Source organism: Heteronotia binoei, chromosome 1 (assembly GCF_032191835.1).
Source record: "Heteronotia binoei isolate CCM8104 ecotype False Entrance Well chromosome 1, APGP_CSIRO_Hbin_v1, whole genome shotgun sequence".
Taxonomy (NCBI): domain Eukaryota; kingdom Metazoa; phylum Chordata; class Lepidosauria; order Squamata; family Gekkonidae; genus Heteronotia; species Heteronotia binoei.
The window spans coordinates 16,004,932-16,059,905 of record NC_083223.1 but is presented as its reverse complement, the minus strand read 5'-3'; the positions used below and the strand labels follow the sequence as shown (position 1 = coordinate 16,059,905).

The following is a 54,974-nucleotide window of genomic DNA, read 5'->3' as shown; positions in this document are numbered from 1 at the left end:
AGCAGCTGCCCTTTCAAGGACATCCTCTGCCAGAGCTATGGCTGACCCAAGGCCATTCCAGCAGCTGCAAGTGGAGGAGTGGGGAATCAAACCCCGTTCTCCCAGATAAGAGAACTATGGCTGACCCAAGGCCATTCCAGCAGGCGCAAGTGGAGGAATAGGGAATCAAACCCGCTTCTCCCAGATAAGAGATCTATGGCTGACCCAAGGCCATTCCAGCAGGCGCAAGTGGAGGAATAGGGAATCAAACCCCGTTCTCCCAGATAAGAGATCTATGGCTGACCCAAGGCCATTCCAGCAGCTGCAAGTGGAGGAGTGGGGAATCAAACCCCGTTCTCCCAGATAAGAGAGCTATGGCTGACCCAAGGCCATCCCAGCAGGTGCAAGTGGAGGAATAGGGAATCAAACCCGGTTCCCCCAGATAAGAGAGCTATGGCTGATCCAAGGCCATTCCAGCAGCTGCAAGTGAAGGAGTGGGGAATCAAACCCGGTTCTCCCAGATAAGAGAGCTATGGCTGACCCAAGGCCATTCCAGCAGCTGCAAGTGAAGGAGTGGGGAATCAAACCCGGTTCTCCCAGATAAGAGAGCTATGGCTGACCCAAGGCCATTCCAGCAGCTGCAAGTGAAGGAGTGGGGAATCAAACCCGGTTCTCCCAGATAAGAGAGCTATGGCTGACCCAAGGCCATTCCAGCAGCTGCAAGTGGAGGAGTGGGGAATCAAACCCGGTTCTCCCAGATAAGAGAGCTATGGCTGACCCAAGGCCATTCCATCAGCTGCAAGTGGAGGAGTGGGGAATCAAACCCGGTTCTCCCAGATAAGAGAGCTATGGCTGACCCAAGGCCATTCCAGCAGCTGCAAGTGGAGGAGTGGGGAATCAAACCCGGTTCTCCCAGATAAGAGAGCTATGGCTGACCCAAGGCCATTCCAGCAGCTGCAAGTGGAGGAGTGGGGAATCAAACCCGGTTCTCCCAGATAAGAGAGCTATGGCTGACCCAAGGCCATTCCAGCAGCTGCAAGTGGAGGAGTGGGGAATCAAACCCGGTTCTCCCAGATAAGAGAGCTATGGCTGACCCAAGGCCATTCCAGCAGCTGCAAGTGAAGGAGTGGGGAATCACACCCGGTTCTCCCAGATAAGAGAGCTATGGCTGACCCAAGGCCATTCCAGCAGCTGCAAGTGGAGGAGTGGGGAATCAAACCCGGTTCTCCCAGATAAGAGAGCTATGGCTGACCCAAGGCCATTCCAGCAGCTGCAAGTGAAGGAGTGGGGAATCAAACCCGGTTCTCCCAGATAAGAGAGCTATGGCTGACCCAAGGCCATTCCAGCAGCTGCAAGTGGAGGAGTGGGGAATCAAACCCGGTTCTCCCAGATAAGAGAGCTATGGCTGACCCAAGGCCATTCCAGCAGCTGCAAGTGAAGGAGTGGGGAATCAAACCCGGTTCTCCCAGATAAGAGAGCTATGGCTGACCCAAGGCCATTCCAGCAGCTGCAAGTGGAGAAGTGGGGAATCAAACCCGGTTCTCCCAGATAAGAGAGCTATGGCTGACCCAAGGCCATTCCAGCAGCTGCAAGTGGAGGAGTGGGGAATCAAACCCGGTTCTCCCAGATAAGAGAGCTATGGCTGACCCAAGGCCATTCCAGCAGCTGCAAGTGGAGGAATGGGGAATCAAACCCGGTTCTCCCAGATAAGAGTCCGCACACTTCACCACTGCACCAAACTGGCTCTACAGAAGAAGGATCCTGCGTTCACAGCCACAACAACATCCAGAGTCTCTTCCTTAGCGAAGTGAATGTTTCTCTTTTCTGTTTTTAAAAGTGGGGAGCATTTGAAAGATTGCAAACTCATGGACTCACCATTAATTACTGTTTTCTAGTTACCCGCGTAAGGTGCTTCAAGTTTGGGGTATTAATGGATGACTGATACCAATATTCTTCGTTCTTATATTTCAACTGTATGGTATTTTTTAAAAATATGATAATAAATCTGGGGGGGGGGGAATTAAAAGATGGCAAAGAAGGGCCTTGACTGCTTTTGTTTATCAGTGCCCTCCAATTCAAGGGCATTCAAGGGCACCACGCAGTAAGGCCAGGGCTTCAGATTTGAGATTTTACATTGCATGGCCTTGGTTTTATCATGCAGGGCAGCCTCCAGCAGTTGCTGAGTTGTCAGCAATTGCTGATTATGGAAGGGTGCCGAGATTAGAGTTGTGACACTTATCCTTTATTGTCTAGAACTAGAAATATAGCCTCGAAAGATTAGTTGAAGGAAGCTGGCGAAAGGGGGCAAAGAGGACAACAGGCCGATCCTACCCAAGATAGTTCCAGAGGAGAATTAGGGTTTCCGGGTCTGGGTTGAAAAAGACCTGGAGAATTTGGGAGAGGGGCATGGTTTGGAGAGGAGAGGAACCTCAGCATGAAACAATGCTATAGAGCAGGGGTGGCCAAACTGCGGCTCAGGAACCACATGGAGCTCTCTCACACATACTGTGTGGCTCTTGAAGCCCCCACTGCCCCATTGGCTGGCTTGGAGAAGGCATTTGTCTCTTTAAATCCCTTCTCCAAGCCAAGCCAGCCAGCAGTTTGGATAATGTATTTAAAGTTGCTTTCTTTCTGCCTCTCCCTCCCCATCTATTTTCCTTCCTTCCTGTCTTGTGGGTCTGAAACATGTGACATTCAGGTCTCGTGGCTCTCAAACATCTGACATTGATTCTATGTGGCTCTCAGGTTAAGCAAGTTTGGCCACCTGTGCCAAAGAGTCCACCTTTCAAAGCAGCCATTTTCTCCAGAGGAGCTGACCTCCGCCAGCTGGAGATCAGTTGTAAAATGGGAGATCTCTGGGTCCCACCTGGAGGCTGGCAACCCTCACAGCTAGTTTCACGTCCAGGGACACCTTAGAGACAAACGAGAATTTCAGGGTATAAGTTTTCAAGAGTCAACGTTCTCTTCATCAGATATGAAGGGAGCTCTGCCTCTCAGAAACTTACACCTCAAAATTCTTGTTGGTCTCTAGAATACCATCCCGCCCTCCTCACACTGCCTGCCACTTAGACTGTTGTTGGCAGGAGGCTTTTTTTTGTAGCAGGAACTCCTTTGCATATTTAGCCACACCCCCTGATGTAGCCAGTCCTTCAAGAGTTTACAGGGCTTACTGTAAACTCCAGGAGGATTGGCTACATCAGGGTGCATGTAGCCTAATATGCAAAGGAGTTCCTGCTGCCAAAAAAGCCCTAGGCCTCATATCTTTTAACATCCAAAGAGCCAGAAAGACAACTTTTTTCCCCAAATGCCATCTTACCATTGTATACTGTGGTTTTTACGATGACGCTTTAGATTTGGAAGCTGGTTTCTTGTTGAAACCTAGGTGTTGTAAGCTGCCCTGAGCCTGCTTGTAAGAAGGGCAGGATAGAAATTCAATTAATAAAATAAAATAAAACAATAAAATAAAAACTACTGGAGTTGGATCTAGCTGATCCTTCCAAGTGTGGTTGTTTGAAATCAGCATTTGGGCATTGTGGTTTGTGTAGAAGGAACATCAGGGCAAAACCCAATGCAATGTTTGTTGTGCTGTTAATACATTTTTGGTCAAACTCACTTAGGACCGAGTTGTCTGTCTCCTATATTTAAAGCCTTTATGTGAATATAAGCCCTGTTGAGAAAAAGTGTATGTGTGTGTTTGTATAGTCAATGAGGCTCCTGGAAATAGGAACCATCTCTTTTGTTTTATTTGCTACGTTTTTATCCTGACATTTCTCCAAGGAACTCAGACTGGCTTTCATCAGTTTCCCCCTCCTCCATTTCATTCTCACAACACCCTTGTGAGGTAGGCCAACCTAAGAGAGGGCAGCCAACCCAAAGTCACCCTGCAAGCTTCCACAACGGAGTGATTCGAACCAGGGTCTCCCAGGCTCAACAGTCTAACTGAGGATGATTCCCCACTCCCCCACATGCACCTGCTGATGTGACCATGAGTCAGTCGCAAGTTCTCACAGAGCTGTTCCTCTCAAGAGCAGTTTCTGTCAGAGTGCTCTCAGTCCCACCTAACCTCACAGGGTGTCTGTAGTGGGGAGGGGAAGGGGAAGGAGATTGTAAGCCGCTCTTGCAAGACAATATTATTTCAGCTAGCTTTTAACGGAACCTGCCGAGATACAAGATCTAATTAGATGCCTGAGAACACTGAATGCCATCTGTAACTAAATGGAAATTAGCACGAAATTGTTTAAATTGTTTTAACTGTTTTAATCTGTTTAACTTAATGGTTTTATTGTGATTTTACTATGTATTGTGAGCTGCCCTGAGCCTTCTTTGGCAGGGAGGGCGTGATATAAATAGAATAAACTAAAACTAAGCTCTGAGACTCCCTTGGTTACTGAAGGGCAGGGTATAAATCCATCGTCGTCCTCTTCTTCTTTCTCCTCCTTCTGTCCCTCAAGCACCCTTAAATACAAAGCAACCCAGTCTCTCAATGTCAAAACTGCGGTCTGCTCTGGTCACCCACTGGTCGCTTTGCATGCTGAACTAGACGGTGACTAGTTGCATTGTTCCAGCTGCATAACCATGTGGTCAAGGTAGATTCAGGTAGGTAGCTGTGTGGGTCTAAATCAGGGGTCCCCAACCCCCGGTCCGTGGACCAGTACCGATTCATAGCCTGTCAGCAAGCGGGCCGTGAGTTGCATAATTATTTCATTAAATATTACAATGAAGTTATAAGAAGAAGACATTGGATTAATATCCTGCCCTCCACTCAAAATCATAATCTGTCTGATCATATTACAGAAAATAAGGTAAGAAACTACAAAAAAACAAATGCAGAATAATGCAGGGAAATTATATGTAGTATTAGATATACAAATTATATGTATTTCATAACAGTGTTGTAACTAACTGAGTGAACAGTTCTATTAGTACACATTTAAGAAGAAGACTGTAGATTTATATCCTGCCCATCTCTCTGAATCAGAGTCTCAGAGTGGCTCACAATTTCCTTTATCTTCTTCCCCCACAACAGACACCCTGTGAGGTTAGGTGGGACTGAGAGCACTCTGACAGAAACTGCTCTTGAGAGGAACAGCTCTGTGAGAACTTGCGACTGACTCATCAGCAGGTGCATGTGGGGGAGTGGGGAATCAAGCTCAGTTAGACCGTTGAGCCTCTGTTGTGGAAGCTTGCAGGGTGACTTTGGGTGGGGCTGAGAGGACTCTCACAGAAGCTGCCCTTTCAAGGACAACTCCTACGAGAGCTATGGCTGACCCAAGGCCATTCCAGCAGCTGCAGGTGGAGGAGAGGGGAATCAAACCCGGTTCTCCCAGATAAAAGTCTGCGCACTTAACCATCATGCCAAAATAAAGTGCACAATTGTGTCATCCCGAAACCATAACCGACCCCCTCCCCAGTCCTTGGAAAAATTGTCTTCCACAAAACCAGTCCCCAGTGCCAAAAAGGTTGGGGACCACTGGTTTAAAGCACAAAATGTGAGTCCAGTTGTACCTTTAAGGCCAACAAGGTTTTTTTTCAAAGTATGCACTTCCCTATGCATGCACCCTTCTTCAAATGCATTAGAATCACAGAACTGGAAAGGACCTCCGGGTCATCTAGTCCACCCCCCTGCACAATGCAGGGAATGCACAAGTACCTCCTCCCCACACATACATCCCCAGTGACCCCTGCAGGCTCCAAGCCCAGAAGATGGCAAAAAAACCCCTCCAGGATACCTAGCCAAACTGGCCTGGAAAAAAATTGCTACCTGAAAAATTGCTGCAACAACATGGTGCAACAACTTGATTCTGAAGCATGGATGCTCAGGGTTTTTGCGTTGGGTCATCCAGCATCACCATCAAATCCCATCTCATGTCCACATCCACAGCTTGCGCCACAAACATCACAGCTCTGTGGCGACACCACAGCACAAAACCTTTATTCCATTAACATTGTAATGGGAGTTACCAGTCCATTTCGATATGTAAAGGGTGAGCAATAAATCAGTTGTTTAATAGATGCAAGGACCAAACTGGAAGAACAAGCTTCATTTATATCAGGGGTGACCAAACTTGCTTAACGTAAGAGCCGCATAGAATAAACGTCAGCTGTTTGAGAGTCAGAAGACAGCCAGCTGTTTGAAAGCTGCAAGACAGGGAGGGAAGGAGGAGAGGAAGGCAGGCAAACAGATGGGAAGCGAAAGGTTGACAGAAAGCAACTTTAATTTTAAATGCATTCTCCAAGCTGCCAGCTGACTTGGAGAAGTGATTTAAAGAGAGAAATGCCTTCTCCAAGCCAGCCAACAGGACAGTGGGGATTTCATGAGCCCAAACGTGAAAGAGCCACATGTAGCTCCTGAGCCACAGTTTGGCCACCCCGCCTTAAATTTTGCAGCTTTGGAAACATGCCACAGAAGATAGATGGGGGAAGGAGGGAGAGGTTGAAAGAAAGCAACTTTGAATGCATTCTCCAAGCTGCTGGCTGGCTTGGCTTGGAGAAGGGATTTAAAGAGACAAATCTTCAAGCTGGCTGATGGGGCGGTGGGGGCGTCAAGAGCCACACACACAGTATGTGTGAAAGAGCCACATGTGGCTCTCGTTCCAAGCCACAGTTTGGCCATCCCTGGTTTATATGGTCATCATTGTTTGGGTTTAATGTGTGTGGGGGGGGTAATGAAGGAAATGAAGAAAACAGTGGGGGTAAGCTTTGCCCTGGCATTTAAACACCTCTATGCCAAACTGAACATCAAATAACTCTCACAAAAGACAGGACTTTGTCCCTAATTCCTGCTAAGCGACAAACGGCCGCCTAGACTCAGGGGTGGCCTAACTGTGGCTCGGGAACCACATGTGGCTCTTTCACATGGATTGTGTGGCTCTCAAAGCCCCACTGCCCCGTTGGCCAGCTTGGAGAAGTCACTTGTCTCTATAAATTGCTTTTCCAAGCCAAGCCAGCCAGCAGCTTGGAGAATGCAGTAAAAGTTTCTTTCTTTCCACCTCTCCTTCCCTTCCCCATCTATTTGCTTTCCCCCCCACTTTTCATATCCACGGTGGCGGACCGGCTAGGGTGTGTGCTTGCCCGACGGCTAGTGGGCCCCCTTAAACATGACAATATGTTTAAAATGTTAATGACCTTGTAGCAGCTTGAAAATATAATAGAAGTTCCAGTATTATTACTGTAATGCAACTAAAATTTGTGTTGTGTTTAGGGTTGCCAGCCTCCAGGTGGGGCCTGGGGATCTCCCGCTTTTACAACTGATCTCCAGCTGGCAGAGATCAGCTCCCCTGGAGAAAATGCAGTCTGTATTTACATTTAGTATCTATATTTTGCAAAAGTTTTAATTGCACCTTTTTCCCACTTATGCATATATTTTTTTAAAAAAATATTTATTTCTTACAAAAATTAAACGATAGCCTTACAATTGCGGGTGGGCCCCCTGTGTCTCCTGGAAGCCAATCTTTTTAGACCCAGTCGGCCGCTGCTTACCCACCCTCCTTTCTGCCTTGCGGCTCTCAAACATCTGACGTCAATGTCTTGTGGCTCTTTAATGCCTGATGTTTATTCTGTGTGGCTCTTAGGTTAAGCAAGTTGTTTGGCCACCCCTGGCCTGGACTCTTCCGCTCTTAAGAATCTTTGCTAACCCAGCAAGGGAGAGGGTAGGGTTGCCAATCCCCAGGTGGGGGCAGGGGATGCCCCGGTTTGGAGGCCCTCCCCCCGCTTCAGGGTCATCAGAAAGCGGGGGGAGGGGAAGGAAATGTCTGCTGGGAACTCTTATTATTCCCTATGGAGATTTAGTCCCATAGAAAATAATGGAGAATTGATTCGCGGGTATCTGGGGCTCTGGGGGAACTGTTTTTTGAGGTAGAGGCACCAAAGTTTCAGTACAGCATCTAGTGCCTCTCCCCAAAATATCCCCCAAGTTTCAAAACGATTGGACCAGGGGGTCCAATTCTATGAGCCCCAAAAGTAGGTGCCCCTATCCTTCATTATTTCCTATGGAAGGAAGGCATTGAAAAGGTGTGCCGTCCCTTTAAATGTGATGGCCAGAACTCCCTTTGGAGTTCAATTATGCTTGTCACAGCCTTGATCTTGGCTCCACCCCAAAGTCTCCTGGCTCCACCCCCAGAGTCCCCAGATATTTCTTAAATTGAACTTGGCATCCCTAGGAGAGGGAGAGGCCAGGGAGAGCTCGGCGCCCTCCCCACCCAAGGAGTGAAGCCAGGCTTCCTGGGGAATGTAGTTTGAGAGCAGCAGCGGGCGCAGCTTTTCTTTGGAGCTGAATTCCGACGGGGAGAAGAAATAAAGCCCGGAATGCAAACCCGGCCGGCTCGAAGAGGCTCTTTTTTCCCGGGAGAGCGGATCTCCTTTGGAGTCATCCCAACCTGGCAGAGCGCTGCCTTCTGGCTCCTCCCAAAGGCGGAGGCTGCGCTTTGCCTGCGAAGTCAAGGCCAAGTGCGTAACGGCGCAGCTACGCACCCTATTGAAGGGATGTCGTGGAGGGAGATGGACGTGGCCGTGGCCGCTGCCCTCCCGGCCGCGGTCCTCCTGGGCTGCCTGGGGCTCCAGTGGCTCGTCTTCCGGAGCCGGGACGGGCCGCCCTGCATCGGGGGCTGGATCCCCTGGGTGGGAGCGGCGCTCCGGTTCGGGCAAGCCCCCCTGGCGTTTATCCAGCAAGCCAGGCTCCAGGTGAGGAGTGGGCACTGGACGGGGGAGAGCAAAAGAGCGCGGGCCAGCTTTGCTGCACCTTGATCCAGGTGGGGAGCAGCGGGGTTGGTCTGAAGCGAGAGAAGCAAGTTGGAGTCCAGCGGCGCCTTGCCGACCAACCAGTTAGCAGCTTTTGTGTGCACACGCTCTTCCTCAGATACATGGAAATGGAAGCAGCAGTGCATCTATCTATCTTCCATCCATTCAGGGATCGTTTTGTAGAAAAATAGGTAGTGGAGCCGATCCAGGGATTGTTATGCAGCTGCATCCTACTATTCAATGGACAAGGTAGGTAGGTGGAGAGGAAGAGGGGGAACCATTAGAAAGGTTCAGGAGCTGTGCTCCTGTGAGCTGCTGCTGAATTCAAGACCTCTGCCTGTCTGTCTGGCTTTGTCTATCCGCATGCACACACAACAGGGGTCATATTGTAGAAAAAGAGGTGCTGGAGCTCATTAGCACAACTCATTTGCATAACTCGTTTTGCATATGCCACACACTCCTGACATCACCACCACCACATGTACTAAATTATATAAGGCTGAACGTCGATTTGCTTCTTGCCTGTAAGGCTTTGCATGTCCGGGCTTGTCAATCCCTTGTGTAACAAACAGGAATGATTGCTATCCAAATGGAGAAACGGGGTGAGCGGCTGGTTCTTGTGCTGTCCAGTCCTCATGTTGTCCTGGAGCTCGTCTGCCATTAGAGCCTTTCTAATGGTTCCCCCTCTTCCTCTCCACCTACCTACCTTGTCCATTGAATAGTAGGATGCAGCTGCATAACAATCCCTGGATCGGCTCCACTACCTATTTTTCTACAAAATGACCCCCGGATGGACGGATGATAGATAGATGCACTGCTGACTTCCACTTCCATGTATCTGAGGAAGAGCGTGTGCACACAAAAGCTGCTAACTGGTTGGTCTGCAAGGCGCCGCTGGACTCCAACTTGCTCCTCTTGCTTCAGACCAACCTGGCTGCTCCCCACCTGGATCAAGGTTAATGCTCATTCTGTGACCTTTGGCAGGTCATGAGAGGGAGGGCAGGAAGGGAAGAGACAGCGCGTGGCTCTCGTGGCCCTTTCTTATGTGCCTAAAGTATTGCCGATTCAGGGCTAGCCCTAGACTACCTGCCCCCCTAGGCAAGGCTAACTACTGGTGCCTCCCCCCCCCTGGCACTGATAATGTCACTGGATCACACGGGGGGGGGGCTCAATTTGGTGCCCTCAGAAAGCCAGTGCCCTAGGCCAGGGGTGTCAAACATGTGGCCTGTGGGCCGAATCAGGCTCTCAAAGGGATCGTATCAGGCCCGCGAGCAACTCACTGTTGACTGCTTCCTTCTCCCTCTCTTACTTCCTTACTTACAGGTTGCTTTGCCAGGCTTGCTCAATCAAGCTACAGAGCAAAGCCTTTATTTTCTCCATTGGCTGACCAGCACATGAAGCATCTTATGTACAAAAACTCACAATGCCCAGCCATTTCATGTTTTCCCCTGGGTCTTAGGGTCAAAGCAGTGACCATGAGATTTCTGTAAGGAATGTCAGTAAATCAAAAGTAGGTTTGCAACTCACAGATACATATCTGAACAACACCTGGACAGCATACTCAAGCTTGCTACAGCGCAGACATTGTCTCCAAATTTTGATGCAATAATTCAGATCAAGAGGTGTCAGTTACCAGAGACTGTAAAATAGAGAAAATATTGCAAGAGCGCTAATCTTTAAGCATGTTTTTTAAGTTAACTGTGTTTATGTCCTTTATAAAGTTTATATCTCTGCTACCTTCCATTACGTTTTATAACACACATGGCCTGGCCCGACAAGGGGGGTAGGGGGTTAAGAAAGAAAGAGCACAATATTTATTTATTTATTTGACTTCTATCCCGCCCTCCCCGCTGTCTGAACCGGCCCTCATAACAAATAAGTTCAACACCTAGTTTGCCTAGTGACAGGGTCGGCCCTGTGCCAATTACCACTTTGGGGCCAGGAAGGAATTTTCCTCCAGGCCAGACTGGCCCAGGAATCCTGAAAAGGTCGTTTTGCTTTTCTCTGGGCATAGAGTGTGGGTGGGGGGAAGGTAGTTGTGAATTTCCTATGCTGTGCAGGGGGTTGGGCTAGATGACCCTTGAGTCCCCTTCCAACTATGTACATCCATGTTTGTACCATCGCATGTGCCGTTTATGTCGGTGCTCAAAACCAAAGCAGCAAGCGTGCGTCACTTGTGGTCTGTCCTGCCGTGCCTTTTGGTATTTGGACATCATAGTAGTCAAAAAGGCCTCTGATGAATTTCACTAAACCTGCAGATAGGGACTCCCTGCTCCATTAGAGATCATTCCAACCCAGCCAGATCCAAAGCAACTTACCTTAAGGCCAGTCCCTCTGCATAAGGTATAATTCTACTCCGCAGGAGGACTTTGAATTAGGAGCAAATAAATGGAGTTCCCAATTTTTGACTGGAGGCTAAATAAGCAGCCGGTTTGGTTTGTATTTAGACTGAGGAAGGCGATGGCAAACCACCCTGTAAAAAAGTCTGCCGTGAAAACGTCGTGATGCGACATCACCCCAGAGTCGGAAATGACTGGTGCTTGCACAGGGGATGACCTTTACCTTCAGTTTGCATTTAGTGTTATGTATCTCAGTACTCTAAATTGCTTTGAAAAAGTGGATGTTTTGGGAATTCTCTCTTGCTGAAGTGCGGTGATGGTGGACCAGTGCCACGAAGTCACACCCAATTTCTGACAACCCCTATTGCAGGGGTGTCAAACATGCAACCCAGGGGCCAAATCAGGCACCCAGAGGGCTCTTATCAGGCCCCCGAGCAACTGGCTGTCATCTGCTTCCTTCTCCCTCTCTCTTGCTTCCTTCTGCATCACAGCTTGCTTTGCCAGGCTTGCTCAATCGCAGAGGAGCTACAGAGCAAACCCTCTATTTTCTCCATTGGCTGAGGCTCCTCCCTTGCAGAGGAAGGGAGGAGTGGTATAGCTTTCTTTGCCAGGGTCTCTCAATTGCACAGCAAACCTACTGAGCCAAGCCTCTCTTCCTTCTATCGACTGAGACTCCTCCCCCTCCTGGCCCCCTGGGGAAGGAAGAAAAGAGCCAGAGTTTTCTTTGCCCAGTTTCCTGGATCCCATGGGAGAAATACAAAGAAGGCACCTTTAAGACCAATGAGTGCTAATGTTTTAAGCGTGTTTTATTTTAAGGGTTTTTTTTTAAAAAAAAAATATTTGTGTTTTTTGTGTGTCATTAATAACGTTTATATCTCTGCTACTTAATCTTTAATAGATACACACATGGCCCAGCCTGATATGGCCCGGCCCGACAAGGTTTCATTTATGTCAGATCTGGCCCTCATGACAAATGAGTTTGACACCGCTGCCCTATTGGGTTTTCAAGTCCAGAGACAGCCAGAGGTGGTTTGCCATTGCCTGACTCAGCATGGCATACTTAACAATAACCGGCCAGGAGAATTCTAAGTTAATGCTATATAAATATGTCGCACTAAGTTGCACCAGTCCTTTTTAAACAGCTTATGTCACAAACTGAGAATGCAGCGTAACTGTGGTGTGTTTTCTCCCACTACGTGGAAGTTATACGGACGGCGGTCACAAAGCCACCATTTCTAGGAATTGTTCTTTGCCTCGCTGTGATTTGACACTTTATCGGGAGTAGGCCCCTTTGAAGAGTCCGAGGAGACCTGGTTTAGGATTACTTTCTGAATTTACTCTGATATATGTTGATTCATTCGCAAAGGGCTCCAAATTGAAAAGCAGTAATGCACATGGCACTGTTCCAGTGACACATGGATCGCATTCTCATTTACATAGAAAAGAAGAAATGTTTCTAAAGCCCCGGAGAAGGTTCAGAAACCTGAATGTCCTTGATTTTCAGTGGAATTCAGGTCATGTCTAGAGGAGGCGTGCCATTGGAGCACCAGCATTTCTATCCCGCTGTTGGTTTCTTAGCAACTAGGAAAGCTTCTTTTAGTTGCTTCATGGCATTACTCTTTGACCAAGCCGTGAAACAGGTTACTAAAGTTCATGTAAGCTTTAGGCAATTCTGAAAGGCATAGATGATGAAGTAAGAACTCTAGAAAAGTCAGCTTAGTTCTGAAAGAATCACATTTTCAAATGTGGAACAAAGGTTGTCTCCAGTGGCACTTTTCAGACCAACAAAGTTTTATTCATGGTATTAGCTTTCGTGTGCGCACACACTTCATCAGATACAGCGGAACAGAATTTCCTCAACCATAGACTTTCCTTAACCATTACAGATAGAGGAAGGGTGGGGTGGGATTAGTTTGCAGGAAGGGCAAATTAGGACCAAGACAGAGACAGAAACAAAATTGGAAATTACCAGTCCATCCATACAGGTAGAGGGGTGAACAGTAACTTTATCATACAGCATAATGAAGATGTTTAACAGATTCAAGGGATGTTTAACAGATTCAAACCAGAATGATAAGCTTAGCTTATATGGTTACCATTTGTTTGAGTTCAATTCTGGGGCAAAAACAGATAAGAAAAGATGTCAAAACTGGAGATTGATATATCCTTAACTGCTGGAATGCTGAGAGTAATTAATTGAGACCCTGCCACCCATCTTTCAAGCATGAAGAAGAAGAGATTGGATTTATATCTCGCCCTTCACTACCCAAAGGAGAGCGGCTTGCAATCTCCTGTCCCTTCCCCTCCCCACAGCAGACGCCTTATTGGTGGGGCTGAGAGAGCTCTGACAGAAACTGCCCTTTCCAGAACAGCTCTGACAGAGTTATGACTGACCCAAGGTCACTCCAGTAGGGGCAGGTAGAGGAGTAGGGAATCAAACCCGGTTCTCCCAGGTAGGACTCCTCCCACTTAACCACTACACCAAACTTTACAGCATCTTCTTCTTTGAAGTGGGACGATCAGCTGTACAGATTTATTGTCCCTGGACCAGCGAAATACATTCCAGTCTCTCCTATTCGATTGTTAGTCTTAAGACAGAAGTCCAGAGACACTTTACTTTTTAAACATGTGTTGTGTCATTTTTAAGGTTTTTATCATTTTACCCTAAAACAGTGGTCCCCAACCTTTTTGGCACCAGGGACCGGTTCTGTGGAAGGCAATTTTTCCATGGACCGGAGTGTGTGGGGATGGTGTGGGATGATACAGTTGTGCACTTTATTTTGGTGTAGTGATTAACTGTGCGGACTCTTATTTGGGAAAACTGGGTTTGATTCCCTACTCCTCCACTTGCAGCCACTGGAATGGCCTTGGGTCAGCCGTAGCTATCATGGGAGTTGTCCTTGAAAGGGCAGCTTCTGGGAGAGCTCTCTCAGCCCCACCCACCTCACAGGGTGTCTGTTGTGGGGGAGGAAGATAAAGGAGATTGTGAGCCGCTCTGAGATTCTTCGGAGTGGAGGGCGGGATATAAATCCAATATCTTCTTCTTCTTCTTGCCTGTCTTTTTTTTTTGGCAGAGATGCAAGGCAGATGGCAGAGTTATAAAAGGCCACACAGAAGTGGAGTAACATATCCCTTGTACTGTGCAATAAAACTGTATAAGCCAAATTAAAGAACGGTGAAATAAAATAGTATAATAGGTCACATAAACCAGGTTTCGCGATCCAATAAACTAGATTTTACAGTGAGAGAAATGCCGAAGGATAGGCAGTGTAATACATCCAGTAAATGATGCACTATAAAAGGGAAAGGGAGAAAACGGCCAAAATATTTGACTGGCAATTAAATTAAAATCTTATTAACCTATATAAAAAGTACCTTTCCTGCATAAATCTGTTTTACTACATTCCCTTTATGGAATTGCCTTTCTGAACCATTCTGTTTATGTGTTCTGCAAAGCAAGAGGTGCAGAAGCCTAGAGGTAGGGTAGGTAGAGGTAGGATGCTGGTGTGAATTCCACCTTTTGATCCTTGAAGACTTCCATTGAACGCCCCACCTGGCAAGCATGAAGGGGGAAATGGCCCATTTGAAACCTACCCTCTGTTTAAAGAAACATATCCCATGGCCATTCCCCCCCATGCCCTGCAACACAGCAGTCCCCAATCTTTTTGGCATCAGGGACCAGTTTTGCGGAAGACAATTTTTCCACAGACCGGGGGGAGGGGTGGTGGTGGTGGTGGTGATGGTGATGGTTTGGGGATAATACAATTGTGCACTTTATTTCTATTAGTTTGGTGTGGTGGTTAAGTGTGTGGACTCTTATCTAGGAGAACCAGGATTGATTCCCCACTCCTCCACTTGCAGCTGCTGGAAAGGCCTTGGCAGAGTTGTCCTTGAAAGGGCAGCTTCTGAGGAGAGGTCTCTCAGCCCCACCCACCTCGCAGGGTGTCTGTTGTGGGGGAAGAAGGTGAAGGAGATTGTAGGCTGCTCTGAGACCCTGTCTTTGAAAGGGCAGATTCTGGGGAGAGCTTTCTCAGCCCCACCCACCTCGCAGGGTGTCTGTTGTGGGGGAAGAAGGTGAAGGAGATTGTAGGCTGCTCTGAGACTCTGTCTTTGAAAGGGTAGCTTCTGTCAGAGCTCTCTCAGCCCTGCCTCACAGGGTGTCTGTTGTGGGAGAGGAAGTTAAAGGAGATTGTGAGCTACTCTGAGACTCTGAAATTTGGAGTGGAGGGCAGGATATAAATCCAATGTCGTCGTCTTATTATTACTACATTGCAATATATAATGAATTATACAGCTCACGGCCCGGTTGCTAACAGGCCACAGTCTGGTACTGGCCCACGGACCTGGGGTTGGGGACCCCTGCCGCAACACACACTCATTTTCAGAAAGATAAGGTTTTGTGGCTTGAGACGGGAGAGGTGGGCATGAAGCCAGGCAACTCGGTGCGTGAGCCTGCGCGGATTTTGAGAGGATCCTATCGGTTGTCTCCAAATGCCCCTCATTTGAGAGGGAGACGTAACAAAGCGCTTGACTGATTCTGAGCTGAGCCTGAGATGTTTGCCCATCGTTAGCCCTGCCCTGGGTGGGCCTGGCTAGCTTGATCTTGTCAGATCTCAGAAGCTAAGCTGGGCTGGCCCTGGCTAGTCTGTGGATGGGAGACCTGCAAGGAATACCAGGGCTGTGCTGCAGAGGCGGGCAATGGCAAACCACCTCTGCGTGTCTCTCTTGCCTTGAAAACCTTACGTCAACAGGGGCGTCAAACATGGGGATCGGGGGCTGAATCAAGCCCCCAGAGGGTTCCTATCAGGCCCCCGAGCAACTGGCTGTCATCTGCTTCCTTCTCCCTCTCTCTTGCTTCCTTCTGCATCCCAGCTTGCTTTGTCAGGTTTGCTCAGTTGCACAGGAGCTACAGAGCAAAGCCTCTCTTTTCTCCACTGGCTGAGGCTCCTCCCTTGGGGAGGAAGGAGGAAAGGGAGAGCTTGCTTTGCCAGGTTCTCTCAATCGCACAGCAGAGCTACCGAGCCAAGCCTCTCTTCCTTCTATTGGCTGAGGCTCCTCCTCCTCCTGGTCCCCTGGGGAAGGAAGGAAAGAGGCAGAGCTTCCTTTGCCCAGTTCCCTGGCTCCCATGGGAGAAATACAAAGAAAGCACCTTTAAGACCAATGAACGCCAATGTTTTAAGCATGTTTTAAGGTTTTTTTAAAAAAAAAACTTGGTGTTTGTCTGTGTCCTTTATAGAGTTTATATCTTTGCTACCTCGCATTACATTTCATGACATGCCTGGCCCAATGAGGTCTCATTTATGCAGAGGTCATTTTGTAGAAAAAGAGGTGCTGGAGCTCATTAGCACAACTGATTTGCATAACTCATTTGCATATGCCACCCACCCCTGACATCACCAGAAGGTGGACTAAATTATATCAGCTCAGCACCTACCCTTCAAATGCTTCTTGGATTATAATTGTCATAATAAAACCTTACTCTCTTCATACTTTTTAAATTACTTTCTCCTCTGTGGCCACAGTGGCCTGAGGAAGATTTCCATCTGTCTGCTTTAGATTTTTTGGTTAATTTCCTTTCTTTTTCTGTGGGAAAAAATAGTAGAAAGTTTTCAAATCTTAGAGTTCAGCACGATTCTCACGGGGGGGGGGGGTTGAACAATAGAGTCCAGAAGTAGGTATTTGGTGGAGTGGGGGGGAGGGTAAGAAAGAAAGAGCACAATAAAATTTAGGGGTTCCAGAACTCCTCTCCTGTGAGCTCCTGCCCAAAATGAGGCCTGTATTTATGTCAGATCTGGCCCTCATAACAAATGAGGTCGACATAAATCAGTGACTTGACGGCATTTTCCACACACGTAGTTTAAGGCTAGCAGTTAGAAGTGCTGGCATAGTCCAGCTTCAGTAAGAAGGTTCAGAGAGTTTATTGCTGGACCTGAAACAACCTTATGGTCTCTGGACCTTCCTAAGGAAGCTGGATTCTGAATAAGGGGGCAGTCTCTGGAACGGGCCATTTGCATTAAGACATGGTTATAATCAGGGGTCATTTTGTAGAAAAAGAGGTGGTGGAGCTCATTAGCATAACTCATTAACATATGCCACCACCCCCCACCAGCCAAAAGCAACTCAATGCAAGAAAGGAGAGCCCTGGGCAAGCGAGGCCTGCTTGGGCTGGCTAGAGATCCAGCCAGTCAACCAGGCCTCGCTCACCTGGTGCTCTCCTTGGCCACCCCCCAGTCAAAAGGCCAGCAAGCCACCTGCTGCCCAAAATCACATAAGTGGAGAAAGGGTGGCGTGGGCTTCTCCAGGGGTTAATGAGGGCTGCTGGGGGTGTGGCAAAGCCCCTGGTGGCTGGCTGGCTGCCTGCTCTCCTAATCCAGGAATTGTTATGCAGCTGCACCTACTATTCAATGGACAAGGTAGGTGGGGAGGAAGAGGGGGAACCCTCAGAAAGGTTCAGGAGCTGTGCTCCTGTGAGCTCCTGCTGTATCTGAGGTCTGGTAATAATAAGCTATTTACTTTTTTAAAAAATCTCTCTGCATTGCAGTATGGACCGGTATTCACGGTGTATATGCTGGGGAAACGATACACATTTGTTACAGAGGAAGAAGGATGCCAAGTATTTTGCACGTCTAAAGATGCAGACTTTGAGCAAGCCGTGCAACAGTCTGTTGAGCATGCAGGTAAGCAAAGAACGCTGGGTTTCAGTGGGAAAACTTTGCGTGCTACAGTCTATCCATTTGGGCTGTGAAGACCTGCACCGATTTCCCACTCACCTTACGCCGCTCTCACGTTCCTCTTCTCAGAGGGGCTTCCTTCCGATTTCACACTATCTGCCCCGGGGCTGCAAGTAACATCGGCATTTTCACATGGCAAACAGAAACCGGGGCCGATTTCCCACTCACCTTACGCTGCTTTCACTTTCCTCTTCTCAGTGGGGCTTCCTTCCAATTTCACAATATCTGCCAAGGGACTGCAAGTAACGGTGTTTTCGCGCTGCAGGCAGCAAACCTCTAAAAACCAGTTTCTGTTTGCTGCGTGAAAATGCCAATGTTACTTGCAGCCCTGGGGCAAATAGTGTGAAATCGGAAGGAAACCTCGCTGAGAAGAGGAACGTGAAATTGGTGTATGGCGAGTGGGAAATCAGTCTGGTTTTTAGAGGTTTCTGTTTGCTGCGTGAAAACGCCAATGTTACTCGTAACCTGGGGCAGATAGTGTGAAATCGGAAGGAAGCCCCACTGAGAAGAGGAACGTAAGAGCGGCATAAGGTGAGCGGGAAATCGGTCCTGCTTTTAAACCCTTGCTTGGTCTTGAACCTTGCTGGATAAGCTTGGAGTTGGACTCGTTTCCGCTTCACAGCCTCACCAATCTCACAGTGACAGTGAGGCAGAGGTCGGGTTGCCAGCTCCGGGTTGGAAATCCCTGGAGATTTTGGGGATGGAGCCTGAGGAGGGCATGGTTTGGGGAGGGGAGGAGGGACTTCAGTGGGGTATAATGCCATAGAGTCCTCCTTTCAAAGCAGCCATTTTCTCCAGGGGGAATTGATCCCTATCATTTGGAGATTGGTTGTAATATCGGGAGATTTCCATCTGCAACTTGGAGTTTAAAATACAAAGGAAAAAGAAACTTTGTGGACAGGCTTTAACAACAGATACAATACGCACTTATTAAACCATCAAATTTTTCTTAAAACCGATTCTTTTATATTTCCGTAACAAACATCCAGTTTTAACAAGGCGAATCTTGAACCATAGATGATCATACAGTGCCTCAAAGCACAATAATTGACGATGTTGAACGAATCACATGTAACGAAACACGACTCTCTCTATACAATTTGCAGCCAGCACAATCAGTAAGACTTGAAATGTGTCACATCGGCCAACAACACAGTCAAAGTTCAATATTAAACCATGCCAGCCAGGTGCAATCATTGTGCTTTGAGATATTGAAGCAGTTTTGTCCTGTATGATTGCCTGCGATCCAAGATTTGCCTTGTTAAAATTGGATATTTGTTATAGAAATAGAAAAGAATTGGTTTTAATAAAAAAAAAAAACTGTTTAATAAGTTTTTATTGTGCCTGTCCACACAGTGTTTTTTCCTTTGTTTTTCAACCAGGGCTTTTTTTTTTGTGGCAGGAACTCCTTTGCATATTAGGCCACACACCCCTGTTGTAGCCAGTCCTCCTGGAGCTTACAGTAGAAGAAGATATTGGATTTATATCTCACCCTCCACTCCAAATCTCAGAGTCTCAGAGCAGCTCTCAATCTCCTTTATCTTCCTCCCCCACAACAGACACCCTGTGAGGTGGGTGGGGCTGAGAGGACTCTCACAGCAGCTGCCCTTTCAAGGACAACCTCTGCCAGAGCTATGGCTGACCTAAGGCAATTCCGGCAGCTGCAAGTGGAGGAGTGGGGAATCAAACCCAGTTCTCCCGGATAAGAGTTCACACACTTCACCACTACACCAAACTGGCCCTGTACTGAGAGTCCTGTAAGCTCTTGGAGGATTGGCTACATCAGGGGTGTGTGGCCTAATGTGCAAAGGAGTTCCTGCTACAAAGAAAAACCCTGGTTTCAACCATCACACTTTGTTTCCCATCATACTGTATTTGAGCACCTGGAGTGTAGCAACACTTTGAGGAGGACAGACCCCGACGAATACACTACCAGGGCTTCCTTGGGAAGACAGCAAGGCACAGGTAAGGTTGGTGACCTTGTGGTGTGGCCTGGAGTTCCCCTGGAGCTAAAACTGATCTTCCAGCTAGAGATCAGGTCCCTTGGAAATGGCAGCTTCAGAGTACAAATTCTATGGTAGACCAAAGAGTCTATGGAGAAACTGAAGTCCCAGAGTGGCTACAGAAGGTGGATGCTCTCGGACTTAACATATCTACAAGCATGGCTTTTTTTGTAGCAGGACCTCCTTTGCATATTAGGCCACACACCCCTGATGTAGCCAGTCCTCCAAGAGCTTACAGTAGGCCCTGTGCTAAGAGCCCTGTAAGCTTCGGGAGGATTGGCTACATGAGGAGGGTGTGGCCTAATATGCAAAGGAGGTCCTGTTATGAAAAGAGTCCTGAACAAGTGATGTAAGGTGTGTGTGGGGAAAACTGATAATGAGGTAGGAAACTGACGTTTACAAATTGAATTCTGGTGGGAGGAAGTGACCTCAAAGGAAGGGGAAACTTAAGGAACTGGCTTTTGTTCTGGACGTGCCATCACAGGATGTGGCATCACACCCCTGCTGAACTTCCTTCCCGGGAACCACCCCCAAATCTCCTGGAATTTCCCCAAGCCGGAACTGGCAATCCTAGGTACTGATCTGATAATAACAAAGGGATTTTTGTAGAAAAAATCCCAGCAGGAACTCATTTGCCTATTAGGCCACACCCCCTCACATCACCATTGTTTCACACGGGGGGGTTAGAAAGAGCCCAGCAGGGACTCATTTGCATATCAGGACCCACCCCTTGACGGCAAGCCAGCCAGAACTGCATTCCTGCTAAAAAAACCCCAACCCTGGATAATTATTTAAGACTCATTGACCTTTGATTTCTCATGATTAGATCAAATTTTCAGTGCACTCTGGCACAGATTTTTAATTGGTGGGGGGGAGGTTGGTATCAACACATAAAGAGTCTGAGAATGTTTCCATAGCAGATTGTTGTTGTTCAGTCGCACAGTCGAGTCCAACTCTTTGTGACCCCATGGACAAAGTCACGCCAGGCCCTCCTGTCTTCCCCCATCCTCCGAAGTCTGCTCAAATTCATGTTTGTTACATCAGTAACGTTGTCCAGCCATCTCCTCTTTTGCCGTCCCCTTCTTCTTTTGCCTTCTGTCTTTCCCAGCATCAGGGTCTTCTCCAATGCTCCCTTCTCATTGAGTGGTCAAAGTATTTGAGCTTAGTAGATGACTGGGGAAGGCAATGGCAAACCATCCCGTGAAAAGTCTGCTGTGAAAACGTTGTGAAAGCAACGTCACCCGAGTCGGAAACGACTGGTGCTTGCACCTTTACCTTTTTTTTTTTCAACCTGTAAAGTAATAGTGGTCACTAGGTGGTGCTGTGACAATTTAGCATGTGCATTGCACCTGCCTTTTCACTTGTGACAGAAAGGATTGGATTTCTGCTCCAGTCCTTACCAGCAGTGCTCTTAGCCCATGTGGCACCTGGGGGGATGGTTTTTTTAACACTCCTCTGGATCCTTCTCTCTCTCTCTCTCCCCCCCCCCCTTTGCTGTCAAGTCACAGCTGACTGTTATGGTGACCCTGTGAGCAAGAGATATTCGGAGGTGGTTTGCCATTGCCTGTCTCCGTGTCCTCCCAGCTTGGTGTAGTGCTTAAGAGTTTGAACTCTAATCTGGGAGAACTGGACTTGATTCCCCACTCCTCCACATGCAGCTGCTGGAGCGACCTTGGGTCAGCCACAAGTTCTCTCAAGAGCAGTTTCTGTCAGAGTTCTCTCAGCCCTACCGGCCTTACAGGCAATGTTCCCTCTAAGCTGTGGAATCTTGTGAGCAAAAATTCTACTTTGTGAGCTGCTGGCATTAAAGTTGTGAGCTACTACTGCACTAAAGTTGCGAGCTACTGCATGAATTAGCTCGCTCTCGGGCCATTTTTCCTGAGCTAAGACAAAAATGTGTGAGCTGGAGGCTAAAAAACTGTGAATAGCTCACAATAATTCAGCTTAGAGGGAACATTGCTCACAGGGTGTCTGTTGTGAGGAGAGGAAGGGAAAGGAGCAGAGTGGGGTTTTTTTGAGCAGGAACGCACAGGAACACAGTTCCGGATGGCTTGGTGTCAGGGGTGTGGTCTAATATGCAAATGAGGCCCTGCTGAGCTTTTTCTACAAAAAGCCCTATGTGAGACAATGGTGACATCAGGGGGTGTGGCCTAATATGCAAATGAGGCCCTGCTGGGCTTTTTCTACAAAAAGCCCTATGTGAGACAATGGTGACATCAGGGGTGTGTGGCCTATTATGCAAATGAGGCCCTGCTGGGCTTTTTCTACAAAAAGCCCTATGTGAGACAATGGTGACATCAGGGGTGTGTGGCCTAATATGCAAATGAGGCCCTGCAGGGCTTTTTCTACAAAAAGCCCTATGTGAGACAATGGTGACATCAGGGGTGTGTGGCCTAATATGCAAATGAGGCCCTGCAGGGCTTTTTCTACAAAAAGCCCTATGTGAGACAATGGTGACATCAGGGGTGTGTGGCCTAATATGCAAATGAGGCCCTGCAGGGCTTTTTCTACAAAAAGCCCTATGTGAGACAATGGTGACACCAGTGGGTGTGGCCTAATATGCAAATGAGGCCCCACTGGGCTTTTTCTACAAAGGAAGCCCTGGCAAGGAGATTGTGAGCTGCTCTGAGACTCCGAGCGAAGGGCAAGGTATAAATCCAATCCCTTCTTCTTTTGCTTAGTTCCTGAGAGCTGATAAGATCGGGCTAGGCTGGGGTTACCCACCTCAGAGCCCCTCCTCTATATGGCATCATCACTTTCAAGAAGAATTATGAAATAAAGCAATACCAATGGCCGGTGAATAGATCCAGGTGGGCAGCCAAGTCGGTCTGAAGCAGCAGAACAGAGTTTGGTCTTAAAGGTGCCGCTGGACCCAAACTTTGCTTTAGTGGCCAGAAAGGAAATGCAGACAGTGCACATTTTCTTTTATTGACTTATTAACTTTGTATATATGGCGGGGAAGGGGAGGGGAATCAAATTTCAACCCCCTGTTCCATCGCGAGGAGAAAGAAGGGCCAGCAGAACCCGGATGCCCTGGCAGAGGGGCACAGGGGAGCAGATAAAGGGGACTGCGAATTTGTAAATGCATCGGGACATAAGCAGGCCTCCGATTCAGCAGGAGCTCACAGGAGCGTCACTCCTGAGCCTTTCTGAGGGTTTCCCTTCCTCCTCCCCATCTTGTCCATTGAATAGTAGGTGCAGCTGCACAACAATCCCTGGATGAGCTCCACCACCTATTTTCCTACAAAACGACCTATAAGAGACAGAAAGTCAAACGTGGGTGAGAAGACTTTGGGTGGGATCACCCTGGGAATGTGGTGTAGCCGGTGCTCTTGAATGTGCACCGCCGCAATCGCACAACCCCTGCTCTGCTGCCGGGAGAGTCACAGGTCGCACACGAGCAAGACGAGCATTCGGACCACTCCTACGGGGCGGGGGGGGTGCATCGTGCGTCCTGGCCATTCACACAGCAATGAAATGCCTTCATGCACTTCAGAGATTTGCTACTGGCAGGGCTTTTTTTGTAGCAGGGACTCCTTTGCATATTAGGCCACACACCCCTGAGGTAGCCAATCTTCCTGGAGCTTCCAGTAGGCCCTGTACGAAGAGCCCTGAAAGCTCTCGGAGGATTGGCTACAGGGGTGGAATTTTAGCAAAAGCTCCTTTGCATATTAGGCTACACACCCCTGATGTAGCCAATCCTCCTGGAGCTTCCAGTAGGCCCTGTACGAAGAGCCCTGAAAGCTCCCGGAGGATTGGCTACAGGGGTGGGATTTTAGCAAGAGCTCCTTTGCATATTAGGCCGCACACCCCTGATGTAGCCAATCCTCCTGGAGCCTACAATAGGCCCTGTACGAAGAGCCCTGTAAGCTCTTGGAGGATTGGCTACATTGGGGGAGGTGTGGCCTAATATGCAAAGGAGTTCCTGCTACAAAAAAACCCCTAGCTACCTGGAAGTTTATTCCAGGTCCAGCCTGTCCTAAAATGTAAGTATGGGCGGGACTCGGGGGGGGGGGCAGATGTGCACGTGTTATCACACACCTTATACCTGGAGGGGAGGCATGGCTAGGTGGAGCCAAATCTGTCATGTGATCACACCCTTTGTTGCCATGGAGGGCTTCGTGAACCCCGTTCCCTGGACCAATGGACATTGAAATTTCCCATGGGTGAAGTTTCTAGGTATTCACCAGGACAATTTTTAAGCCGATGCTGATTAGAATATTTTTTAAATTCTTTTTTTTTCCCCCTTAAAGCTTCAATTCCCAAAGAGATCTTTTATCAGAATAGGTTCAAAATTTATACGATGATGAAGGGGAGACTGTCGTCCTTGAATCTGCCCCTGCTGGTTGGGAGTCTCTGTGCGGAAGTGCAAGATCACATGCGGGACTTAGGAGCAGAGGGGACCAAGAGTCTCCGTGACCTGGTAAGGTAGGTGAATTTTACAGCTCGGGAAGAAACAGTGCAAGCCTGAATGCTTTTTTTTGGCCAGCTTGGTGTAGTGGGTTAAGAGCGGAGGATTCTAATCTGGAGAATTGGGTTTGATTCCCCACTCCTCCACATGCACCTGCTGGTGTGACCTTGGGTCAGTCATGAGTTCTCTCAGAGCAGTTCTCTCAAGAGAAGATTGTGAAGAGCGTTTTCAGCCCCGTTACCTCACAGGGTGTCTGTTGTGGGGAGAGGAAGGGAAAGGAGATGGTAAGCCGCTCTGAGTGAAGGGCAGGGTAAAAATCCAATCTCCTTCTTCTTCTTGGGTCAGCCATAGTTCTGGCAGAGATGTCCTTGAAACGGGCAGCTTCTGGGAGATATCTCTCAGCCCCACCCGCTTCACAGGGTGTCTGTTGCAGGGGAGGAAGATAAAGGAGATTGTGAGCCGTTCTGAGACTCTGAGATTCGAAGTGGAGGGTAGGATATAAATCCAATCTCTTCTTCTTCTTCGTTTAATGAAATGAAGATTTCGAGTACAAATAAAGACTAGGCCTAAATGGTGAATCAGTTACAAAGAGAGAGAAAAAAATATGCCTATTGGCAATTGCAGAGAATGGAGATGGGCACTTCTGGAGTAAAAAAAGCATGTTGGGCCCAACTGTGGACATTTCTTCAGGGGAGACTAGGCTTGCCAATTCCCAGGTCCCAGTGGGGGTTCTTCCACTTCCCCAGGCTCCTTCCTGCCCCCAGTCAGCTGGCCAGCAGGGGGAAGCCCCGCCCCCAGAGGACCAAGTGCCTTTCCACTTCAGGAGGCTTCTGTCTCCGATTGAAAGGCTTCCTCTTGGGATGGTGTGTCTGTGTCTGTGTTACTTTGAAGAAGTTGGCAGCAATTCGTGAGTAGAGAGGCCAATCCCTCGCTTCAGAGTCGCCAGAAACGGAGGGGGGGCAAGGAAGGGAAACGTCTGCTGAGCACTTCATTATTCCCTATGTGGAGATCAATTCTCATAGGGTATAATAAGGAATTGATCTGGAGGTTTTGGGGGCTCTGGGGGAGCTGTTTTTGAGGTAGAGGTACCAATTTTTCAGTATAGTATCTAGTGCCTCTCCCCAAAGTACCACTCAAGTTTCAAAATGATTGGACAAGGGGGTCCAATTCTATGAGCCCCAAAAGAAGGTGCCCCTATCCTTCATTATTTCCTGTGAAAGGAAGACATTTAAAAAGGTGTGCTGTCCCTTTAAATGTGATGGCCAGAACTCCCTTGGAGTTCAATTATGCTTGTCACACCCTTGTTCCTGACTCTGCCCACAATGTCTCCTGGCTCCACCCCCAAAGTCTCCTGGCTCCGCCCCCAAAGTCCCCAGATATTTCTTGAATTGGACTTGGCAACCCTAGGGGAGACCAGGTGTGGAATTCTAGCAAGAGCTCCTTTGCATATTAGGCCACACACCCCTGAATGTAGCCAATCCTCCAAGAGCTTACAAGACTCTTCCTACAGGGCCTGCTGTAAGCTCCAGGAGGATTGGCTACATCAGGGGTGTGTGGCCTAATATGCAAAGGAGTTCCTCCTACCAAAACAAAGCCCTGATGAAACCAATGATTAGAATCAAGAAGTCAGTGTAAGTTCTAGTCTAACCCTCTACTGGAGGAGGAAGAGGAAGAGGAAGAAGATATTGGATTTGTATCCCATCCTCCACTTCAAGTCTCAGAGTGGCCCAAAACCTCCTTTACCTTCCTCCCCCACAGCAAACACCCTGTGATGTAGGTGGGGCTGAAAGAGCTCTCAAAGCAACTCCCCTTTCAAGGACAACTCTGCTAGAGCTATGGCTAACCCAAAGCCTTTCCAGCAGCTGCAAGCGGAGTGGGGAATCAAACCCGAGTCTGCCAGATAAGAGTCTGTGCACTTCACCACTACACCAAACGAGAGTCATCATATCCCCAAGAAACAAGTAGATATCCAATTGATACTTTAAAACCTCCAGTGAAGCAGAATCCACCACCTCGTGAGGGTGACTGTTCTAGTGTGAAACAGACTTCACCATCAGGAAGTTCTTCCTCAACATTAGACGAAACCCCCTTTGCTATCCGTCCAGAGCTTTGGAATAAGTTGGTTCTATGCTGCGCCCTCTGAATAGCTGTAAAAAAAAATGTGATCAATTTAATAAGTTCATTACCAGCTTCTGTTGAATTGCTCTCCTCTGGCACAGAAAAAGAACTTCTGGAATTACTGAGGTGTTTCAGGGGTGGGATTCTAGTAGGGGCTCCTTTGCATATTAGGCCACGCCCCCCTGGTGCAGCCAATCCTCCAAGAGCTTACAAGGCTCCTCCAAGAGCTTTCCGAAAAAGGAGCTCTTGGAGGATTGGCTACATCAGGGGATTGTAAGCTCTTGGAGGACTGGCTACATCAGGGGTGGGTGGCCTAATATGCAAAGGAGCTCCTGCTAGAATCCCACCTCTGAGGCGTTTCATAAAGAGGGACAGAAAGGAAATGGAGTTCTTCTAGGGAAAGTAAGCTGTGCCTTGGTACATACTCAAAAATTATATTACAGCCCTAGGGAAAATTGGCCTGTGAGAAACCTGGTTTTGTATCTGTTGACTAAGAAGAGCACAACGCCGGACTGTAACCAAGCGGATGCTCAAATTACTTTTGGTCTCCAATTGTAGTTTCTCTTTCATTGCAGGAATATCATGTTCCCGACCACAGCAAACATCCTGTTTGGGAGAGACACCTTTGTGAAAACCAAAAACAGTATTAAGGAGATACAAGAGCACTTTCAGAATTACGACGAAGATTTTGAATATGCCACCCAACTGCCTGAATATTTTTTGAAGTAAAACAGTAGGGATGTCTGTCTTCCTGTTCAGCTTATTCTTTCGTATGTTACATAGTTCTGGCTTTGTGAGAACAGATTCCTGTTTCTTAGGTTTGCCATCCAGTGACTACATAAAACAGCGTCCTTCCACTGCAACTAGCAGAGTTCTATAGCCATTTATCTAAAGCTGCATTCAGACATCACTACCTCTGTTAAACTCCTGATGTGCTGTCTAAATGCAGGCTGTCCAATGAAACAGTTCCTGGAAGAGCCGGCCTTAGCCTATCCGGTGCCCGAGGCAAGCCTAACTTCTGGTCCACACCCCCCGCACTTCACCCCCAAAACCGAACACCTCCCTAGTCATCACAGGAACACAGAATCACACGTACTTAGATGGGTGACCTCCTTGGAATACCAGAGCCCTGGAGGCAGGGGCAGACTTTATTCAGCCACCTCTCTGAATATCCTCCAGGCTTCCAGTAGGGGTCATTCACCGGAGGTCACCATGACTTCCAAGTTCTTCTCTGGCAAGTCCTTGGATAGGAGACTTCCTTGGAATACCAGAGCCCGGAGGCAAGGGCAGGCTTTCTTCAGCCACCTCTCTGAATATCCTCCAGGCCCCCAGTAGGGGTCATTCACCGGAGGTCACCATGACTTCCAAGATCTTCTCTGGCAAATACTTGGATAGAAGACTTCCTTGGAATACCAGAGCCCGGAGGCAAGGTTAGGCTTTCTTCAGCCACCTCTCTGAATATCCTCCAGGTCCCCAGTAGGGGGGCAGTCACCACAGGTCGCCATGACTTCCAGGTGCAGACACAGACCGATTTCCCTCTAGCCTTATGTCGCTCTCACGCTCCTCTTCTCTTCAGGGCTTCTGTCGGATTTCACACTCTCTGCCCCAGGGCTGCAACTAGCTTTGCCTTTTTCATGCAGCAAACAGAAACTGGTTTTTAGAGGATCTTGTTTGCTGCACGAAAGAGGTGGCGTGAGTTGCAGCCCTGGGGCAGATAGTGTGAAGAAGGTCAGAAGCCCCGCAGAGAAGAGGAGCGTGAGAGTGGCATAAGGCTAGTGGGGAATCAGTCACACACACAAACACAGTGCCCCCTCCCCCATGGGCTTTAACAGAGTTGCTTCTTCCAGTTTGGTGTAGTGGTTAAGTGTGTGGACTCTTATCTGGGAGAACCGGGTTTGATTCCCCACTCCTCCACTTGCAGCTGCTGGAATGGCCTTGGGTCAGACATAGCTCTGGCAGAGGTTGTCCTAGAAAGGGCAGCTGCTGTGAGAGCCCTCTCCAGCCCCACCCACCTCACAGGGTGCCTGTTGTGGGGGAGGAAGGTAAAGGAGATTGTGAGCCGCTCTGAGACTCTTCGGAGTGGAGGGCGGGATATAAATCCAATATCTTCATCTACCTCACAGGGTGTCTGTTGTGGGGGAGGAAGGGAAAGGAGATTGTGAGCCGCTCTGAGACTCTTTGGAGTGGAGGGCGGGATATAAATCCAATATCTTCATCTACCTCACAGGGTGTCTGTTGTGGGGGAGGAAGGTAAAGGAGATTGTGAGCCGCTCTGAGACTCTTCGGAGTGGAGGGCAGGATATAAATCCAATATCTTCATCTACCTCACAGGGTGTCTGTTGTGGGGGAGGAAGGGAAAGGAGATTGTGAGCCGCTCTGAGACTCTTCGGAGTGGAGGGCGGGATATAAATCCAATACCTTCATCTACCTCACAGGGTGTCTGTTGTGGGGGAGGAAGGTAAAGGAGATTGTGAGCCGCTCTGAGACTCTTCAGAGTGGAGGGCAGGATATAAATCCAATATCTTCATCTACCTCACAGGGTGTCTGTTGTGGGGGGGGAAGGGAAAGGAGATTGTGAGCCGCTCTGAGACTCTTCGGAATGGAGGGCAGGATATAAATCCAATATCTTCATCTACCTCACAGGGTGTCTGTTGTGGGGGGGGGGGGGGAGGAAGGGAAAGGAGATTGTGAGCCACTCTGAGACTCTTCGGAGTGGAGGGCGGGATATAAATCCAATATCTTCTTCTTCTTCCCCTTCCCCAGGAGATGGTCTCAATCCAAGAAGTGGCTCTTTGACGTGTTTCGAAAAGTGGTGCTGCATGCAGAGGGAACGAACCCCCCTGAGGGCGATTCCAAGGTAACCCCTTCAGAAGGTGTTTTTGGTGCAGTTATTATTGCCACGTGGGGCACCCCCCCTGCCCACACATCAGTCCCCGCAGCAGCTTCTGCAAACCAGCTTGCTAGACAAATAGTTTGGGTTTGCAAGTGAAAAATGACGCTGGTCTCCTTTCGGACCCATAACCGGGATTTTTTTCCTGGGGGGGGTGGAGCACAAATTAAATTAAATTAAAATGGAACTAAATTATTTTTTTTTCAGTTTTAACATCTTTATTGCATAAAAAAATGAGTATACAATGAAATCAGCATAAAACAAAATATTCAGTATAACCACAGTTCCTACGAGGGATAGTTACAATAGTTGTTGAAAACGAAAAAAAATCAAGATAAAGCTCAGAAAAATAAAATGAATACAATAAGAATTGAACTTGCTCTAAAATTCTAATACTAATAAACAGCGTTAATCGCCTCCAATTGTGAAGAAAATTGACTATGACAGGCAAGATACTCCATATAGGCGAGCCAAACTCTTAGAAAGTTCGGTTCATGTAAGTCCAAGTTTTGTTGTTTTAGGGAGTCGGTAATGTTGTCAAGCATGCAAAGTTCTTGGATCTTGGTATGCCAATTTGGTGAGCCAGTTTGGTGTAGTGGTTAAGTGTGCGGACTCTTATCTGCGAGAACCGGGTTTGATTCCCCACTCCTCCACTTGCACCTGCTGGCATGGCCTTGGGTCAGCCATAGCTCTGGCAGAGGTTGTCCTTGAAAGGGCAGCTGCTGTGAGAGCCCTCTCAGCCCCACCCACCTCACAGGGTGTCTGTTGTGGGGGAGGAAGGGAAAGGAGATTGTGAGCCGCTCTGAGACTCTTTGGAGTGGAGGGCGGGATATAAATCCAATATCTTCATCTACCTCACAGGGTGTCTGTTGTGGGGTAGGAAGGGAAAGGGGATTGTGAGCCGCTCTGAGACTCTTCGGAGTGGAGGGCGGGATATAAATCCAATATCTTCATCTTCTTCTTCAATTTATAATAGATAAAGATTTAGAAGACTTCCATTTAGAAGCAACTTCTAGACACACGGCTGTGCAAATATATTCAACTAACTCTTAATTTTAAAAATGAGGAATCTAAGGTACCCAGAGGTTTAAAACTGCATTTTCAAATTGTAGAGGAAACGAAAAGCGAAAAAATCATTATTTTTTTTAACAGCCTGTATGGCTCAAGCTTTCTGTCCCTCCCCTCCTCTGTGTTGGCTCTGACGCTCCTGCCTAGACAGGTGTTGACTGTTCCCATCTCTGCTAGCACTTCCCAGTTTCCAGGGGTGGAATTCTAGCAGGAGCTCCTTTGCATATTAGGCCACACACACCCCCAGCTGGTGTAGCCAGTCCTCCAAGAGCTTACAAGGCTCTTTTTTGTAAGCTCTTGGAGGACTGGCTACATCAGGGGGTGTGGCCTAATATGCAGAGGAGCTCCTGCTAGAATTCCACCCCTGCCAGTCTCCCAGCGCTTTTTCGTAGTTCGACTGGCCACCCGGATGCAGCAGGAACAGCTTCCCTGCTCTTCCAGTGGGTGGTCGCTACAGCCTCACCAGCTGTACCTGCAGCTTTCTGCTTCTGGCTGAGGCCCCCCGCTTCCTTTCCTTATGTCACTACTGCCTCCTTCTGCAGGCTGGCAAGTAAGAAGAAGGAGGGGAGCTGCAGAGAAGGAGATGCTGCGGCTTAAGCGCGGTGTTTAAAAATTAAGGGGGAAGGGGGTGGGGTGCCCCTAATTCAAACGGGGGCACCGCCCTCTGCACCCCATCACTCGTTACGGGCCCGTCTCCTCAGTTTGGTGTAGTGGTTAAGTGTGCGGACTCTTATCTGGGAGAACCGGGTTTGATTCCCCACTCCTCCACTTGCAGCTGCTGGAATGGCCTTGGGTCAGCCATAGCCCTGGCAGAGGTTGTCCTTGAAAGGGCAGCTGCTGTGAGAGCCCTCTCCAGCCCCACCCACCTCACAGGGTGTCTGTTGTGGGAGGAGAAGATGTAGGAGATTGTGAGCCGCTCTGAGTCTCTGATTCAGAGAGAAGGGCGGGGTATAAATCTGCAATAGTCGTCTCCTTCTTCTCTGAGCTGTGGAGTCTTGTGAGCAAAAATTCTACTTTGTGAACTACTGGCACTAAAGTTGTGAGCTGCTGCATCCGCAGGCTGAGCAAAGGCAAAAATGCGTGAGCCAGAGGCTAAAAAGCTGAGCTAGCTCACGTGAACTCAGCTCAGAGGGAACACTGGTCTCCCTGCGTACACAGAGCACTTCTTTTGGCAAATCCCGAAGTACGCGTTGTTCCCTCCTCCCTTTGTTGGTTGTTCTCCCGACAGACACTGATGCAGCACGTCCTGGATACCCTCAGTGCAAAACGTTTTGGTACTCATTATGCGGTCTTGCTCCTCTGGGCAGCTCAAGCGAACGCAGTTCCCGTAAGTATGGGGCTGGAAAAGTCCCCTTCCTTTAGTTAAATTGGACATATGAAGAACGTCTGAAGCTGCCTTCTACTGAACCAGACCCTCAGTCCATCAAAGTCAGTATTGTCTCCTCAGACTGGCAGCGGCTCTCCAGGGTCTCAAGCTGAGGTTATTCACGCCTATTTGCTTGGATCCTTTTTAGCTGGAGATGCCGGGGATTGAACCTAGGACCTTCTGCTTACCAAGCAGGTGCTCTACCTCTGAGCCACCATCCCTCCCCATGAACATATGAAGCTGCCTTATACTGAATCAGACCCTGGGTCCATCAAAGTCAGTATTGTCTCTTCAGACTGGCAGCAGCTCTCCAGGGTCTCAAGCGGAGGTTTTTCACGCCTATTTCCCTGGACCCTTTTTAGTTGGAGATGGCGAGGGTTGAACCTGGGACCTTCTGCTTACCAAGCAGGTGCTCTACCACTGAGCCAAAAGTCAGTATTGTCCACACAGACTGGCAGTGGCTCTCTAGGGTCTCAAGCTGAGGTTTTTCACGCCCATTTCCCTGGACCCTTTTTAGTTGGAGATGCCGGGGATTGAACCTGGAACCTTCTGCTTCCCAAGCAGGTGCTCTATCACTGAGCCAAAAGTCGGTATTGTCCACACAGACTGGCAGCGGCTCTCTAGGGTCTCAAGCTGAGGTTTTTCACGCCCATTTCCCTGGACCCTTTTTAGTTGGAGATGCTGGGGGTTGAACCTGGGACCTTCTGCTTACCAAGCAGATTCTCTACCACTGAGCCAAAAGTCAGTATTGTCTACTCAGACTGGCAGCGGCTCTCCAGGGTCTCAAGCTGAGGATTTTCACGCCTATTTCCCTGGACCCTTTTTAGTTGGAGATGCTGGGGGTTGAACCTGGGACCTTCTGCTTACCAAGCAGATTCTCTACCACTGAGCCAAAAGTCAGTATTGTCCACACAAACTGGCAGCGGCTCTCCAGGGTCTCAAGCTGAGGATTTTCACGCCTATTTCCCTGGACCCTTTTTAGTTGGAGATGCCGGGGATTGAACCTGGGACCTTCTGCTCACCAAGCAGGTGCTCTACCACTGAGCCGATGCTCTCCCACTGAGCCAGTGTCCCTCCCCAAACATCTTGAAAGAATGACTGGCAAATTCATGACTGAAGCCTGTTGAGGTGCTGGTTGGTGGCACAGGGGAATCCTGAGCAGGGCTGACGCCAGGGTTTCTGGTGCCCTAGGTCCCCCGCCCCTGCGGCGGTGAGGGTGGCAGCGTCTGTGCCTGCTCAGCCTTTCTGGGTCTCTGCTTCCACCAGACCTGGGAAGGCTGAGTGGGAACGGCATGCGCACTCGGAAGCGCGTGGAGCCTAGCTCCAAGTGGGCCTGCTGCTGCACTGCGCCAACCCCGGTACCCCTTCCCCCCCACCCGCAGGGAGGTGGGCAGCAAGGACACGCGTGGCAAGGGAGGGGCAGTAGGGTGCATACAGGGAGGGGCAGAGGGCCCCTGCCGGGCACCCCTGAGGCCAGGGAGCACCCTAGGCAGTCACCTACCTGGCCTACTGGGATGGGCTGGCCTTGAATCTGAGGGGTCTTGGCCATCCTCCAACTGAAGACCTGTGGCAGCACTAGACATTCAGGGGATTTTGAGACCTCGGGCAATGAATTGCTAGCGAGAGGCTGATGCTCAGACTCAGCTTATCCAGTTAGAACCCACCAACATCTAGGGTTGCCAAGTCCAATTCAAGAAATATCTGGGGACTTTGGGGGTGGAGCCAGGAGACTTTGGGGGTGGAGCCAGGAGCAAGGGTGTGACAAGCATAACTGAACTCCAAGGGAGTTCTGGCCATCACATTGAAAGGGACGGCACACCTTTTAAAACACCTTCCTTCCCCTAGGAAATAATGAAGGATAGGGGCACCTTCTTTGGGGCTCATAGAATGGGACCCCCTGGTCCAATAGTTTTGAAACTCGGGGGGTATTTTGGAGAGAGGCACAAGATGCTATACTGAAAATTTGGTGCCTCTACCTCAAAACACAGCCCCCCCAGAGCCCCCGATACCTCCAGATCAATTCCCCATTATACCCTATGAGAATCGATCTCCACATAGGGAATAATGAAGTTCCCAGCAGACATTTCCCTCCCCCCCCGTTTCTGGCGACTCTGAAGCGAGGGATTGGCATCTCTACTCACGAGTTGCTGCCAGCTTCTTCCAAATAACACAGACACAAGAGGAAGCCTTTCCAAGTGAAGTCTGAAGCCTCCGGAGGTGGAAAGGCACATGGTCCTCTGGAGGCGGGGCTTCCCCCCGCCGGCCAGCTGACTGGGGGCGGGAAGGAGCCTGGGAAAGCGGAAGAACCCCCGCTGGGGCCTGGGGATTGGCAAGCCTACCAACGTCAGTTAGATCCAGATTGGAGAGCTGTGTTGATCTGAAGAAGCAGAACACAGTTAGATTCCAGCGGCACCAATCAACCAAGTTCTATTCAGGGTAAGAGCTTTCGTGTGGGTGCACACTTCCTCAGATACAATGCAATACGAGCAAATCATTCAAACTTATAGACGGAGGCTGAACAGCAATCAGCATATAGCATGATGAAGATATTAATATCCTCGTCATGTTATGTGCTAATTTGCTCTTAGTCTGAATGGTTTTCTTCCGTTTCATTGTACCTGAGAGGAAGTATGCGTCCACACGAAAGCTGAACTCTAGCTTTGTTTCCATGAATGTAAGAAGGAGGACACAGAGGCCTTCCCCCTCCCCCAGGGAAAAAACTCTGCCCTTTGCACTCAGAGAGCTACTCAGTTCAGAACTTCGTAATTGTAGACAGGGCTGGAATTCTAGCAGGAGCTCCTTTGCATATTAGGCCACACCCTCTTGATGCAGCCAATCCTCCAAGAGCTTACAAAAAAGAGCCTCGGAGGCTCTGGGAGGATTGGCTACATCAGGGGTGTGTGGCCTAATATGCAAAGGAGCTCCTGCTAGAATTCCACCCCTGGATTGGAGTATGGATGGACTGAACATCATCCAAAAATCAGGCACTCTTTGGTCCCATTCAGGGCTTTTATTGGGTAGAAACACAGTCCTGGCTGGCTTGGTGTCAGGGGGTGTGGCCTAATATGCAAATGAGTTCCTGCTGAGCTTTTCCTACAAAAAAGCCATGCACAAAACAATGGTGATATCAGGGGGTGTGACCTAATATGCAAATGAGTTCCTGCTGAGCTTTTTCTACAAAAAAAAGCCCTGGTCCCACTTATTTAAGCGAGAGGCCTTAAGATTTATTTAACTCTCTGCTGAAATCTCTGAGACCTAAAACTGCTTTAACGTCAACATTATCATGTCCATAACGCTTAATTTATAACATTTCCCCCCTCTCATCTTTCTTCAGGTTTCTTTTTGGACGCTTGCATTTATTTTGTCTCATCCATCTGTTTACAAAAACGTCATGCAGGAAGTAGACTCTCTTTTGGGGAGAGCAGGTAAATACACTCCACTACCGTGCTGTGGTATTGGCTTGGAAAACTGTGGCTTGTTTGTGAAACTATAGTTAGTTTCAACTATGGTTAGGTAATGGCGAAGCTTGAATTCAGCTCCCAGACGATCACTCGAACCCTGGTTTTCCCTCAACACATGCCAATCTTGTCAACATAGCTGTGATTAGGCATCACTGTAGCCAGGGCTTTTTATGTAGCAGGAACTCCTTTGCATATTGGGCCATAACCCCTTGATGTAGCCAATCCTCCTGGAGCTTATACTAAGTCCTGTAAGAAGAGCCCTGTAAACTCCAAGAGGATTGGCTACATCAGGGGTGTGTGGCCTAATATGCAAAGGAGTTCCTGCTACAAAAAAGTCCTGAGTAGCATGGGAGTATGTGAGGACAGAGTCAAGGCTGAGCCAAGATTAACCAAACCAAGATGAATCCATGATACCTTCATTTATACATCATACAAAATCGTTGTTAAGACTAACTATGGTTAATACGCCCACTTTATTTTCAGATCCTGATTTAACAAACTCTGACTAACCAGAATTAGTAGAGAAGCTTATGTTCAGATGATCACACTAGCCAAGGTTAGTTTCATTAAACGAGGGGTTCACATGACATCTGAAAGAAGCTATTTGTGTAACAAAGACTCTGGGGTGGAATTCAAGCAGGAGCTCCTTTGCATACTAGGCCACATACCCTTGAGGTAGCCAATCCTTCTGGAGTTTACAAGGCTCTTTTTTGTAAGCTCTTGGAGGATTGGCTGCATCAGGGGTGTGTGGCCTAATATGCAAAGGAGCTCCTGCTAGAATTCCACCCCTGCAAAGACTAAATTAACACACTTTAACATGGAAATTCACTCTTGTTTCTGCTCATTTTTTGTTCATGCTGCCTTTAATAGAATTGCCAGATTTTAGGAAGGAAGAAAAATCTGGATTCCCCATTAGGATTAGGATTACGTCGTCCATCACAGGAACTTGGTACCTTTGGTGTATATATGTGTGTATGTATGTGTTTTGTGTGTGTACGGTGTTTCAGATATTTGTATATTTATGGTATATGTAATAATAATAATAATAATAGATTTATTTTTGTATCCTGCCCTCCCCCGCCATACATCTATCCAAGGTTCTCTATATTCGGAGGTATAAGAAGTGAGTGAGAAGTAGGAAGTAGATGGGAGTAAAAAGCGGTAGAACTACATGAAAAAGAAAGGAAATAAGGAAAATTTTAGTGGGTTGTGTGAGATGAATAAACAGGAGATACTAACAACAGCTAATACACAGGTGAACAACTGAACGGCCGGAGAGGGAGGGTCACATAAAGTGATATTGAAAGAATCACATTGGAAACAGATATTTATAATCATCAGCCTTTATTGGCATAAAAGAATATTTACACATGTTTGGAAATATATATTAGATATAATCCAAGAAGGCAAGATGCTGGTAGATTTGCTCAGGAAAAAAACTGTACCACCTTTCGTCAGCTCCTTCTACACTGTGGGGATGAAATACGTTACACTGAAGGATGAATCTCCAGATATGTCATCGTAAGAATCTATGCAGGTCACTGAAAACGGCTGGGGAACTGGCTATAACACCATTCCAGTTGCCAGATTGTATTTTAGAAGCAAATAACCAGGCTTGCCTCTGCATTTCGATGTATTTCCTTTCTACCTGGTCGCTTTCTAAGTCATGCCTATTTGCTAAATGGGCTGTTGGGATTTTGATGGCTATTCAGAGGGTGGGAGATAACAAACACCCCCAGGGCTTTTTTTGTAGCAGGAACTCCTTTGCATATCAGGCCACACACCCCTGATGTAGCCAATCCTCCTGGAGCTTCCAGTAGGCCCTGTGAAATTCTTGTAGGATTGGCTACATCTAGGTTTGCCAATCCCCAGGTCCCAGCAGGGGTTCTTCCGCTTTCCCAGACTCCTTCCCACCCCCAGTCAGCTGGCCGGCGGGGGGAAGCCCCGCCCCCAGAGGACCATGTGCCTTTCCACCTCCAGAGGCTTCAGTCTCCAATTGAAAGGGATGGTGTGTCTGTGTTACTTTGAAGAAGTTGGCAGCAACTTGTAAGTAGAGAGGCCAATCCCTCACTTCAGAGTCACCAGAAACGGGGTGGGGAGGAACGTCTGCTGAGCACTTCATTATTCCGTATGTGGAGATCAATTCTCATAGGGTATAATGGGGAATTGATCTGGAGGTTTCGGGGGCTCTGGGGGAGCTGTTTTTTGAGGTAGAGGCACCAAATTTTCAGTATAGTATCTAGTGCCTCTCCCCAAAGTACCCCCCAAGTTTCAAAACGATTGGACCAGGGGGTCCAATTCTATGAGCACCAAAGAAGGCGCCCCTATCTTTCACTATTTCCAATGGAGGGAAGGTGTGCTATCCCTTTAAATGTGATGGCCAGAACTCCCTTGGAGTTCAATTATGCTTGCCACACCCTTGTTCCTGGCTCCACCCCCCAATGTCTCCTGGCTCCACCCCCAAAGTCCCCAGATATTTCTTGAATTGGAATTGGCAACCCTAGCTACATCAGAGGGGTGTAGCTTAATATGCAAAGGAGTTCTTGCTACAAAAAAAGCCCTGAGCACACCCAAGGTGTAATTGATACTGTATTATCAGCTTTGACATATCTGATTTCTCCCCAAAGCTGAAATAATAAAGTGAGGGTGGGGTTCCTTCCCCCAGATTTCCCCCCCCCCCCATGAGGCAGAAGTACTGATAGGTCTCCTTTTACAAGCAGGGGACAAGGGAGGGCCTTCTACTGGCTGCCACCACTGGTCAGGGTCTACGGCAGAACATCCACTCTCTCCCTTTTCAACAAGCACCTTTTATTTGTGACCAAAGAGGTGTGCAGACTCAAGCAATATAACAAAAATAAATTTATTGTAAGTGCTCAAGAACAAACAAGTGAGTTGTAACCTTCGGTGCAATAGTGAACCTGGAAAAAGCAAAGGTGTTACAAAACAAAACAAAAAGCCCTGATGCAACTGACTATCCATTCCCTTCCTCTAATTCCAACTGACTCACCACTGTTTGGATGAGGGAGCTCTTATGACACTAGCCCAGCCTTTCCAGAGAGAACTCTTCTAACTGCAGCCTCTCCAGAGAGAACAACCCTCCCTCTCTAGCTGGGCCTTTTGTTGTTTCCTCCCAGGTCCCACCTCTCGGGGCAAGTTTTCCCTCCACAACTGCTGCTCAGCCAATCAGAGGGATCCTGGAAAATGTAGACCTGATTACCAGTGTTCCCTCTAAGCTGAGTTAGTGTGAACTTGCTCATACATTTTTAGCTTCCAGCTCACACATTTTTGTCTTAGCTCAGGAAGGATGACCCCAGAGCACAATAATTTATGCAGTAGCTCACAACTTTAATACCAGTAGCTCACTGTTGGGGAATTTTCTTTTTATATAATTCATAAACACTTCCTCTTACCACGGTTCCCCAAACAACCTGATGCTCCCAGGATCTAATATAAGAAACGCAGAAACTTTTTCAAAACAGATATGTTTTATTGTTCTCCAGTCTTCTCTCAAGACAGCGCGCTCTGGCTATATATAGAAAAGCAAAACAGTTATATAGCATACTCAAATCATACCCTCAGTTAGACACTTATACATTCTTACAGTTAAAATCCAGCTTTAGTAGTTAAGGTTACACACTCTATTCCTTTAGATAGCAAACCTCATGCAATTTTATCCTAAATCTCTCTCTCTCTCTCTCTCTAAATCTACAAGCTTATAGACATCAAGTAAATTTCAAGTGCTTCCAACAGTGTAAAATGACTTAAATCTCTCATGGGTTGTTTTCATAAAGGAACCAGCCAGAATTTTTTCCGCAACACTCACAAAGTAGAATTTTTGCTCACAAGACTCTGCAGCATAGAGGGAACATTGTTGGTTACTACTCCGATGCAGCCTTCCTGGAGCCTGTAGGCCTCACTAGGCCGAGGATCGTGACAGGTTTTTCCCTGGCTGCTAAAAGCTGACAGGCAAAAGCTACAGAACAGCTTGCTAGAATTTCTGAATAACCTTGTATACAACTTCTGCAGGTAAAGAAAAAGTGGAGGTGTCGAACGAAGACCTCAAAAAGCTCCAATATATCAAGTGGTGTATTTTGGAAAGCGTACGCCTCAGAGCACCAGGAGTCATCACCAAGAAAGTGACCAACCCGATAAAACTTCAAGTGAGATTTTCTTTGTAAATGCCTGTCAGGTTGAACGGCAGTCCTTCACCCTGCCTGTTTCAAAAGGAGGAACTCGTTAAATACATGAACTTCCCTTTTAGGTTATCTGTTGAGCCTAAATGAATGATTGTGGTTAGCTTGGCCTGCAAAACCTGAGTTCTTTCTGTGCACAAGCAACATCTGAGTGAATTGGGGGCGAGTCCCTTGCCTCCAGAGAAAGAATTTTAGAGATAAGACATCTTTTCTAATTTCTTCCTAGCATACAAGAGCTGGCCAAAATACAGTTGCCAATCCCCAGGTGGGGGAAGGGGATCCCCGGTTTGGAGGCCCGCCCCCCCCCCTTCAGGGTCACCAGAAAGCGGTGTGGGGGGGAAGGAGATGTCTGCTGGGCACTCCATTATTCCCTATGGAGACCGATTCCCATAGGGTATAATGGTGAATTGATCTGCAGGCATCTGGGGCTCGGGGGGGAGAGGCTGTTTTTTTGAGGTAAATGCACCAAATTTGCAGCATAGCATCCATAGCCTCTCCCCAAAATACCCTCCAAGTTTCAAAAAGATTGGACCAGGGTGTCCAATTCTATGAGCCCCAAAAGAAGGTGCCCCTATCCTTCATTATTTCCAATGGAGGGAAGGCATTCAAAGGCCCCTGGTTAGCTACGGGCCTGAGTCCTAAACACAATCACTGTAAGTAAAGCCAGGGCTTTTTTATAGCAGGAACTTATTTGCATATTAAGCCACATGCCCCTGATGTTGCCAATCCTCTGAGAGCTTACAGGGCCAACTGTAAGCTCTTGGAGGATTGGCTACATCGGGGTGTGTGGCCTAATATGCAAAGGAGTTCCAGCTACAAAAAAGCCCTGTTTTTACCTCTGCTTAGAACTGCACTGCTAATGACCCAAATTTGCTCAGTTGAAATTGCCATGGAAATTTTGTTTCTGTGGGCCTAAGACCCCTTTCTCCTCCTAGAATTTTGTCATCCCCGCTGGCGACATGCTGATGCTGTCTCCATACTGGAGCCATAGGAACCCGAAATATTTCCCTGAGCCTGAAAGTTTTAAACCGGTAAGTTGTTCCTTTGGAGCCGTTGGCTTTGACCTTTGCTTCTGTTTGTGGTGGAATAGACTGTTGAATGTCTCTGTGGCAGGACATAAACCTTTTCTCCAGCAGTCCTCTGTCAGTATACCCCAACTTCATTGGATGAGGGAGCTGACTGGATAGCATCATGGCCGCTTCTCTTTGCCTGGCAGACCGGGGGCTGTGTGGGTGAAGGCAAGCAGGAGGGGAGCCAGTTTGATGTAGTGGTTAAGTGTGTGGACTCTTTTCTGAGAGAACCGGGTTTGATTCCTCACTCCTCTGCTTGCAGCTGCTGGAATGGCCTGGGGTCAGCCGTAGCTCTCACAGAACTGACTTTCCTGTCCTTGAAAGGGCAGCTTCTGGGAGAGCTAACTCAGCCCCACCCACCTCACAGGGTGTCTGTTGTGGGGGAAGAAGATAAAGGAGATTGTAAGCTGCTCTGAGATTCAGACAGAAGGGTGGGGTATAAATCTATGGTCGTCTTCTTCTTCTTGTGCAACAAGAGGATTCCACTGTCTTCTTGCAAGTACCCAAGACTTTTTTGTAGCAGGAACTCCTTTGCGTATTAGGCCACACCTCCAATCCTTCAAGAGCTTTCAGGGCTCTTAGTACAAGGCCTACTATAAGCTCCAGGAGGATTGGCTACATCAGGGAGATGTGGCCTAATATGCACAGGAGTTTCTTCTACAAAAAAAGCCCTGCAAGTACCTTTGTTGAAGTTTGTAGCTAAAGACGTTGTGTGAGTGGAAAGTGCTGTCAAGTCACAACTTAGTTATGGTGACCCCGCAGAGTTTTCAAGGCAAGAGTTGTCTGCTTCCTTCTCCCTCTCTCTTGCTTCCTGCATCTCAACTTGCTTTGCAAGGCTTGCTCAATAGCACAGGAGCTACAGAGCAAAACCTCAATGTTCTCCATTGGCTGAGGCTCCTCCCCATCCTGGGGAAGGAAGGAAAGAGCCAGAGCTTCCTTTGCCCAGTTTCCTGGACCCCATGGGAGAAATACAAAGAAAGCACCTTTAAGACCAACCAGTGCTAATGTTTTAAGCATGCTTTATTTTACGTTTTTTTAAAAAAAAAAAATCCTTAATCATGTTTGTCTGTGTCCTTTAAAAAGTTTATATCTCTGCTACCTAATCTTAAATAGGTACACACATGGCCCGGCCCAACAAGGTCTCATTTTTGTCAGATCCCGCCCTCATAACAAATGAGTTCGACACCCCTGCTGTAAGCTGAGTTAGTATGAGTTAACTCACCTTTTTTTAGCCTCTGGCTCACACAATCTTGTCTTAGCTCAGGAAGGATGGCCCCAGAGAGCAAGCTAATTTATGCAGTTGCTCACAAAGCATAAGAACATAAGAGAAGCCATGTTGAATCAGGCCAGTGGCCCATCCAGTCCAACACTCTGTGCCACACAGTGGTAAAAAATTTTATACATACACACACACTGTGGCTAATAGCCACTGATGGACCTCTGCTCCATATTTTTATCTAAACCCCTCTTGAAGGTGGCTATGCTTGTGGCCGCCACCACCTCCTGTGGCAGTGAATTCCACATGTTAATCACCCTTTGGGTGAAGAAGTAAAATTGTTGCTCCCAAGACTCCACAGCTTAGAGGGGGTATTGGCCCCAACCTATAGTTCATTATTTCTAAATGCCTAAGTGACACTGTAGGGGAGAGGTTCTGACCCAAGGATTAACTGTATGAGGCCATTTTTAGTCTGGGAGGGAAGGGAGGGAAACATGAAGCTTGTTTACATAAAGCTGCTTTTGGAAACCAAAGTTTTCTTCCCACAGGATCGCTGGAAAGTAGCAAATTTAGAGAAGAACGCTTTCTTGGAAGGCTTCGTGGCGTTCGGAGGAGGGTCGCATCAGTGTCCTGGAAGGTCAGTGAAACAGCTGTGAGGAAACGCTAGAGGCCAAATCTGCTCAGTGTCACCCCCCCCCCTCCTTGTTTTCTTTTTATTAAAAAAAGGTTGATAGCTTGACTTTTTATGACTGGCCTAATAACCTTGACTGGGCCACCGGCAGGCATATCGTGAGGTGAAATTTAAAAGGCAGTGGCGAATATTTTGCGGTCACGTCTCCCATAACGTTACCAACATCATCATTGTTGGTAGGTTGCATCTTAGCATTTGGAATATTTGTCGATATTCCGTGACATCTCAGCAAAGTGCTGGAGAAAAATTTGCCTTCACCGGAGTCCCTGATAATCCTTTTCCATATTCCTTGAAGACGCACAGATTTTATTCTCTTAATGCGGGTATATTCTTTTAACTCTGAGATGTATTGGAGAGGGATGAGCATTTGATTTCCTCCATGAATGCACAGTTACAACATGCAGGGGTGGAATTCTAGCAGGAGCTCCTTTGCATGTTAGGCCGCACACCTCAGATGTAGCCAGTCCTCCAAGAGCTTACAAAAAAAAGCCTTGTAAGCTCTTGGAGGATTGGCTACATCAGGGGTGTGCGGCCTAATATTCAAGGGAGCTCCACCCCTGACATGTATAGTGCATTGAAACAATAAAAGGTATAATCCTATGCTTCAAGAAAGTGTGGAGTCCTGCCAAACTCATGAATTGGTTTGCTCTACTTGGAAGTTTTTCGCTTATTGCTAATACAGTTTGTGCATTTAAAAAGGATAAATAAGAAGAGATTGGATTTATACCCCGCCCTTCACTTGGAGTCTCAGAGCCGTTTACAGTCTCCTTCCCGTTGCAAATAGATCCAGGTGGGCAGCCGTGTTGGTCTGAAGCAATTGAACAAAGTTGGAGTCCAGTGGTACCTTTTAAGGCCGACAAAGTTTTATTTAAGGTATGAGCTTTTGTTGGCACGCAAACTTCTTCAGATAGAATGCAATGGAAGAAGGCCATAGACAGCTTCAAGAGGGGGATTGGAGAAACATCTGGAGCAGAGGTCCATCAGTGGCTATTAGCCACAGCATGTTGTTGGAACTCTCTGTCTGGGGCAGTGATGCTCTGTATTCTTGGTGCTTGGTGGGGGGGGGCACAGTGGGAGGGCTTCTAGTGTCCTGGCCTCACTGATGGACCTCCTGACAGCACCTGGGTATGTGACACAGAGTGTTGGACTGGATAGGCCATTGACCTGGTCCAACGTGGCTTCTCTTATGTTCTTATGACCATTCAAACTTACAGAGGCTGAACAGCAAATTAGTATATAACATGATGGAGATACTTTAAGATACATGGAGACTAAACAGTTTGCTTCCTGCAATTAGAAAGATTCTCTTACACATTTATCTCCTACCTTGACATACTTATTGCCTTACCTGTTGTTCCCCCTAGTTAAATCTATGTAGCTGTTGACCCTATATACTTAACTTCTTGTTCCTATCTTGTCTCAAAATATCTTCATCATCATGTTATATGCTAATTTGCTGTTCAGCCTCTGTCTATATGTTTGAATGGTTTTCTTCCATTTTATTATATCTGAAGAAGCGTGTGTGTATGCACATGAAAGCTCATACTTTGAGTAAAACTTTGTTGATCTTAAAGGTGCCACTGGACTCTCTTTCATAATGCAGGTAACCATCAATTTTGGAAATTGAACAAGTGTGTGTAAAGCAGCTGTAAATGAACTTGATGGGTTGAATCTACAGTGGATTTTTTTTACCCACAGAAGGGCGCCTTTTCAACCAACCCCATAGTTTGGATCCATCCTTAAATAATAACATGCTTTTAAAAAACACTGGAGAGAAATTACTGTTGCGTTTTTCTTTTCAGATGGTTTGCTATAGCAGAGATTCAAATCCTCATCATTTTGTTCCTTTATAAATACGAATGCAGCCTTCTGGACCCGGTACCGAAGGAGGTAACGTTCACATAATGAGAACTGTTTTTCATTAAATAATGTTCAGCGGGGCTTTTTTGGTAGCAGGACCTCCTTTGCATATTAGGCCACACACCCCTGATGTAGCCAATCCTCCAAGAGCTTACAGGGCTCTTAGTACAGGGCCTACTGTAAGCTCCAGAAGGATGGCTACATCAGGGGTGTGTGGCCTAATATGCAAAGGAGGTCCTGCTACAAAAAAAGCCCTGACGTTCTGTGTATGACAGCTTGGGATAGATCTTGCATTTTTGAGCAGTAGTAAGTTGAACATGGAAGACCTTTTTTTACTTGTTCTTGTCTGTGAAATAGCTGTTGAAGGAACATCCATGGAAAATCTGACATTACTTATTTATTTCGATTTTTCGACTGCCCGCCTGGGCAAGCCAGGCTCAGAGCGGAGGACAACATCAATTCAAAGCCAGTAACAGAAGGATGTAGCTGGAGTTGGCACAAGAGAAGCCACAGTCTCACAGGAGTGGGGGAGGGGGGATCCTATCAGATCATTCCTGAAGATTTCTGCATTCTTCTCCGCAGGGCTCTTTTTGTAGCAGGAACTCCTTTGCATATTGGGCCACACCGCCCTGATGTAGCCAATCCACCTGGAGCTTACAGCAGACCCTGTACTTAGAGCCCTGTAAGCTCTTGGAGGATTGGCTACATCAGGGCGGTGTGGCCCAATATGCAAAGGAGTTCCTGCTACAAAAAAGCCCCGCTGCTCTGTTGCCCGTGTATATTTTAGCACTGCTTTTAAATTGTTTTAATGATGCCCGTTGGGGAGGGATAATTAGAATGGTTTTAAAATGATGTGGTTTTATCACATCTGTTTTAAATCGCGGGCCGTCTTAACGGCCTTCGTAAAGGCAGAAAGATGGGGACACAAATTTTGTAAGTAAACACTACAATGTTTAGATAAATAACCAGACTCATGTGCTTACGGGTGGTTTTCTGTGTCTTTGTGGTTTTTTGCAGAGTCCTCTCCACTTAACAGGGACTCAGCAGCCTGAAGGACCGTGCAGAATTCGGTACAAAAGGAGAGCGTAGACACTGTCAACGGCAGCCAGTTCTCATACCAGCCCCTGCCACGTTAAGAGACCGTTGATCCCCAGGCCTTCCTGCATTTTTAGGCACCACATCTGGAGTTAGGAAACCAGAACTTTAGCTGTACTGCACAACCTCTGTCTTTTATTTCCCTTGCCCATCATTTCAGGTTTGGGAAACCTTTACCCAGAGAACAGCCGCCTTCTTTTCATTCATCTTTTTTGGTATACGGATTGCAACTCTTTAGGGTTTTTTTCATTGAGCACTTTATTAAGAGGCTGCCCCCCCATGTCAAAGTTCATTGAGGACAAGCGGCTTCCATCTGAGCCAGATAGAGGCAGACATGCTCAGAGATGCCTTTGCGACTGTGTGGAAGAGGAGGAGATTGGATTTATACCCTGCCCTTGACTTAAGAGTCTCAGAGTGGTTTACAATCTCCTTCCCTTCCTCTCCCCACAACAGACACCCTGTGGGGAAGAAGAAGATGAAGATATTGGATTTATATCCCGCCCTCCGCTCCGAATCTCAGAGTCTTAGAGCAGATCACAATCTCCTTTCCCTTCCTCCCCCACAACAGACACCCTGTGAGGTAGATGAAGATACTGGATTTATATCCCACCCTCCACTCCGAAGAGTCTCAGAACGGCTCACAATCTCCTTTCCCTTCCTCCCCCACAACAGACACCCTGTGAGGTGGGTGGGGCTGGAGAGGCCTCTCCCAGCAGCTGCCCTTTCAAGGACAACCTCTGCCAGAGCTATGGCTGACCCAAGGCCATTCCAGCAGGTGCAAGTGGAGGAGTGGGGAATCAAACCTGTTCTCCCAGATAAGAGTCCTCACACTTAACCACTATACCAAACTAGCTGTACACCTCACACTTAACCACTAATACATACCATAGACCTTTATTGGCATTGATATAAGAATACAGTATACTTTAAAACCAACAGTAACACTATAGAATATAATAAAACCTTTAAAAAAACCAGCAAAAGTTAAATGACATAAAATAGCTGTGGGCTATGCATGAGTAAAAGTCTCTCTGATTTGGATCGCAACCTGTAAAAAGCAAGCAACGTGAGTAGTGACAAAGTTGTGTTTCCCGTGGAGTAAAAAGCGAACCTTGGCATTGTCAGAAAGGCCTTGATGGTCAGAGAGCAGTGCATCTAGGTATCTTGCCCGTGGACTGCTATAGAAAGGGCAGTCCAGAAGAACATGAGGGACCGTTTCGATGACTCCTTGGCTACAAGGGCATCGTCTAAGATTGCGGGGGATTCTGTGGTATCTTCCGGAGAGGATGGCCGATGGTAATGCATTAAATCTAGCCAGCATAAGTGCTCTTCTTTGGTGAGGATCAGTTAAAAAGAGGAACTAGGGAGCTAAAAGCCCAGGAGTCTGGGATAAACCCAGATAGCTTGGGGAGCAAGTTTTCCGAGCTGCCTCAGTTAGACGTTGCAACTGGATATCTAGTAGTCTGCGTTTGATGGATTGAAATGCCGCAGGAGCAGAGGATAGATAAAATGCATCCAAGGAAATTCCTATGGATGTGATTTTCTTTTGGATCCGGGTCAACCATTTGGATGCATGATGGTCCATAAGCATCAAAAAGGTGAAAGAATTCTGATCAGAGTTAAATAAAAGGCGCAGCCAAAACTTAAAGGTCAAAAGCCAGGCGCGAGTTTCCAGCAGCAACAGTCCAGTTTCCATGCAAATTGCAGCATAAGGAACACAGTTGGGTAATCCCAGTATTTTCCTCAAAAAGAAGGATTGTAGGCCTTCAGTGGTGTAGTCGAAGCCACTGATCCATACGGGGGCACCATATAAGAGTTGGGGGCTAGATTTCGCATTGAAAGCTCTTAGGGCCATAGGGACATATGGGTTCCCTTTCAGATAAAAAAACCGGGCAATGTCCAAGGCACTAGTTCTTGCCACTGTTAGAGCGCACTTGCGATGGGTTGCCCGGCTCCCATTGTAGGAAAAATTAATCCCCAGATATTTGGTAGTTTTGACCTGTTCAATAGGGTTTCCCTGGACTGTCCATAATTGTTGCTTCCAAAATTTAGAGAAAACTAAAATCTTTGTTTTCCCATAATTCAGGGTTAACTCGTCATTGAGATAGGTCATAACTTGGTGGTATAGACGCCTCAATCCAGTTTGGGAACATGACAATAAGACGGCATCATCCGCATACAAAAGGATGGGAACGTGACGGTGAGCAATTTTAGGGGCATGCCCATCGATTGCATATAAAACAGGGGCAAGATCATTTAAAAAAAGATTTAAAAAGTGCTGGGGCAAGGATACAGCCCTGTTTCACACCCTTACAAATTGGAATTTCCGAAGTTAGATTTCCCAGAAGGTTGTACTTAACTTGACAGCTGGTACGTGTATACGGTTTTTTAATCAAGGTATGCAAACTGGGATCCATGTTCATCCTGGCCAACTTAACCCAAAGCAACTCTCTGGGAACTAACGCCGCCTTGAGGTCTAAAAAGGCAGCGAAGAGTCTGTTGCCAGATTTCCCACTGTATTTGGAAACTAGGTGTGATAAAACGACACAGTGGTCAAGGGTGGATTTTCCATGGCGAAAACCCTGTTTGTTCTGGGCCTAGTATGTTGTTTGTTGTCAGCCAGCTTTCTAGTTTCACTAGGAGGTGTTTGGCATAAAGCTTGCCGACAACTGATAGGAGGCTAATCGGCCGATAGTTCTCAGGTAATGAGGGATTGCCCTTTTTATGGATGGGGACAATGATTGCATTGGTCCATGTCTCGGGCATTATTCCAGTGCTATTTATCATAGTAAACAGGGCAGCCAGGGGTGGAGCCCACCATTCTGGGTGGAACTTCAATAGCTCTGGGATGACTGATGGAAGGTGGGGCTGAGAGAGTTCGGAGAGAACCGCAACCAGCCCAAGGTCACAGAGCAACTGTATGTGGAGGAACAGTGGGGAATCAAATTTGGCTCTCCAGATTAGAGTCCACCGCTCTTAACCACTCCACCAAACTGGCAACAACAGCAACAATAATAATAATGCTGCAATATATATGTTTCATTATATTCAGTATATTATTCCACATGCAGCTCTATTTTAAGACCAAGGGCAAAACCAAACAGCTTTGTCAGGGGCATGCCATGGAAAGCGAATGGGACACGAAAACTTTCTAGAGACAGAAAGATTTAATCGAATCCCATTGACACGAGAGGTCGGTTATGTGCTCACGGGGCACTTAGTTTGACATGTTACAGACTGAGAGCTCTTTATACGCCAAAGCTTTGATGATGAATTTCTTAGGAAGGATTTGATGGATGTATAAATATCTTCTTTTTCCATGAGAGTCGTGGGAAGTTAATTATAGCATTGACCTCGTTAACAAAGACTGTGTCGTTTGTTCCGTGTGCCAGAGAAGAGAGATCTGCGCAAGGAGAGAAAGGCTTGGAATTAAACCAGGAACGCTTTGCCCCATTCCCAAGTCTTCCGTGGCATTAGCAAGTTCCCTTTGTCAACCTCAGAAGAAAATGGAAGCAGTGCTCCTAGAGAGAACCTCGGCAACTGAGGGGTGACACGATGATTGAGGGGGTAACGTGATAGAGGTGGACAAGATTATGCATGGGATAGGGAAGATAGAGAAAGAAGTCTTTTTCTCCCTTTCTCACAAAACAAGAACTCGTGGGCACTCGATGGAATTGTGGAGCATTCGGGTTAGAACAGATAAAAGGAAGTCCTTCTTCACTCAAAGGGAGATAAACATGTGGAATTCACTGCCATAGGAGGTGGTGGCGGCTACAAGCATAGCCAGCTTCAAGAGGGGATTGGATAAACATATGGAGCAGAGGTCCATCAGTGGCTATTAAACACAAGGTATAGATAGAACTCTCTATCTGGGGCAGTGATACTCTATATTTCTGGTGTGTGGAGGAGGGGGCAACAGGGGGGAGGCTTGACAATCCCCAGGTCCCAGTGGAAGTTCTCCCGCTTTCCCAGGCTCCTTCCCGCCCCCAGTCAGCTGGCAGGTGGGGAAGCCCCGCCCCCACGGCCACCATGTGACTTTCCACCTCTGGAGGCTTCAGTCTCCGATTGAAAGGCTTCCTCTTGGGATGGTGTGTCCGTGTTACTGTGAAGAAGTTGGCAGCAACTCATGAGTAGAGATGCCAATCCGTCACTTCGGAGTCACCAGAAATGGGGTGGTGGTGGGGGGAGGGAAACGTTTGCTGAGCACTTCATTATTCCCTATGTGGAGATCGATTCTCATAGGGTATAATGGGGAATTGATCTGGAGGTTTCTGGGGCTCTGGGGGGGCTGTTTTTTTTAGGTAGAGGCACCAAATTTTCAGTATAGTATTTAGTGCCTCTCCCCAAAGTACCCCCCAAGTTTCAAAACGATTGGACCAGGGGGTCCAATTCTGTGAGCCCCCCAAAAAGGTGCCCCTATCCATTATTTCCTATGGAAGGAAGGCATTTTAAAAGGTGTGCTGTCCCTTTAAATGTGATGGCCAGAACTCCCTTGGAGTTCAATTATGTTTGTCACACCCTTGTTCCTGGCTCCACCCCAATGTCTCCTGGCTCTACCCCCAGAGTCCCCAGATATTTCTTGAATTGGACTTGGCAACCCTAACAGGGGGAGGGTTTCTAGTGTCCTCCTGGGCCCACTGGTGGACCTCCTGATGGCACCTGGTTTCTTTGGCTACTGTGTGACAAAGTGTTGGACTGGATGAGCCACTGGCCTGATCCAACATGGCTTCTCTTAGGTTCTTATGTAATGCACAGATGCATGCATCTGCAACCGCTTCTCCACTCACTTCTCTTCCCAGGCCATTAAAACAAAATGAAATAAGAGGCTTGAAACAGCTCTTTGATTCAGGAAGCTGGCTGCACAGAAAACTAAAGTGGGTGTGTGCCGCTGGAAGCACCCAAACTCAAAATGCCGCAGGTTTTTGAGGCAGGTGGTTCTATAAGAATCCCAGATTCCAAATATCATTCCAGGAACCCTACTCAAAAACTCGAAACGCGGATTTTTGTAATATATTTTCAGCTACCGATTTCCATTACACACAATCCTGTTAGATAGATCCAAGAGGGCAGCCATGTTGGTTTGAAGCAATAGAACAAAGCAGTAGACAAGTTTGCATCTTTAAGACCTGAATAAAACTTAGTTGGTCTTAAAGGTGCAACACAATCCTATTGCCAATAGAGTCCAGCAGTACCATAAAGACTAACAACATTTGTGGTAGGCAATGTGGTTTCGTGAGTCACTGCTCATTGCTTCAAATACTGAAGAAAAGGACTTTTTTTGCAATAGGAACTCCTTTGCATATTAGGCCACACCCACCTGATGTAGCCAATCCTCCAGGAGCTTACAGGGCCTACTGTAAGCTCCAAGAGGATTGGCTACATCGGGGGCGGGGGGCGGCCTAATATGCAAAGACTTTTCTACTGCTACAGACAGACTAACAGTAATCCTGTTGCCAGTTTCTGGGCATCAGGACCACAAGGTATAAAGCAGGAGAATTCACATCAGCTGGTGCCTTGCATGTGTGAATGAGCAACTGCCACTCAGGAATCCCAGACAGGCTGAAAGCAGCCCTTCACACATGCTGTTGCTATCTGTCGTACACACCCTGATTAAACACTGGTGAAATTTAGCATATATAAATGCAGGCCTCATTTTGGGCATGAACTCACAGAAGCAGAGCTCTGGAACCTCTACATTTTATTGTGTTCTTTTTTTATTCCTCCCCCACACTTGGCTCCCTTGTTCAAACCCCCTGTGAGAATTTGGCTAGACATTTGACAATGGCGAGGAAAGGTCCTCTGTGCAAGCACCAGTTGTTTCTGACTCTCGGGTGTCATGGCTTTCATGACATTTTCATGGCAGACTTTTTACACGGTGGTTTGCCATTGCCTTCCCCAGTCCTCTACATGAGCCAGGTATTCATTTTACCGACCTCGGAAGCATGGAAGGCTGAGTCAACCTCGAGCCGGCTACCTGAAAGCCCAGCTTCTGCCGGGGATCAAACTCAGGTCGTGAGCAGAGCTTAGGATTGCAGTACTGCAGCTTTAACACTCTAACCACCTCGTAAAACATAGGGATGCCATGAAAACATAGGGATGCAAGGTCATCCCAGAGTCCGAAACGACCAGTGCTTGCACAGGGGACTACCTTTATCTATTTTAAAGATTTGACCACCGTTCTAATATTTTTCTCCGCAAAAAAAGGGGGAAACAACCAAAACATATAAAGCAGGCAGATGGAAATCTTCCTCGTGCCACGGAAGAGACAGTCATTTTAAAAGTATGCTGGGAGGAAGGTTTTATTATGACCGTTATAATTCAAGAAGCGTTTTAAGGTAGATGCTAATTTAGTCCACCTTCCAGCGATGTCAGGGGTGAATGAATTGTGCTAACGAGTTCCGGCAACTCTTTTTCAACAAAATGACCCCTGCACAAATCTTCACCTGCAGATGCAAGAAGGAAAACGAGACAGTACATTTTGGCTGGATATCAATTCACAAATTCAGATCAGGGATGAAGAAATGTTGTACCCAGGATGTTTTTATTTTTATTTTCTGGGGAAAAAAGAGTGCCAGAATAATCAAGAGGGAAATGAAGGAGAAATGCACGGGATTCTTCGAAACAATATTATTGTCGTGCGCTACAAACCTACCTTTGCTTTAAAGCAGTTTCCAAACTTCAGAGATGTCACCAACTTCCTCAGTTCTTTTTCGGGTCTTGCTTTTGGTGTCTAACCTTGAAGCAACCATGTTTGAACATACTCTGTTGAATCAAAAACTGTCCAACAATCGTTATAAACAATAAAGATGTTTGTGGAATCATAGGGTTGGAAGGGACCTCCAGAGTCATCTAGCTCTACCCCCTGCACAATGCAGGAACTTCAAAAATACCTCCCTCCTCCCACCTCAACTTCAAAGTACCTGCCCTCCTCCTCATGATCTGCCTAATTCACAGAATCAGCATGGCTGTCAGATAGCCATCTAAGCCTCTTTTTTAAAACCTCCAAGGAAGGAGAGCCCACCACCTCCTGAGGAAGCCTGTTCCACTGAGGAACTGCTCTAACTGTCAGGAAGTTCTTCTTAACGTTGAGCCAGAAAATCTTTTGATTTAATTTCAACCCACTGGTTCTGGTCCAATCTTCTGGGGCCACAGAAAAGAATTCTGAACCATCCTCTATATGACAGCCCTTCAAGTTCTTGAAGATGGTGACCATATCACCTGAGTCATCTCCTCTCCAGGCTAGACATACGCAGCTCCTTCAGCCTTTCCTTGTAGGACATGGTCTCCAGACCCCTCACCATCTTTGTTGCTCAGCTCTGGACACACTCCAGCTTCTCCATATCCTTCTTAAACTGTGGTGCCCAAAACTGAACACAGTGCTCTAGGTGAGGTCCAACCAGAGCAGAGTAAAGCAATACGCACACTTTGCATGATCTGGACGACTACTGTTGATGCAGCCCCAAATCGTATTGACCTTTTCAGCTACCAAGTCACACTGTTGACTCATGTTCAGTGTATGGTCCACTACCACCCCAGATCCTTTTCACACACACACTACTGCCAAGACACATCTTCCACATCCTATGCATTTGATTTTTCATACATAAATGCAGAACTTTTATGTTTATCCCTGTTAAAATTAGGGCTTTTTTTTTTTGGAGCAGAAATGCACAGGAACGCAGAAGCTTATTTCTAAAATTATAATTGGCTCTTACAAATTAAAATGCAAAATGAAGTTGTTAAAGAAAGCTGGATAAAATCATTGAAGGATTTTGGATATAGTATTGAGATGGAGGAATGGGAAAAAATTTGGAATCAAAACTTAAAATTAACCAAATCAGCAGTGTTCAAAGAAAATATATATAAGATGATGTATCGATGGTACTTAACACCTGAAAGATTGAGTAAAATATATCCTAAGTACTCAAACAAATGCTGGAAATGCAGGAAAGCAAAGGGGTCCCTCTACCACATTTGATGGCAGTGTGAATATGCAAAAAAATATTGGTCCCAAATTAATTTCTGGGCACAAAAAATATTAAGAATGAGGCTTCAACATACTCCGGAATTATATTTGTTGAATGTGTGTAAAGGGAGTTTATCCAGACAAGAAAAAAAACTGTTGTTGTACATAATAACTGTTGCAAGAATTTTGTACGCGAAATACTGGAAAGTCTCTAAATTACCGGACAGAGATGAATTTTTACAAAAGCTATTTGAAGCAGCTGAGATGGACACATTAACTGTAAGATTAAGAGGAGGTAATCTACAAGATTGTAGGAAGACTTGGGACTATTTATATGTATGGATAAAAAGCATGGGATTTACTATGAGAAAGTCGGATTTGTGTTCCGGCTGACTTGGCACCAGGGGTGTGTGGCCTAATATGCAAATGAGTTCCTGCTGGGCTTTTTCTACAAGAAAGGCCCTGGTTAAAATTCAGAGCCACTTCTAAACTTACTGTGGCTTTCAGGGCCCACTTGCAAAGTAACTCAACCTTACATTCCCTCTTCCCCAGCATAAGTTCTTAGATTCATCTGATCTAGTGAAGCAGATCCATGCTTTTGCAATCCTCATGGCTGGACCACTGTAATATACTCTATGTTGGGCTGCCCTTGAAGACAAGGCAGAAACCAGCTAGTTCAAAACACTGCAACATGATTACTGTCAGGGACTAGCTCACAGGAACATATTTTGCTGATTTCAAAGCAGCTATCTTGGCTGCCAGTGTGTTTCTGAGTCCAATTCATGGTGCTGGTTATGGCTTCTAAAGCCCTTCAAGACCCAAGGACCCATACATCTCAAGGACTGTCTCCTCCCATATACCCCCCTGTGCAAACTATGGTTCGATCGGGAACTACCAGAAGTTCAAGCTGGGAGAGGTAGAGGAACTAGAGATCAAATTGCCAACATTCGCTGGATTATGGAGATAGCACCGGAGTATCAGAAAAACGTCTATTTCAGTTTCATGGACTACGCTAAAGCCTTTGATTGTGTGGCTCACAAAAAAACTGGCAAGTCCTTAAAGAGATGGGAGTACCAGACCATCTCACATGTCTCCTGAGAAACCTGTATAAGGGTCAAGAAGCAACTGTCAGAACAGGATATAGAACAGCTGATTGGTTTAGAATAAGAAAAGGAGTTCGACAAGGATGTATATTGTCACCCTGCTTATTTAATTTATATGCAGAGTACATCATGCGGAATGCTGGCCTGGATGAAGCACAAGCCAGAATTAAGACTGCCGGGAAAAACATCAACAACCTCAGATATGCAGATGACACCACTCTAATGGCAGAAAGTGAGGAAGACCTAAAGACCCTCTTGTTGAGGGTGAAAGAGGAGAGCACAAAAGTAGGCTTGAAACTCAACATCAAAGAAACTAAGATCATGGCATCTGGCCCCATCACACCTTGAAGACATGGAAGTAGTGACAGACTTCACATTTCTGGGGTCCAAGATCATTGCAGATGGTGACTGAAGCCATGAAATTAAAAGACGTTTGCTCCTTGAGAGGACAGCTATGGCAAACCTGGGTAGTATAATAAAAAGTAGAGACATCACCCTGCCAACAAAAGTCTGTATAGTCAAAGTGATGGTATTCCCAGTAATAATGTATGGCTGTGAGAGCTGGACCATAAAGAGGTCAAGCGCAGAAGAATAGATGCTTTTGAGATGTGGTGCTGGAGAAGACTCCTGAGAGTCCCTTGGACTGCAAGAAGATCCAATCAGTCAGCCCTAAGGGAA

The 54,974-nt window shown here is 47.2% G+C and overlaps 1 protein-coding gene across 1 annotated transcript; it reads left to right on the top strand.

Moving 5' to 3' along the window:
• The first annotated feature begins 8,475 nt into the window (after positions 1 to 8,475).
• On the top strand, positions 8,476 to 46,226 carry LOC132585827 (24-hydroxycholesterol 7-alpha-hydroxylase). The gene is made up of 13 exons (XM_060257707.1): positions 8,476 to 8,658; positions 17,596 to 17,731; positions 24,042 to 24,216; positions 26,893 to 27,042; positions 29,081 to 29,174; positions 31,504 to 31,602; positions 34,976 to 35,066; positions 39,129 to 39,262; positions 40,231 to 40,326; positions 42,130 to 42,218; positions 44,075 to 44,162; positions 45,150 to 45,807; positions 45,912 to 46,226. The coding sequence occupies exons 1-12, from the start codon at positions 8,476 to 8,478 to the stop codon at positions 45,219 to 45,221; spliced, it is 1,407 nt and encodes a 468-aa protein (XP_060113690.1). The 3' UTR covers positions 45,222 to 45,807; positions 45,912 to 46,226.
• Positions 46,227 to 54,974: the final 8,748 nt, after the last annotated feature.

Excerpts from the sequence above, each read along its gene's own strand:
- LOC132585827 (XM_060257707.1), top strand. The coding sequence starts at position 8,476 with ATGGACGTGGCCGTGGCCGCTGCCCTCCCGGCCGCGGTCCTCCTGGGC. Across the intron at positions 27,043-29,080 it reads CTGCCTGAATATTTTTTGAA|GAGATGGTCTCAATCCAAGA; the intron begins GTAAAACAGTAG and ends CCCCTTCCCCAG. Across the intron at positions 35,067-39,128 it reads CTCTCTTTTGGGGAGAGCAG|GTAAAGAAAAAGTGGAGGTG; the intron begins GTAAATACACTC and ends CAACTTCTGCAG.